Below are 72,089 nucleotides of genomic sequence, written 5' to 3'. Positions count from 1 at the left end.
TGTATTTTACTTCTACAGATGTTTGTGATCTCCACCTGTTAGAATGACAGAGACGAAGCAACTAGACATAGAGTATAGTATAGTATAGTATAGTGTAGTGTAGTGTCGTGCTTTATGGTATTCCCAACATACTCATCATATTCTTATTACTTGTATGTGGATTTCTGTAACATTAGCAAAGCCTGTGTGCAAAAGCAGCAGAGGCAGCCAAGCTGCACAATCAATATTCAGAAGGAGGAGTCGATGGATCCAGAAGTACATCCTGTAATGTGTCCAGCAAGCTGAGGACTTTGGTTCAAAATATTCCATTAGATTAAAGATCACTCGGGCCCCCTAATGTAATTACAGCGCCGACTGAAGTGTGTATCTCTGGCTTCTCTCTGCTCGTCTGGGGCGCCGTACATTCCAGGCACGACCCTCATTATCATGAGTATGCACGTCTAACTAAGACCCAAGTGACTTGGATTCCGCCTTGAGATCCCGCTCTTCGTTTTTTTTCTGTTATAAGACTGACTTGTCTGTTTAGACGTCGCTCCCCTCCGTGTATATGAGCCAAAGCTAATAGAGGAACTCCCTGGCGGGGCTCATTCACTCTCCGCTGTGCCGAGAGAACTCCCCTCGGCTTTGTGCGACTCCACTTGCAAGCTCCAACAGAGCTATGGAACAAGTTTCCTGCCATCTGATTATTCTTGAAGTGCGGGCAAAAAAAGATGGATGTTAAAAAAAATTCTCTGACATAATAACAAGTGGTTGGTTACCCTCCATCTAACACACAGTGCAGAGGAAAACTTACTGTCATAAAACGAGTTTGTATTTTAAACACAACAGGAGCGGGGAACCGGTCCAGCCATGCATGAACAAGGAAGTGGCGCCCCCTAGAGGGCGGGTAATCTGGGATCATGTGACCATCAACTGAATTATAGGGTGAGAATGTGGATCAGCAGCTTGGCAAGAAATTGAAATATTAGTAACAGTAAACGTAAAAGAGGAGGTCTCAAAACAGTGGCCAGGAGTGTCGGCTTGTTCAGCCACATTTTCTCACATCATGAAGGAGCAGATAGTCAATGTCATCATCACATTGTCCACAGACCATCATAAGCAGTAAAAAGCAGAGAAATCCCTTGTAGGCTGTCCCTTTATCTCCTCATGGACACTAATGTTTGTCTTTAAGATGGAGCCAGGCATCAAAGGCTGGATTGCAGTCAGGAAGATGGAGGGAATGCTGTAAAGTGAAGCTGGAGAGACGAGAAGATGACCATCTGAAGTAGTCGACCTCACTCCCTCAGCCAAGTCCTGCTCTGGTGCCCCCTACTGGACTGGCCCGTGTGATTTCGAGTTTCCCAGGGCTTCTTCTTTCATTCTGGTAATGGCGTCTAGCGGCTGGGTGTACGAGGGCCGCACTCCCACCTTGTCCTCGGGTCACTTGCAACTTTGAACTTTCTTCTGGAGTTTTGGAACTAAAAGTAGGTTATGTAAAAAAAGAAGAGAGAAGTGGTTCTGATGAGGAGGAAGGCTCATCAGAGTGCCGGAGAAATGATTCGCGAGGTAATTAGGGATCTTTGTGTGGCAAGGCTTTCCAAATTAGCATATAATGCGAATGTTTCCATATGGCTATGATTAAAGGCCAGAATATCTGAAATGAATGATTTTAATGACAGAGCCGTCATCAAGATGAATGGAGCACAAAGTCAGAAGTCTTCCTCATTTACATTCAGCATTTAAACCTCAGCCCAGCACGGCAAAGAACGAGGAAAGAATTCTCCTCATTAAAAGAGGAGTGTGCCAGGCAGTGGCTGATGGGTGCGCCGCCTTTGAGGGGGCACACACCGGACTGTCAGGCGTAATAAATGGAACAGCCAGCCGAGTCCCACGGGTGCTGAGATCTGCAGACTTTTTTTTTTTTTTTGCTCTTCCTTTCGCAGTTCAGCTGCCGCGGCTCCGGCGGAAGGGAAGTTATGGTGCCACCCAAAAGGGCAGCACCGTAATCTGAATGTGCCAAGTTCTTTCTGCTTTTCATCCCGATGTAGTTTTGTTGGTTTTTCCGTTCAGTCTGTGTCAATCCGTTTGGAAGCAGTGGATGTTGTCACACACGTGTGCATGAAGGACAGCTAAATGGTTTGATTGGGGGTAATTCCACGGCAGACCAGGGGGTGGCGAGGTGCAGTAATCCTCTCTCTCTTTTCACTGTGAACCAGTTACAGTAAATCCTGCCTGGCCTTGATGGCATCACTTCAGGTAACAACCCCGAGGACACCACTTCCAGTCGCTGAAGACATCACCTCCGGTCCTGGTCCTGATGATGTCACTTCTGGTAACAACCCCGAGGACACCACTTCCACTCCCTGAAGACATCACATCTGGTCCTGGTCCTGATGATGTCACTTCCGGTAATGACCCCGAGTTTGCCACTCCCAATCCCTGAAGACATCACGTCTGGTCCTGGTCCTGATGATGTCACTTTCAGTAACGACCCTGAGTTTGCCACTTTCAGTCACTGAAGACATCACTTCCGGTCCTGGTCCTGATGATGTCACTTCTGGCAACAACCCTGAGGGTGCCACTTCCTGTCCAGAGGATGCCACTTCTGGTCCCTGAAAATGTCACTTCCAGTCATGGTCCCGATGATGTCACTTCATGTCACAGCAATGCAACTTGCTCTTCCTCCACCTTCTTGCTCCTCCTCCACCCAAAATGCGTCAATTCCTGTCACAATCCCAATGACCTCACCTCCGGTCCTCACGGCGAACTTCAGCGCCCAACACCAACCCCCGAAGTTGTCACTTCTGGTTATGGGCCCCGATGACGTCACTTCTGGTCCTGATGATGCAACTTCCTATTCCAGCTCCGATGATGTCACTTCCTCTACCATCCCGGCTTGAAGCCGCCATCTTTGCCAGTTCTGTTTTGGACTCGAAGCTATGCACAACTGTACACTAAGTTCAACTCTTTTGCAGCCAGGAACAATTATACAGGTGGCTGCCCCAAACCTTTCTGTGGCTCTTTGTCTCATCATTGACGACGTATGATAGCAGGCTCTGTGAAAGGCACTATATGAAATATACATTGAGTAATAGGGGCAGCTCTCTGTTTCACTCAGCCTGCTGGAACTTTGATACTCCTTGCATTTATTTGTCACACCTCACCCACGGAAACAGTTTGGTGAGGTATCTGATTGGAAATACCGCCCCCTACTGCTCACAGAATGTAACTTGTAGCGGTGGTCATGGATATGTGTGGGCATCACTGGCAGTTTGCACCTTTCCCTAGTCCTGTTAGTGGTGGAATGGCTGATTGTGCAAAGCCGGCCAATGGGTCAAGGGGGGAAGGGAGCACCCGACCAAACAGACTGTAAGGGGCGGAACCCACCGTATGCAAATTTGTGGCGGGAAAAGGGTGAAGGCAGGAGAAGAGGGCACAGGGTGGCAAAGGAGAAGCAGACAAGAGGGAAAACCACTCAACGCGCTGGAATAAGTCAACGGGTTCATTTCTGTAAGAATCATTTTTTCCTTTTCTTATGAATGAGGTGAAGTCATTTTGGGGGGGAGGTCCTGGTGGGCCAGCATAAGGGACCGGGTAAGATTGTGTTTCCCGGAACAGGAGGTCCGGCTTGGCGTATCCTTCACCATAACAGACTATAAATGATCAGGCCTAGTGGTGAATATTTAAAGGACTCGGGTTTCAGTGGTGTATGTCATTGAATGTTTCGTGTGGGGTGGAAGTGCTGCAACGCTGTACACAGGGGGTTTGTTTGTGCTGTCCAATTCCTTCTTTTACCAGATAATAACAGTTCTCTTGTAACTCAGTATTTGCTTCTGCTGGTCTGCTTCTGCATTTGCGGTGCTGGTTGCCAGCACTTTAGGAAGGTGGCACATATTATAATGGTGCGCTCGGGGAGCGGCACAAACTTATTTTTTGAAATGTGCTCTGTTGAAGCAGGCAGATATGGCAGGGGCATCCTCAGCCCCAAAGGAGGCACTCGGAGTCTCGGGACAGGCAGCAGAATCAAGCGTTACTGTACGGCGCACATACAGACTCAGCTCAGATGGAGCAACGAGCGCCCAGCCTTGGGCACCTTTTACTTTTATTACAATTCTTATCATTTAAGCCCGTTATTCTTCCTCATCTGACTCCTAACATTCCATTGCTGTAATCCTGCCTCTAATTAATTCCACCAATAATTCTTAGCTGAGGGGGTGTCAAGCCCCCACTCTGTCCATCTTATCTATTTGATTAGGCCTATTCTCTCCCCCTGCTATCTCATAATTTACAGCCAAAGAGTTCACACTCCCTCTGTAAGCGAGGGGCCCATCCTCTTGGCTCTCTAGCACATCTGATCCCTGGCTTATGAACTATTCGTAGTTTTTAGCTCATACAAACTAATAAAGAAAATGTAAACAGGAGCCGTTTTAATCCTAACTCTCACCTGTTTAATGCTAAGTATAAAACAATGCTTACTTTCCCATGTGCTCATCATACTTCTCTAATACGTGTAAATTACCGGTTTTAGGAACAGAATTTTCTGTCGCTACCATCCTTATCACGCATGTTGTTTTCCTTGCTGATGACTTGACATAAAATTTCACAAGCCGAGTGGGTTAAACAACTTGTCGAGACTGTAAGAGGGTGGCAGCGGTGGGATTTAACCTTCTTCTGTTGCGATGGGACTGGCAGGAGGGTATCGGAAAGCAGGCATGTCAGCCGAGAACTTGTGGTTTAGTTACCCAGAGAAACTGAAGCAGCTGGCATCCAACTAACAGGCAGCACAGTGAGGGTCACGCCAGCCTTCTTTGTGGCAGGGACTGGGGTGGTCCGTTTTGAGGAAGCCGCAACTCTACTTTATGCTTCTGGCTTTGTGTTTCAGATTTGCTCTTCTGTCTCCATTCATCCTGCTCCTCTTTAGCGCTCCAGCCACCCTGACCCTGACACAGACAGGCAGAGATGTGAGTTCCAACGTGGCACATGTTTTATTTTCAAGTGGGGAACCGTTTCCCCCTCGCTCCCCGCAGCAGCACAGTACAATACGGCTACCAAGTACATACTCCCTTCTCGCTTCCTTTCCTCTCCTTTCCTCTTCTCTACTCCTCCATTGGCAAACTTCATCCATATTTCTCCTGACTGTGGCTTTCCAAATGGAGTGAGGTGGCTCCTTTTATGTCACACCTGGGAGTGCTCCAGGTGGCTCATCAGGGTTAACTGGAATCACCCCCAGGTGTGATGGAAACCCAAAGTATGGCTCTACAGCTCCCCCTGGTGGCCCACAAGGGAACCCAACAGGGTGGTGCCAAATTCCCACACCCAGCATGCTCTGTGAGAAATCCGTGGTGCCACAGCTGCCCAGGAGGGCTGCCCTCTAGTGTCCTGGGGAAGGTAGTGCCTTGTGAATGCTTAAGGGATCCTTCCATCCAGCTGGTGTCCGAACGGGTAATGGGCATGACCATCCATCACAACAAACAGAATCGTAGACCTCAATGCTTCAATTTGAGGTCAAGCTTCAATGCCACAAACCGTACGATACCTGGAGCCCTTGTGTGTGTAGAGAGGTCCTCATGAAGTGTATTAAGTGGAGGCCCACAGACACGACAGGCTTTATTTCTACCTCTTAAGAGGCTGATGTTAATATTTAAAAATAGGTATTCCCTGTACTATTTCTCTGACAAAAGTGACAACTTTATGACAGTGAATGTGCCAGCTTTACCCACCACCGCTACACAGTACAGTGCCTTCAGGACGTATTCAGACCCTTTCACTTTTTACATGTTTTTTTAAGTTGCAGCCTTCCGCTAAAATCATTAAAATTCATTTTTGCCCTCTTCAAGCAACACTCACTACCTCAGAATAATAACACAGCGAAATGTGGTTTTATGAATTTTTGCAAATTTATGAAGAATAAAAACAAATTAACCTTAGAAAGGTTCAGCTTGTTCAGATTGTCATATTCCCAATCTCTTCATACGGAGATGAAAGCTGGAGAGGAAAGGCTTGGAAAAAACAAGCAGCCTTGTCTAATACCTTTGGTGATTTTGAACCATTCTACTATGACACGACAGAATGCAGTACGGGCAAAGCTGGAAGAATTAAAGCACTGCCTGTCTATTGGCACATGTGGGCACACTGCAGGAGCTGGGGCACCAGCTGGGCTACCCCGTTTAATTATAGGCATTGTGCCAGGAACAAAAACAGCGAAAAAAAGACAATCTGGTGCCCTAGTGACAAAGATTAGGTGTATTGAGCCACAAAACAAATAATCAACGTAAACACAAGTTAGTGGGAGCTCCGTCTCTGTGGCCTGCTGGTCCTGCAAAGAGCTGCCATCCTCTGGGGACTGCCTGTTTTATTAAGGGGCGGGGCCTGCTTGGGGCTGAAGGCGGGTCTTGGTTTTTTCCTTAGGCTGACTCTCAGAACCGCAGGTGAAAAACACGACAGTGCCCCCTACTGTTCCAGGGTGGTACTGCTTACCTCGACTGAGCCAGAAAGATGATGGGGAGGAGCACATGTGTGACGCTATCTATCTATCTATCTATCTATCTATCTATCTATCTATCTATCTATCTATCTATCTATCTATCTATCTATCTATCTATCTATCTATCTATCTATCTATCTATCTATCTGTGTTTTCACAGAATGCTGAGCTTAAGTGCTATTTATATTGATTTGCATATTCAAAAAGGTGTAATTCTGGGAGGATTTGGGGCGGGACTGCAGGTCCGTGCACGTGCTTTACTTTTCACACTGACTGGAATTTATGTAGTGGAAGAATGTGGAAGTTGGCGTTAGCACAGATTTTTGCATCTGGATTTTTTTGTGCATACGCACATTACCGCTTTTGTCCGTACGCCATGTTATAGTGTGAATTCTACGCACAGCGTTATACATGAGGCTCCATGGGAGCAAATGTGGACAGAGCATCACCTCCTCTATCTATCTATCTATCTATCTATCTATCTATCTATCTATCTATCTATCTATCTATCTATCTATCTATCTATCTATCTATCTATCTATCTATCTATCTATCTATCTATCTATCTATCTATCTATCTATCTATCTATCTATCTATCTTGGACACTGACACTTTGTTATAATATTTCATTATTTTCTTTACTACTTGATCGCACTGATGTTGTAAACAAGTGCACATTATCAGCATCTGCACGTTTCCAGGGTGTGCACCGTGCTGAGGGTCTTTAATGCTAATATGGATGATTTTTTTTGGCTTTTGGCGTAGCGCCTGATTTTGAGATCTCATCAGCGCATGATTACAACTGCCGCATTAATGATCCTTTTTTTTTTTTTTTTTTCAGATTGCTGCTATTCTTACTTTTTATCAGTTTGCTAATATTGGGTAGCGTACAGCTGTTCCCTTGGAGAGTAGAGAACGTGAGCAGACTGTCACCAAGACTTGCAAAGGAAAGTTCCAAGCAGGTGGTCCGGCCCCAGTGGGGGATTCAGTCTTATCTGTTTTCCATTATTCTTTTTGGCGAGACTTTTTTTATTTTTTTCATAAGGGCTTTTCCTAGTGGACATCTGCACAAAGCACAGAGTGTAACTCAGTATGGGCTCTAATGAACTAAACTAATGTGTGACGCTGCAGCATTGAAAAGTTGTGTGTGTCATGCTGCCTTTGACAGCTAACCTTACCGTATTCACTCGAATATCTGCCCACTCCCAAGTTTTTACCTGAAAAGAGTGTATTGACTCTGACTGTTGCGTCTGCCATACTTCTTCTATCAGATGTCGATATTCGAGAAGCAGGCATTTAAATGAACAATTAAACATCAGTTTGTTTCTAATGAATGCCCTCTGTCAACCTTTCCTTGGAAATTCCTCCTTTACTTTGCCAGTTAAACTTACTGTTATGATTTGTCTATAAAATGTGTATTAACATTTATGATTCATTTTACTCTATTTGCTCTTTTAAATGCCCAAACTCCAAAAAGGCGCGCTTAATTTGACTTTTCAACTTCTAATAAGTGCCCAGTCTAGTCTTGTCTTCTACTCTGTTCGCAGGCCTCGTCTGACGCGATTTGACCTCGTTTGGTCAGCTTTAGTCCTCTGTGGCTTATCTGGTCTGATCATCTCTCTGTCTCATGTGCCTAAAGTCTGATCAGTCAGTCCTGATCTACTTTGAACTGGTCTAGCCTGGTCTAATCTGATCAGATCTGTTTTGCCCTTATGTTCTCTGCTCTGGTCTAATCTGATCAGGTTTGTTTGGCCGGAGGTGCTGTGGTCTCCAGTTTGATCTCATCTGATCTGGTCTGTGCCTCATATGGCTTGACTGATCTATCCCAGTCAATCACTTGTGGTCTAGTCTGATCTACTCTGAGCTGGTCTAATATCATCTGGTCTGATTTGAGATGTTCTCATCAGATCTTCTCTGCTCTGGTCCAGTCTGATGCCCTTTGATCTGCTTTTGTCTGGTTGGGTCTCTGGAGTGATCTAACATAAAAGATCTGTTCTGTTCTGGTCTGATCTCATTTGGTCGAGTCTGAACTGGCCTCCTCTGGTTTAATTAGATCTGTTTTCATTTGATTTTGTTAGCTTTGGCCTCTAGTCTAATCTGATGCAGTTTTATTTGGTCTAATTTGCTTTGGTCAACTCTGATGGGGTTTAGTTTGGCCTGAGTTGCTTTGGGCTCAGGTTTGATCTGATCCTACCTGGTCAGTGCCTCATGTGGCTTGTCTGTTCTATCCAGGTCTGTCTCGTTTGGACTAGCCTGATCTGGTCTAATCTGCTCTGAGATGTTCTTCTTTGCTCTGGTCTAACTTGATACAGTGTGATCTGCTTTGGTCTTGTTTGGTCTCTGGTGTGATCAAGTCTGAACTGATCTGCTCTGTTCAGGGCTGGTCTCATTAGGTCTCATCATGTCTGGTCTAATATGAGTGCTGAGGTGTTCCCCTCTGATCTTCTCTGCTCTGCTCTAATCTGATGTAGATTTGTTTGGCCTGGGCTGCTTTGGCCTGCTTTGGTCTCCAGTTTGATCTGACGTTTTATAGCCTGGTCTTCAGTAGGCCTCTGTCTTATTCTGTGCCTGGTCTGATTTATCTGCTCTGGCCTGGTCTTGCTTGGTCTTGTTTAATCTGCTCAGAGCTGGTCCAGTCTGGTCTGATCTCATCTAATCTGAGAAGTTTACTTTTTTTTCTGCTTTGCTCCAATCTGAGAGAGTCTGGCCTGCTTTGGTCTCTGGTCTGGTCTGACCTTATCTGGCCTGGGTTAGTCTGATCTGGTCAAGTTGCAACCCCAGTAAGGAAACACAAGGAATGAATGTCTGACTGACTCTTGGACCTGAAGCTTCCATGCCTGGCCGATGCATAAAGCTCACCTGTGATTTTGCATTCTGAAGCGTTACATTAACTCATTTTCTGCACACCCCCTGCCCCCACCCCCTCCTGTTGTGATTCAGTGGGACCTGAGGACCAGAAGTTGGTGGCATTCTGTCACACAAGTGTCACTCATGAGCAGGCTGCTTAACACTGGTGTGGCTCTTTTTGCAGCAGCGCCAGCACACTCCGCTTTCCACCTCAGCTGTCACAAACCTCCGTACTACGGAGATGATAAATGAGCGCTTTTGAACCTTTCCTTTGCATCTCTTCCGCTCGAGGTAATTAAACATGCTCAGCCCCATTTCTCGTATTCAAGCTGAAGGCCTACTTTTTACTCAACAATAACATGACGCGCGGGTGGTGACATCCGATTTGAAAGACGTCCAAAAGGCAAACGCGTCTCTCGCCAGCATCTGAGTTTTGCCACTTTCTCCCTTTACTCCTTCCCTCTCACTTCCTCACAGGTATCGTAGCCATTGCCTTGCTGCTCCTATTTTCAAGGTGAAGTGATTCAGTGCTCGTGATGAAAGGTGCTATAAAAAAATATGGCATGCTAAACAACAACACAGGGCAGCAGCAGGAAGTGCAGGCGACTGGAAAACATTCGTCATTGTCATCGTGAGGGCTGTGAACTGTCCGGTGTCACCCACATGACTGGCCTGCTTATGACCGGCCTTTATATCTCCTCAGATTTCATTCTGGTAATTATAGAGAGTGGTTACTCCAGGGATGACAGGGTGGCACGGTGCTTGGGTTCAAAATCCTGGCCTGCTGACAATTTTTAAATTATATGATGGGGGGTGGGGGGGTGGAGTCTATGAGTATCAGGGAATGGTGAACTGGTGTCCCGTAAACACCGCCAGTCCTTGGATTGAACGAGTGCTGCCATGCTAGGCTGTGGATCATCGTACAAAGAGTGGCAACTCCCAGAATGGCACAAATATGTGGTGCCTGGGTTCAAAATCCTAGCCTGGTGACAATATTTATATACTATGACCTGGGGGTGGGATGGGGGGAGTATAATGACTGGCCTCTATGAGTATCAGGGGATGGTAAACTGATGTCCTGTACATCGATGATCTTTGGATTGAACCAGTGCTGCCATGCTAGGCTGTAGATCATTGTACAAAGAGTGGCAACTCCCAGAATGGCACAAATATGTGGTGCCTGGGTTCAAAATCCTGGCCTGGTGACATTTTTTATGTAATATGACGATCTGGTTTAATGACTGGGCTCTATGAGTATCAGGGAATGGTAAACGGGTGCCCTGTACACTAGTGGTCCTTGGATTGAACCACTTGGCTACTCCCAGAATGGCACAGAGACGCAGTACCTAGATTCAAAATCCTGACCTGGTGACAATTTACATGCAGTTATCATGTTCTCCCACTGTTAGTGGTTTACTTTTAATATGGATAGGGGGGCCCTATGAGTATGAGGGAATGGTGAACTGGTGTCCCGCACACTGCCAGCCCTTGGATTGAACCAGTGCTGCCATGTTAGGCTGTGGATCATCGTACAAAGAGTGGCAACTCTCAGAATGGCACAGAGACGCGGTGCCTGGCTTCAAAATCCCTGACCTGGTGACAAGTTACATACATTTATTATGTTCTCCCACTGTTAGTGGTTTACTTTTAATATGGATAGGGGGGCTCTATGAGTATAAAGGAATGGTGAATTGGTGTCCTGCACACTGCCAGCCCTTGGATTGAACCAGTGCTGCCATGTTAGGCTGTGGATCATCGTACAAAGAGTGGCAACTTTCAGAATGACACAGAGACACATGCCCTGGGTTAAAAAAATTCTGGTCTGGTCACTGAGTGTATGGAGTTTTACTGATATGACGGGTGACTCTATGAACACAGCTGAGTGATTGAACTTGTAGCAGCGCTACAGATTAATGGACTCCATTACCCAGCCTGGCTTGAGGGTATTGCCCTGATTGGACATCTACAATGGGCTCAGGGGCGGTTGGGGACATGTAGGGCCGGCGGGAACTTGAAAAGGGAGCCGGCTAAGCAGCCAAGACTCCCCCACCCGTTGTGTTGTGTTCGTATTCGCCCGTCTGTCGCGTCTTTTCAGAATATCGTTTCTGTCCTGGATTGTTGAAACTGTAAGGATGTCTCGTGCCTGCCGTGTGTTTCATGTTGGAGTGGTCATTGTGCTTCATTGGGTTGCCTTCACCCCTCACTGCATCAGGACTGCTGGTAGGCCTCTTTATTTTCACTATTCTTGGATCATCTCGTCCTCCATACCATTTCACTACTGCATTAGATTGTGTTCAGGACTTTTATTGTTAGCTGTTTATTGTCATGTGTTAGTATTTGTTATCATCGTAGGGGAAGGGGAGGGTTACCGCTTATTAGTTGCTTATATTTCCTTTTCACTTAATTTTCACGGAAAGTATTCACAGCGCATCAATTTTTCCACATTTTGTTATGTTACAGCCTTATTCCAAAATGGATTAAATTCATTTTTTTCCTCAGAATTCTACACACAACACCCCATAATGACAACGTGAAAAAAGTTTACTTGAGATTTTTGGAAATTTATTAAAAATATAAACATTGAGAAAGCACATGCACATAAGTATTCACAGCCTTTGCCATGAAGCTCCAAATTGAGCTCAGGTGCATCCTGTTTCCCCTGATCATCCTTGAGATGTTTCTGCAGCTTCATTGGAGTCCACCTGTGGTAAATTCAGTTGACTGGACATGATTTGGAAAGGCACACACCTGTCTATAGAAGGTCCCACAGTTGACAGTTCATGTCAGAGCACAAACCAAGCATGAAGTCAAAGGAATTCTCTGTAGACCTCCGAGACAGGATTGTCTCGAGGCACAAATCTGGGGAAGGTTACAGAAACATTTCTGCTGCTTTGAAGGTCCCAATGAGCACAGTGGCCTCCATCATCCGTAAGTGGAAGAAGTTCGAAACCACCAGGAGTCTTCCTAGAGCTGGCCGGCCATCTAAACTGAGCGATCGGGGGAGAAGGGCCTTAGTCAGGGAGGTGACCAAGAACCCGATGGTCACTCTGTCAGAGCTCCAGAGGTCCTCTGTGGAGAGAGGATAACCTTCCAGAAGGACGACCATCTCTGCAGCAATCCACCAATCAGGCCTGTATGGTAGAGTGGCCAGACGGAAGCAACTCCTTAGTAAAAGGCACATGGCAGCCCGCCTGGAGTTTGCCAAAAGGCACCTGAAGGACTCTCAGACCATGAGAAAGAAAATTCTCTGGTCTGATGAGACAAAGATTGAACTCTTTGGTGTGAATGCCAGGCGTCACGTTTGGAGGAAACCAGGCACCGCTCATCACCAGGCCAATACCATCCCTACGGTGAAGCATGGTGGTGGCAGCATCATGCTGTGGGGATGGGAGAGTAGTCAGGATAAAGGGAAAGATGACTGCAGTAATGTACAGAGACATCCTGGATGAAAACCTGCTCCAGAGCGCTCTTGACCTCAGACTGGGGCGACGGTTCATCTTTCAGCAGGACAACGACCCTAAGCACACAGCCAAGATATCAAAGGAGTGGCTTCAGGACAACTCTGTGAATGTCCTTGAGTGGCCCAGCCAGAGCCCAGACTTGAATCTGATTGAACATCTCTGGAGAGATCTTAAAATGGCTGTGCACCGACGCTTCCCATCCAACCTGATGGAGCTTGAGAGGTGCTGCAAAGAGGAATGGGCGAAACTGGCCAAGGATAGGTGTGCCAAGCTTGTGGCATCATATTCAACAAGACTTGAGGCTGGAATTGCTACCAAAGGTGCATCGACAAAGTATTGAGCAAAGGCTGTGAATACTTATGGACATGGGATTTCTCAGTTTTTTTATTTTTAATAAATTTGCAAAAACCTCAAGTAAACTTTTTTCATGTTGTCATTATGGGGTGTTGTGTGTAGAATTCTGAGGAAAAAAATGAATTTAATCCATTTTGGAATAAGGCTGTAACATAACAAAATGTGGAAAAAGTGATGTGCTGTGAATACTTTCCTGATGCACTGTATCACTAAGTTATCTATTTAATCAGTTTGCTGTTAATTTGTGTTCCTGTGTGTGAGTGGTGTGACTCAGGCCCAGGCTTTGTGCGTTCCTGGGACCCCCCACCAAAAATATAAACAAATCACCGTCCCATCGACGGTGTGAATCTGAGCGGCACCGGACCCCTACACACTGCTGTCCCATACACCTCCGCCGGTCCTTGTCTTGAACGCTAAAGTTCCAATGTTTGGCTGCCCAATAATTCGAGTGAGTGACAAACTGCTTGGCTTTCAGAATTCCAGCTTGGTCACCATCTTCATGGAGTTTTCTTGTTCTCCCAGTGTCTGTGTCATTGTTTTGTGTTTTGTCTTTCTCTGTTTTCTGTTATCATTACTGGAGGCTCAGTTTATAGAAGTCACTGAAGGTGCCCCCCGGTGACCTGGTGTCCCACCCACAGTTGGTCTTTGCCTTCAAACCCTACGCTAGCCTTGAAATGGACTTAGTGGGCCTGGACATCGAGTGGATGAATGTGGCAGAGCATCTTTGAACAGGGAGGGCTGGAATAGCAAGTCATCATTATTAGCAAATCCCAGAGATCTTTGAAATGATAAATTTTTGCACCTGGTCCCGCTTGCCAAGTGCATCCCTTGAGACGTGACTCTCGAATCAATACAGCGTACTGCTTTAAACTGAATACATTAAGTATGTACCGCTAAAGCAGCTACTTAAAAAAATAAATAAAATAAAGATTAGCAATGCGGTGGATAAGGAACTGAAATGGAAACTGCACGTGCCTGCCGGTTCAAATCCTGCCAGTGGGACCTCAGGCAAGTCACTTAACCTGCATGGTCTGCAACAGAAAAGAAACTCCAGTAGACAATCCTAGAATATACAGGGGGTCCAGAGGGCAGTCAGACCCCAACACTCTCTGAACACTTTACTGTGCTGTAAATTATACAGGGGGTCCAGAGTCAGACCCCAACGCTCTCTGAACACTCTGAACAGATTATACAGGGGGTCCAGAGTCAGACCCCAACACTCTCTGAACACTTTACTGTGCTGTAGATTAAACAGGGGGTCCAGAGCGCAGTCAGACCCCAACGCTCTCTGAACACTTTAAAGTGCTGTAGATTATACAGGGGGTCCAGAGCGCAGTCAGACCCCAACGCTCTCTGAACACTTTAAAGTGCTGTAGATTATACAGGGGGTCCAGAGCGCAGTCAGACCCCAACACTCTCTGAACACTTTACTGTGCTGTAGATTATACAGGGGGTCCAGAGTCAGACCCCAACGCTCTCTGAACACTTTAAAGTGCTGTAGATTATACAGGGGGTCCAGAGAGCAGTCAGACCCCAACGCTCTCTGAACACTTTACTGTGCTGTAGATTAAACAGGGGGTCCAGAGTCAGACCCCAATGCTCTCTGAACACTTTACTGTGCTGTAGATTATACAGGGGGTCCAGAGTCAGACCCCAACGCTCTCTGAACACTTTACTGTGCTGTAGATTATACAGGGGGTCCAGAGAGCAGTCAGACCCCAACACTCTCTGAACACTTTAAAGTGCTGTAGATTATACAGGGGGTCCAGAGTCAGACCCCAACACTCTCTGAACACTTTAAAGTGCTGTAGATTATACAGGGGGTCCAGAGTCAGACCCCAACACTCTCTGAACACTTTACTGTGCTGTAGATTAAACAGGGGGTCCAGAGCGCAGTCAGACCCCAACGCTCTCTGAACACTTTACTGTGCTGTAGATTATACAGGGGGTCCAGAGAGCAGTCAGACCCCAACACTCTCTGAACACTTTAAAGTGCTGTAGATTATACAGGGGGTCCAGAGTCAGACCCCAACACTCTCTGAACACTTTACTGTGCTGTAGATTAAACAGGGGGTCCAGAGCGCAGTCAGACCCCAATGCTCTCTGAACACTTTAAAGTGCTGTAGATTATACAGGGGTCCAGAGCGCAGTCAGACCCCAACGCTCTCTGAACACTTTACTGTGCTGTAGATTATACAGGGGGTCCAGAGTCAGACCCCAATGCTCTCTGAACACTTTAAAGTGCTGTAGATTATACAGGGGGTCCAGAGAGCAGTCAGACCCCAACGCTCTCTGAACACTTTAAAGTGCTGTAGATTAAACAGGGGGTCCAGAGAGCAGTCAGACCCCAACACTCTCTGAACACTTTAAAGTGCTGTAGATTAAACAGGGGGTCCAGAGAGCAGTCAGACCCCAACACTCTCTGAACACTTTAAAGTGCTGTAGATTATACAGGGGTCCAGAGAGCAGTCAGACCCCAACGCTCTCTGAACACTTTACTGTGCTGTAAATTATACAGGGGGTCCAGAGTCAGACCCCAACGCTCTCTGAACACTCTGAACAGATTATACAGGGGGTCCAGAGTCAGACCCCAACACTCTCTGAACACTTTACTGTGCTGTAGATTAAACAGGGGGTCCAGAGCGCAGTCAGACCCCAACGCTCTCTGAACACTTTAAAGTGCTGTAGATTATACAGGGGGTCCAGAGTCAGACCCCAACACTCTCTGAACACTTTACTGTGCTGTAGATTAAACAGGGGGTCCAGAGCGCAGTCAGACCCCAACGCTCTCTGAACACTTTAAAGTGCTGTAGATTATACAGGGGGTCCAGAGCGCAGTCAGACCCCAACACTCTCTGAACACTTTACTGTGCTGTAGATTATACAGGGGGTCCAGAGTCAGACCCCAACGCTCTCTGAACACTTTAAAGTGCTGTAGATTATACAGGGGGTCCAGAGAGCAGTCAGACCCCAACACTCTCTGAACACTTTACTGTGCTGTAGATTATACAGGGGGTCCAGAGCGCAGTCAGACCCCAACACTCTCTGAACACTTTACTGTGCTGTAGATTATACAGGGGGTCCAGAGTCAGACCCCAACGCTCTCTGAACACTTTAAAGTGCTGTAGATTATACAGGGGGTCCAGAGAGCAGTCAGACCCCAACACTCTCTGAACACTTTACTGTGCTGTAGATTATACAGGGGGTCCAGAGTCAGACCCCAACGCTCTCTGAACACTTTAAAGTGCTGTAGATTAAACAGGGGGTCCAGAGAGCAGTCAGACCCCAATGCTCTCTGAACACTTTAAAGTGCTGTAGATTATACAGGGGGTCCAGAGAGCAGTCAGACCCCAACACTCTCTGAACACTTTAAAGTGCTGTAGATTATACAGGGGGTCCAGAGAGCAGTCAGACCCCAATGCTCTCTGAACACTTTAAAGTGCTGTAGATTATACAGGGGGTCCAGAGAGCAGTCAGACCCCAACACTCTCTGAACACTTTAAAGTGCTGTAGATTAAACAGGGGGGTCCAGAGAGCAGTCAGACCCCAATGCTCTCTGAACACTTTAAAGTGCTGTAGATTATACAGGGGGTCCAGAGAGCAGTCAGACCCCAACACTCTCTGAACACTTTAAAGTGCTGTAGATTATACAGGGGGTCCAGAGTCAGACCCCAACACTCTCTGAACACTTTACTGTGCTGTAGATTATACAGGGGGTCCAGAGTCAGACCCCAACGCTCTCTGAACACTTTAAAGTGCTGTAGATTATACAGGGGGTCCAGAGAGCAGTCAGACCCCAACACTCTCTGAACACTTTAAAGTGCTGTAGATTATACAGGGGGTCCAGAGTCAGACCCCAACACTCTCTGAACACTTTACTGTGCTGTAGATTATACAGGGGGTCCAGAGTCAGACCCCAACGCTCTCTGAACACTTTAAAGTGCTGTAGATTATACAGGGGGTCCAGAGAGCAGTCAGACCCCAACGCTCTCTGAACACTTTACTGTGCTGTAGATTATACAGGGGGTCCAGAGTCAGACCCCAACGCTCTCTGAACACTTTAAAGTGCTGTAGATTATACAGGGGGTCCAGAGAGCAGTCAGACCCCAACGCTCTCTGAACACTTTAAAGTGCTGTAGATTAAACAGGGGGTCCAGAGAGCAGTCAGACCCCAACACTCTCTGAACACTTTAAAGTGCTGTAGATTATACAGGGGGTCCAGAGTCAGACCCCAACGCTCTCTGAACACTTTAAAGTGCTGTAGATTATACAGGGGGTCCAGAGAGCAGTCAGACCCCAACGCTCTCTGAACACTTTAAAGTGCTGTAGATTAAACAGGGGGTCCAGAGAGCAGTCAGACCCCAACGCTCTCTGAACACTTTAAAGTGCTGTAGATTAAACAGGGGGTCCAGAGAGCAGTCAGACCCCAACGCTCTCTGAACACTTTACTGTGCTGTACATTAAACAGGGGGTCCAGAGGGCAGTCAGATGCCAACGCTCTCTGAACACTTTACTGTGCTGTAGATTGTACAGGGGGTCCAGAGGGCAGTCAGACCCCAACGCTCTCTGAACACTTTACTGTGCTGTAGATTTCATTATAAATTGATAAATCTGACATTTTCGTCCATCAATCTACACACGATAACTCGTAATGACAAATGTATTAAAAATCGTTTCTAGAAGTATTCAGACCCTTTGCTGTGGCATTCCAAATGGTTCTCAGGTGCCTCCTGTTTGCTTGAATTCTCCTCGAGATGTTTCTAGAACGTGATTGGAGAACACCGGTGGCAAACTGAATTGGCTGGACATCATTAAGAAAGGCACAGATGTCCCCACGTATAGAAGGTCCGACAATTCACACTGCGGGTCAGGACTAAAAACAACCCATGAAGTCCAAGGAACTCTCTGTAGACCTCCTTAATTAAACTGTGGGGACGTTAAGATCAGGACAAGGAGATCAAAACGCATGAAAGAGAAGTGAGATTTTCCAGTAGAACTACCCATAGGAAAACGATGGCTCACAAGACTTCCCAGAGATTCTCTTTTACGTCTCATTTAAGAATCAACTTGTCACAGATGTTGCTTTAAGAATTTGTGAGGAGAAACAGCTTTAGACGAAAAGGAGACACGAGACACGACAGAGCTAAAAGAAGTCAAAACTGAGAACTTGGTTTGAGGAGCATGGCATGTTTTCTAGTGTCGTTTTAATCTCTTTCAAGGTCTTCGTGTTGTCTATTGGGCTGGTGCCTTTAGCTGAGGTGTCTCACACCATCTGAGATACAATCAGGCAGGTGCAGAGACTTGTTTATGGTCACACACTGGTGTCAGTGGTGGGATTGCAATCTGCAAACTCAGGATTTGAAATCCAAAGTCTTCACCGCTATGTCACACTGCCTGTGTTTTCTTCCAGAATGAGTCTCATCTAACTGGAGCACCTCAATAGAAATTAGAGCGACTAATAATGTCATTCAGAAGCAACGACAACAGCTTTGTAATCCTAGTCAAGTGTTTTATTACTACTGTCCATACAGCTCACCAGATATTACCGAGCACACAATGCAAAAACTTTCAAAACTTTCAAAAAACTTTTTCAGATCTGAGCCCCTTGAGTGACCACTGAAATTCAGGAGGAGACCCTTGTGCGAATACCACCATTTTGTCTCAGGAGAAACAGGTGACAAAGCCAATGTCTCCATTTTATTTCTTTCTGAGGAAAACAAAAAAGATATGAAGGAAATATTTTTCCTTATTTTTCATTCTTATGGTTGTGGATTATTATTATTCTTTTTTTGGGGTGGGGGGGAGAGATACAGTTCTGTTAGGGAAGAACTCATCAGCCCCCATCTGCAAGCTTTCTTCATTTACCTCTGGTCTGTTCATCACTTCTGCCATCCTGGACTTGTTTGGAACTCTGCATATACAGGTTGGTCTTCGTCTAGACCTTGTTTGTCCGTGGGGTGTTGTGAATATTATAATTTTTTTTGTGTTTTATCTGACAATCTTCTCTTTTTTTCGGCTGCACTCCTTAGGGGTAACCACAGCAGATCATCTTCTTCCATATCTTCCTGTCCCCGTCATCTTGCTCGGTTACACCCATCACCTGCATGTCCTCCCTCATCACCTCCATAAACCTTCTCTTAGACCTTCCTCTTCTCCTCTTGCCTGGCAGCTCTATCCTTAGCACCCTTTGCTCATTATACCCAGCATCTCTCTTCTGCACATGTCCAAACCAACGCAATCTCGCCTCTCTGACTTTGTCTCCCACCCATCCAACCTCAGCTGACCCTCTAATGTCTTTATTCCTAATCCTGTCCATCCTCATCACACCCAATGCAAATCTTAGCATCTTTAGCTCTGCCACCTCCAGCTCTGTCTCCTGTGCCACCGTCTCCAACCCATATAACATAGCTGGTCTCACTACTGTCCTGTAGACCTTCCCTTTCACTCTTGCTGATGTCCGTCTGTCACAAATTCACTCCTGACACTCTTCTCCACCCATTCCACCCTGCCTGCACGCTCTTCTTCACCCCTCTTCCACAATCCCCATTACTCTGTACCGTTGATCCCAAGTATTTAAACTCATCCACCTCACCATTCCACTGACCTCCCTCTCATTTACACACATGTATTCTGTCTTGGTGGTCCTACTGACCTTCATTCCTCTCTTTTCATATCTCCACCTCTCCAGGGTCTCCTCAACCTGCTCCCTGCTCTCTCTACAGATCACAATGTCATCAGCAAACATCACAGTCCATGGAGACTCCTGTCTAATCTCGTCTGTCAGCCTGTCCATCACCATTGCAAATAAGAAAGGCCTCAGAGCCGATCCCTGATGTAATCCCACCTCCGTCACTCCTACCGCAGACCTCACCACTGTCACAGTTCCCTTATACATATATTAATTCTTTTGTATCATTCGATTTATGCGATTGATAAGAATGCAGTATCGGATTATTCTTGGCCTTCAAATGCCGTCATTTTCCATTAACCAAAGCATTCTAAATCACACAAATCTATGGCAGCCTCTGCACTTCTACCGTTTTTGAGATCTGTTGCTCCGTGTACAGATATCTGTCCTGAATCAACAAAATTAATAAAGATATTACTGTCACTGTTGGATTATTATTTAGGTTTGTGAAGAAATAAAGAGTCGAGAACGGAGATTAAGGGTTGGGGAATTCCCCGTATAATATAATGTAGGGTTGCTTCTGAAGACTCTGTAGACTTGTAAGTGGTCAAAATAGTAACAGACAACATTTGACAAGTCAGGATTCAGGGGACTTTTATGATTGCCAGACAGGAAATGAAGTAGACAGAGGAAATGAGGACGAGGTTGAAGGAGATGTATGGAGATGACAACAAAATCACAAGCCAGAAATGAAGACATCAGGTAAGGATGGAAGGGACGTCCGTTGAAAGGGATCCAGAAGTGGGTTTGTTTACGTGGGATAGGACGGGCGTGATGCTGCTGGTTCCGCCAAAGGGTAAGGCTCTTTACACGTCTGTTTTTCTGTTGAAGAGAGGAGAGAGGTGTTAGTACTTCATCTTAGAACATCGTTTGTTCTGTCGCGCTTTATCGGGCCCGTTGGCTGCCCCCCTATTCATGTGTGTGTGACGGGTTGTAGACTATAATTTGTTTATGACAAGTCGACACTCACAATCGTGTGTGCCTCATCACCACTACACTGAGCATCTGAAAATGCGAACGCTTAATGTCTGTGAAGTGGGAGGGATGGAACATAAACCCCTGGGAAGTGACCACTGAGAGACGAGCCTTGAATTCTCCTTGAACACATCTGAGAGTATGTGGACCCCAACTTCCCGGGGCAGTACAATGACACTTCATTAGCCTTGAAAGGAATCCTTGGCCATTCAGCATGTTGCCTTAAGATCAAAAACAGATGATAATCCCACCGCTGGGTCAAGAAGGAAACCATATGGACACGTCAGTCAGTGAGTATCATAAAAGGTGCAATAAAGCTTCTGAAAGTGGGTCTGTCTTTTTTGCCAGGAATGCTCACTGGCTTCCCACGAAATATTCCAGTGGTTCATCTCGACCGTTTGCTCCTGAGACCGTCCCCACGACCCCCCATTACCAACAGCTGGCTTGAAGTATCTGCAGCCTCACCCGGTTCCCATTCATATGGAGCCACTGCCATGTCACTAATGATTAGCAGAGTGGTCCCATTTTCACAGACTGACCTTGTATTCCATTGTGCTTGCAAATTATGAAAGGAGGAGGAATTTCAATTTGTGAGCACAAATGAAAAAAAAAAGGTACGTTGTTGGGGGGGGGGGGGGAAGGGGGAGTGTGAGTCAGAACTTTGGAATGGCAGGCAGGCAAGCAGATGAGGGTCTGATGAGGCTACAGCGGATGAAGGGCGCGTCATTAATGGGTGGCATTTACAATAAGTCCTTGTGGAAAACAAGTGACAACCAGGGGCATAACCAGGAATTAATTTTAAGGGGGGGGGGGCATGAGAAGGTACATGAATCATAATTATGCATATGATCTATCGTTTGGACACATCAGGGGGGTTCAAAACTGTACTTCTTCCTAGCTATGCCTAAGGAAATGTTGCTGAAAGGATAATGAGGCAGAAAAGTGCAACTCCGAAATGTTCTCATCCAACAGAGACAGGGACCGTGCCGCACATATCCACCTGAGACCACCGGCTGTGCTGGCCTCTTAGACAGCCGAATGTTGAGTCTCAAAAGTCAGGGTTTGGGACGTATATGTGGAATCTTGACGTGAAGTTACATCTGGACTCAATCTGAGGAGTCATCTGCTGATGAAATGGGAACTGTGTGGTGGCCAGTGGTGTGCTGGGCACGCTGATCTAAGAGGAAGAGGAAGGGGAGCTGGGGGAGCCAGCCATTGAATGAGCCTATGTGAAGAAATGTGTGTTTGTGTGAGAGAGAGAGAAGATGATGAAGCACTTAAAGAGCAGCACTTAGGAGACTCGCTCCATCGGTCAAACCAATTGGCCCTGCTATGTGCTTCAGAAGAAGGATCCAGGCTTGGATCGGCTCAAGGACTTGGGGAAAGCGAGTGTAGATGGTGCTGCCTCTGACCTCAAGCACTGGATTCAGAAAGTCTTCAGACCCCTTCCTTTTCTTTGTCCCCATTTTGTTATATGGCCGCTATCACCCCAGTCATCACCCCAGTCCCAAAGGTATCACGTCCTAGTGAGCTGAATGACTTCCGGCCTGTTGCTCTGACATCACATGTGATGAAGACCATGGAGAGGCTGTTGCTTCACCACCTGAGGCCACAGGTTCAGCACACCCTCGACCCTCTGCAGTTTGCATATCAGGAGAAGGTGGGAGCGGAGGATGCCATCATCTACATGCTACACCGATCCCTCTCCCACTTGGACAGAGGCAGTGGTGCTGTAAGAATTATGTTTCTGGACTTCTCTAGCGCCTTCAACACAATCCAACCTATGCTCCTTAGGGACAAGCTGACAGAGATGGGAGTAGATTCACACCTGGTGGCATGGATTGTGGACTATCTTAAAGACAGACCTCAGTATGTGCGTCTCGGGAACTGCAGGTCTGACATTGTGGTCAGCAGCACAGGAGCTCCACAAGGGACTGTACTTTCTCCGGTCCTGTTCAGCCATTGGACTTCCAATGCAACTCGGAGTCCTGCCACGTGCAAAAGTTCGCTGATGACACTGCTATCGTGGGCTGCATCAGGAGTGGGCAGGAGGAGGAGTATAGGAACCTAATCAATGACTTTGTTAAATGGTGCGACTCAAACCACCTACACCTGAACACCAGCAAAACCAAGGAGCTGGTGGTGGATTTTAGGAGGACCAGACCTCTCATGGACCCCATGATCATCAGAGGTGACTGTGAGCAGAGGGTGCAGACCTATAAATACCTGGGAGTGCAGCTGGATGATAAACTGGACTGGACTGCCAATACTGATGCTCTGTGTAAGAGAGGACAGAGCCGACTATACTTCCTTAGAAGGCTGACGTCCTTCAACGTCTGCAATAAGATGCTGCAGATGTTCTATCAGACGGTTGTGGCGAGCGTCCTCTTCTACGTGGTGGTGTGCTGGGGAGGCAGCATAAAGAAGAGGGACGCCTCACGCCTGGACAAACTGGTGAGGAAGGCAGGCTCTATTGTAGGCACGGAGCTGGACAGTTTGACATCTGTGGCAGAGCGACGGGCGCTGAGCAAACTCCTGTCAATCATTGAGAATCCAGGGCATCCACTGAACAGGATCATCTCCAGACAGAGGAGCAGCTTCAGCGACAGACTGCTGTCACCATCCTGCTCCACTGACAGACTGAGGAGATCGTTCCTCCATCACACTATGCGACTCTTCAATTCCACCCGGGGGGGTAAACGTTAACATTATACAAAGTTATTGTCTATTATACCTGCATTGTTATCACTCTTTAATTTAATATTTTTTTTATCAGTATGCTGCTGCTGGAGTATGTGAATTTCCCCTTGGGATTAATAAAGTATCTATCTATCTATCTATCTATCTATCTATCTATCTATCTATCTATCTATCTATCTATCTATCTATCTATCTATCTATCTATCTATCTATCTATCTATCTATCTATCTAAAATTGTTCAATATTCATTTTTCTCCACATCAAGAAACACTCTGAATGGAAAAATGTAAACCGGATTTGAAGTGACGTTCCTAGAACAGAAGGGCCAGCCTTCCCCTCCGTTATTTTCAAGGAGACGGCTGCTGTCTAAAATCAAAGGGCAAGGAGGTCCAGAGATGGAAAGAAAATTGCGCCCTCTGGTGATTCCCCTGTGCTCAACAACTGGACGAAATCTTTACATCCCAAAGCATTTTAACTCCTGAGCACGGGAAGCACTATGAAAGGCACTATATAATATTTCAGAACCTCAGAAATTCAGTCAAATTAAAAAAAGAGAACGTCAGACTACCAGAGATCTGAATGAAGAGTTTGCGGTGGATTCAAAACGTACACCGACCCCCTCGCTATCTGCACACTTTACTGTTTTATGGATTTCATTTTTTAAAGGGTAAGTTTGTCATGTATGCCCATCAATTTACACTCAATAACCCATAACGACAAAGTGAAGACATGTTTTCAGAAAGTTTTGCAAACGTATTAAAAATTTTAACATGAAATCTCTCCTTCCGAGAAGCATTTAGACTCTTTACTGTGACCCTCCACATTGTGCTAAGGTCCATCCTGTTTGCCTGAGTTCTACTTGAGATGTTTCTAGAACTTGACTGGAGTCCACCAGCGTCAAATTGAATTGAATGGGCGTCATTTAGCAAAGGCACACGTGCGCCTGCTGTCACACACGTGTGCATAGGAGGCAGTCAAGGGGCTCGATCAAACATACTGGACTGGATAAGGGGGTCGGCAGGGTGTACTAATGACTTTTCTCCTCTCCCTGCAGAACCACAAAACCTGTCTAATCTGTCCTCTGGTTCCTCCACAGATAGTATTTCCGGTCACAACCCAGATCCTGATGTCACTTCCTGCTCCAGCTCCAGAGCCCCGCCTCTTCCTTCCTCCCAGCTATAAAATCCTCCAGCTTTCCCGACTCCTCAGTCCCATTTTGGACTCAGTCTTTTGATGACTACTCGGCATCATCACAGTTTGCTTCACAGCGGTATTTATAATACATGGGGTGGTCCCCCAAAACTTTCTCTTGTTTTTGTCTCTTTTGTTATGCTGTATATAGAAGGTCTGACAATTCACACTGCATGTCAGGACAAAAACCAATCCAAGGAACTCTCTGTATTCCTCCGTGATAAACTTGCGGTAAGGCATGGATCAGGGCAAGGATATATAACTGTCTCTGAAGCTTTGAGTGATCCCAGGAGCACAGTGGCCTCAGTAATTGTTAAATGGAAGATGTTTGGAACCACCAGGACTTGTCCTAGTGTTGGTTTTCTGAGTGACAAGCCAAGAAGAGCTTTGGGCAGGGAGGTGATGAAGAACCCAGTGGCCAATCTAAGAGAGCTTCAGAAGTCCTCTGTTGGGATGGGAGAACCAGCTAGAAGGACGACCATCTCAGAACACTCCATCAATCAGGTGTTCATGGTGGACTGACCAGATGGAAGTCACTCTTGAGTAATGGATTCTGAGAGAAGCAGGTTCCTCTAGTCAAATGAGACGAAAATGGAACTCTTTGGGCAGAACGGCAAGCATTATGTGTGGTGAAGACCAGGCACTGCTCATCACCCGCCTAATGAGATCCCTGCGGTGAAGCATGGTGGTGGTTGCAGCATCATGCTATGGAAGTGCGGGGACAAGAAGACCGATGAGAACCGAGGGAGGGAGGAATGCAGCCAAATACAGAGAGGTCCTTGAAGAAGACCTACTCCAGGTTGCACACCACTTCAGACTGGAGCGACAGTTCACCCTTCAGCATTCAGTCAAGACAGTACTGGGGTGGCTTTGGGACGAGTCTCTGAGTGTCCACGGGTGGCCCAGACCTACAGGACATGTACGGAGAGACCTGAAGATGGTAGTTTACAGACACTTTCCATCACATCTAACAGAGCTTGAGAGGATCTGCCAGGAAGAACGGAGGTATGCAAAGCTTGTTGAGACTTGCCAAGAAGACACAGATTTGGAATTGCTGCTAAACAGGACGCCACAAAGTCCTGAATTAAGGAACTGAATGCTTTCTTTTTTTGATTTGAAATAATTTTGCAAACATTTCTGAAGTTCTACCTGCTCTAACTTGCCTGCTGCCCACCTTGACGCAGACTTTGAGTCTGTCTGTGCAACAAGCTGTCTTATTCGCTCACAAATACGTTGTCACTTTGTCATTATGGGTTACTGAGGGTAGATGGATGGGCAAAAATGGCAAACTTACCCACTGAGAATGAAATCTACAACACAATAAAGTGTACAGAAAGTGAAGGGGTCTGAATACTTTCTAAATCCTTGGTAGCTCACCTATAGTGACATTCAATGACAGCTTACACATACTATGAAAGGCGCTATATTAAGTGACAGTGGATGCACTTCTATTCCTTTTGGTGCTCTTTGGGGATTGCATGGGGAGTATAAAGAACCGGAGAGCGAGCCTCCACCGTGGTGTGACTCATTGGTTTGAAAGACTCGCGACAAACAAGAGGGGCAGAGCGGCCTGCCAGCGACTGATCTGCCAATACCTGTCAGCTTTAATCAGCGGAGTGACACCATTTCAATTAGCGACAGAGAAAGATCCAAACAAACAAGTAAGGGAGCACAGAGGACATGGCAGAGGCTCTCTCCTCATGCCACTATGGTGTACCTCACATCCGTGCCACTGCCCTGTTCAGTTCGGGCATAAAACTGGGCAAGCGATGTACATGAACGTCCAGGAAGAAATCAAAATATGAATGTCGTGCAGAAACAACACAGCATATTCAAATCTGTGACAATGACACTTGTATTTCTCTTGGCACAGATGGATACCTAATATAAAGATCTGGGACATAAGACATCAGCAACAGTGGGTAGTCTTGGTGTTGGACCCCCAGTTCGAGTCGTGCGTGGCATGTCTTCATAATGTTATTTGAAGTGTGAATAGTATAAAGTAGTATATAGTAGTACTCCAGTAAATACAGGGCTCATGATTTAATGAAAGTAAGAGCACTTTGGCTCTCATTAAACCAACCTGTTTATAATTTAATGAGTCCCACGAGTTAATAGAATATTAAGAGTTAGGGGCTGCCGTTAGCATCGAGTGCGTGAAGACCAACATTGATTACCACTCAGAAATTGCAGCGCTCTTCGCCTCAAACCTCCCTCTGTCTCAGTCTTTTCACGTGCAGCCCCTTCAAATCCCATCTGTCCTATGGTGGCATCTGCTCAACACCACCCACCTGCTCTTACTTACCTGGTCAGCCCACCTTGACTCTGTCTGCATGTCTGTCTGTGAGTATGTCAGTCTCACATGTGCAACTCCTTTTATATAGCACCTTTCATGTCTCTATATGTCCTGCGGTGGGTTGGCACCCTGCCCGGGATTGGTTCCTGCTTTGTGCCCTGTGTTGGCTGGGATTGGCTCCACCTGACCCCCGTGACCCTGTGTTCGGATTCAGGAGGTTGGAAAATGGATGGATGGATGGATGGATGTCTCTTTATTATATAGTGCCTTTCACTTCTATCTATCTATCTATCTATCTATCTATCTATCTATCTATCTATCTATCTATCTATCTATCTATCTATCTATCTATCTATCTATTATACAGCCTAATTAATTTATTATATAGTGCCTTTCATGTCTATACATCTATTATATAGTGTCTTTCACAATTATCTATCTATCTATCTATCTATCTATCTATCTATCTATCTATCTATCTATCTATCTATCTATCTATCTATCTATCTATTTGCATTTCAAATCTATAATGTCTCTGGTTTACCTTATTTTATTATATGGTGCCTTTCACATCTGCTGTCTGTCTAGCCAGCACCTTTTAGTGCCCCCTCCCCCCTTCTGTTTTGCCTCTTCATCCCCTGTCCTCCATATTTGCCTCCATTCTTTCTGTTTCACCTGTTCAGCTCCATTCTGTCTTGCCTGTCTCTTCACTTTACATTCAGGACTCCCCGAGTCTGTCTGCCTGTCTGCCGGCCATTACGGCTCAGCCCCATTAAATTCCCGTTAGTCTGTCCCACACGTCACGTTGCTTTCAGTTCCGTCGTTCTGACTCTCCGCCTGCTCGTCTTTCTTTCGTTTGTCATGCCCTGCCTGACTTCACATCATCTGATTTTCTTTTGGTCTACCGTGTCTGTCCGTCTGTCAAATACAGTCCTGTCCATTTTTATTCGGTCAACGCCTATTTTTTATTTTCATGTTTATTTGTCCGTCTGTCTACTTTTTTTTGTCGCCCCCTATCGGCCCTATAAGTTTATGTCTCTTTAATAGTGATAACTGTATGGAAGTGGAAAGGTGCAAAGAAGAACACAATGATGGCGCAGTGGTTAGCGGTGTTACCTGAAAGCTCCAGGGACCTCGTGCGCTTTAATCTAATGTCTGTGTCTTAATTATACACTGAGATGGACTTGCTGAAGGCACACTGGTCACTTGCGGTGACAAAACTTATATTTTGGTTCCACCGGCTAAGATGGGTCTTTTTCTTTCGAGATACAGACTCGCGTCCAAGTCCAACAAATGTGAATTATAAAATTACGGGTTGCGAAAATGGCTAATAAGATTTGTTTTTACTCTGAAGCTCACTACCCCCGTAATTATTCGGTTGTTTAACAATAAAAATTGTTTAAACGTCTCACTGTAGTATGGACGTCGGGACCGATTCCTCGAAGAGGGTGTCACGTATAGCAGGAAGGGATGCGACACAAGAGGGTCTTCTGTCCCAACGTCGGCTTAAGCAAAGACTTTCGGCTGAAAAAAAAGACCACTGCGAAAGAGTGCACGCGCGTTCCCGCACCCATGCGCGCTCCCACCTCAGAGGTTCAAACAGCAGCAGTCATCGGTAAAAGTAAATGTGGCAACGAAGAAACGAGAAGAAAAGTCGACATCATCGGGAGGAGGAGGAGATCGGGTGGGGAAGGGGGGAGGGGTGATGATAGGGAGATAAGGGGGCGTTACTCGCGGCAGGTGAGTGCACGCGTGGCCTGTGAACGCGCGTCTCTCTCAAGAGAGTTAAGGGAATACGAGGGAGAAAAGCGATGAAAAGACGAGACGAGAGCAGAGGAGCACCGGAGAAGAGGCACGCGCCGGAGGACACGACTGAGGCGCAAAGTTAGCACGATGGAGCTTCTCATTCCGATTGTCCAGCTGCTGACCGCCTGCATCTTCCTCCACAGCCTCCCCGGTAAGTACCCCGAGCCACCTCGGACCTCGAGTTCCTCCCGATTTTCTCTGCGTGCCCATTTTAGAAAAGAGAACTGACACCTGCAGCATCCCGTCGCGCTGTGGACGACTGGCGGCTGATGTTGTGCCTTGGAACGCAGTTGTCTGATTTGTGATCCGTGGAAGGCGCTATATCCGAGAGCTAAAAGCCGAAAGTGCCAGCAAAACGATATGCATCCCACCGGTCATGCCCGCCTAACACCTACTCGTCTGGACTCCGTCAGATTTTAGATGAGTGCTGCGGCTGGCAGTGGACTGTTTCGGAAGGACCAGCTAACGTTTTTATTTTTTTTTAATAGCATTAGAGGAACAGAAAAAAAAGAGTTTGAGGCGACTGAAAGGCACCCTGTCCTGTCGAATATGGGCAATGTTTCCGGGGTTCACTGATCGAAAAAGAGAAACGCGTTTAAAAGGGGGCGCGGAATGTAAAATGTGCCCAGTGTATGCCAACATACACCGCGAGGAGCGCAGACTTCTGATCAGCGGGGCACAGGGGTTAAGGCTTTGGACTGTAAGCACTGAGGCTGTGAGTTCAAATCCTGCTAGTGACATTGTGTGACCATGAGCAAGTCACTTCACCTGGATTAACAAAAGAACTGTAATTATCACAAATATTGTTAAGTCGCCTTGGATAAACGAGTCAGCCATGTAACAATAAAAATAAAAATACTAATCTCTTATAGAGAAAACAGGACGCCGGTCAGAAAGGTTCGCGACATGCAGATGCCAAAACAGGGCGTTAGCTTTGCGCCTTTTTGACGACAGGAATTTTTTCCCCTCTTTCGGCAGACGGGACTTTTCTTACTCGAAGACGCGTCTCTTGTTGTCGCTCTGCAGAAGTTGCAAACTGCGCCTGTCGTGCTACCGGCTGCTGGCGTCTTCTTCTTCTGGGGGTGGGGGTGTCTTGTCAGGTGTCCCACTGTCACACTCTTGAGCACGCACTATATTAAGGCGACAATCGGGGCTGCCCTTGCGATTTCCAAATGACGGAGGCGGCGGTGTCATTTTCGACCTTGTTTACCGTTTTCTTTCACATGCAAGTCTCGAACACATTCAAAGAACCTGGAAACACGCTAACATTTATTTTCCATTTAAACGCGTTACAGAACTGCTGGCAAAAACCTGCAATTACTTTTTCCGGATTCTGCTTTGCATGAAAATCAGAGAGAGGAAAAGAAAAAAAAATCCGCGTTTTAATTATTTAGTTCTTAGCTCTGAAGCTCTTGCAGTGCCGTGGTAAACAAGTAAGGTTTAGAAGGTTATACAATGTGACAGGTTATACATGTGCTCGGCGTGTGTACCTTTATTACAAATGCAGGCGGCTCAAAGCCTCAACCTGTCGAAGGAAAGCCGCTTTGTGCCCAGCTGCCAACAAGACGGGCGTCTTATGAACCGATTGTCAAGCGGCGCTCCACTTCAAAGGGGGGGTTCGTTCTAGGCAGAGTGCGACTTTATGAACGCCATCGCTGCACTGCACTGGGGAAATCGGGAAAGGCACCTGTAGTTGTCTGCAACCGGTAAGCGTGGGAATGCCACCATATATATAAAAGCTATGATTAATAATAATAATAATAATAATATTGTGACGCGTGTCGCCATTGCATGGGCTGTTGGGAGGGGAAACACACTTTATAAGTGGTCGGGGCAGCTCCCTAGAGAGAGAGCGCTGAGTGACAGGGGTCAAGGCTAATTAAGAGTGCGCGGAGGAAAAAAGGGAGTGCGGGTAGACGGAGAAGTAGTTTTTGTTGGAGCGCGAGGAAGACGGCGTCAGGCTGAGAAGGGAGCGAACAGCTAAAGGGCAGGTAAGAGGCAGACAGGACGAAGGCGATTTGTTTTATTATTTTGGAAATGTCTTCATAGTCCGGACAACAGGCGGCGGTAGGGCACCGTTTATATCGCGGCATATCAAATAAAAAGCTAGTCGGCATTTGGAAGATACGCCCGGACCAGCGAGTGACGGGACGTCACATTATTATTATTATTATTATTATTATTATTATTATTATTATTATTATTGTAAGTTTGTAAACGATGAGTAAGGACTGTGAAACCGTGGGTTCCTTTTCAATCTTTCCTTTTTCTTTTCTTTTCTAGTGCACCGAGGGCACCCAACACTTCTCTCATTTTTCCCCTCTCCCTTTTTTTCTTTACCAGACCCAACTAATACATTTACCTTGACCAAGGAAAAAGCAATCTATTAATAGCTCGGAAACAACTGAACTGAATTATATACAATAACGAAATTATTCGTTCCATACTTTAAACGTATTGAATCAAATTATTATCTATATTATGTAAAATATATCTCTTACATTATTATTATTATTATTATTATTATTATTATTATATAAGTCAAGTTATTTTGTAACCCGTCAAGTCCTGACCAGGGTCGCGGAGGCCTATCCCAGCAGGCACAGAGCACAAGGCGGGTACAGTCCCCAGGACAGGTGTCGGGATGAGAGTGTGAAACGGCAGCCTGACATCCGGGTCATTCTGACTGTCGGGTGTGGGTGGAGCAATCAGTATTTGAGGGGAGGAGCGTTCATTGCATATTAGTCAGTTAGTTGATTCGGATGATTGTTGCGTTCTCAATTAAACTGAAAGAAGCACATTGTGAGCTGACAATAAAAAGTTTACGGTTTTGGAGCATTCAAACCTTGCGTGTCGCTCCCTGCTGTTAACTAAGGACAAAGGGAACTCAGGAACGGGTTTTACCCCGGAGTACGACGCTGTGGCCTTGGAGCTTCACACTGGACACGCTGAAGGAGAAGCTCCCCTTCGTTATTCCGACCACCTTCCAGAGACAAGCAGTAAAGGTAACACAGGGCGCCAGTCCATCTCAGGGCGAACACACACACATACACACACACACACACACACGCACGCACACACACACACACACACACACACACACACTCGGGTCAATTCAACTAACCTGCACGCCTTTGGACTGTGCGATGAAATCAGAGTGCACGGAGAGAACATGCAAACTCCACGCAGGGAGGACCCGAGACGTGAACCCTCGTCTCCCTCCACTGCGGCATGCAGTTCTGTGGGCTTTGAAACCTTGCTGATGAGTGGGGTTCGGCTGGACAGAAAGGCTACAGTAACTCAGGTGACCACTCAGTGGTGAACAGCAAAGCATCTCAGAATGCACAACCCGTTGAACCCTGAGGTGGGTGGGCTACAATAGCAGAAGATCACGTCAGGTTCCACTCCTGTCATCCAAGAAAAGAAAGTGAAGGCTGCAGTGGGCACAGGCTCACTGAAACTGGACAGCTGAAGACTGGAGAAAGAAAGCCTGGTCTGATGAATCTCAACTTCTGCTAAGGTATACTGATAGTAAACTCAGAATTTGCTGCCAACAGCGTGAAGTCTGAGCACTCAGCTCACCTCGTGTCTACAGTCCAGACTGGTGGTGTGGGGAATGTATTCTTGGTACACTTTATGACCGTTTATACCAATCAATCATCGCTCGAGTGCCACAGCCTATTGGAGTGTTGCTGCTGACCACGCGCTTCCCTTCACGGCCACAATTTAAGAGACTGGACATTTCTTAGGTTTACCCGGGTTGGATGATCTCCCCCCAGATCTTTGTCTGCTCTGCATGTAAATCACTGGTGTTAAATGAGCACTTTGGGTGTTTAAGTGGTCCTGCTTGTTCTTACTGTCTTTAGTAGGCGTCACTAATAAGAAATATTAGCAGCAGCAGCAGCATTTCCAGGTGGTCCTTGTGGCCGCCTCTGTCAGTCAGCGTTAGGCTCCTGCAGCTGCCTGTCACAGACACACACTGGGGGCTTCTGTAGCTGTCACTAACATGCCAGGCAGACACGGGATTGACACTGGAGTCATGTGACTACTGACACCTGTGTGGGCTTGGGTGTGCGCGTGTGTGTGTGTTTGTGTGTGTGTGAGTGTTTATGTTTATGTGCATGTGTGTGTGTGTGTGTTTGTGTGTGTGTCAGTGTGTGCGTGTGTTTATGTGCGTGTGTGTGGGTGTGTGTTTGTGTGTGTGTGTGTGTTTGTGTGTGTGTCAGTGTGTGCGTGTGTTTGTGCGCGTGTGTGCGTGTGTTTGTGTGTGTGTGTTTGTGTGTGTTTGTGCGCGTGTATCTGTGTGTGTGTTGGTGTGTGTGTTTGTGTTTTCACCCAATGATGTCAGATGAGAGGCGCCAGCTCCTCCGTGACACGGCCCGGGATAAGCGGGTTTAGAAAATGGATGGACAGATGGCCGCCCCTGCCAGTCACACAGATGCCCTTCATTCGCTTACCCTGACTGCCACATCAGCTGTCATCCTGATAGGAAGCCAAAGCAACTGAATCTTTAGGTTGCCTCCATGCGTGCTTATTTGAGACAACTGCAGGAATCTTTGCATTCCTGCTGGTGGCAGCAACAGAGGCTGGCAATGACAATTTATGAGATTTGTCAGACGCGGTCACGGACAGGACGGTTAGATTTCTGTTGCTGACTTCAGAAAGGAGCAATCAATGGCAAATTTATAGCGGATTCCGGAGGTCACCTTCATTCTTCAAATTCCTTCGCTGCTCACAAGCACAGGCACTGCAGTTACGGCTTTCAGAGGTGATGTCCAACTAGCCAGACAAGTGCTGTTTTTACATCGATTTTAGGGTCTGCCTCTGAAAATCACGATCACATCTTGGTAACTGTCTCTTCATCACCATCTTCATCATCATCAACTGGTTGAATAGCCATGTTCTGGACATATCTTATTGTTTGGTTGCCCCTTGAATCATTTCCCCCTCTGTCTGTGAGCTATACTAGATATCTCTAATGATGATCTATGATTTGGTGTTGGGAACTGTCTCTTCGTCATCATCATCATCACCACTGATTGAATAGCCATATTCAGGGTGTACCAATGGTTGCCCCTTGAATGATATCCTCCACTGTCTGTGATCATTTGTAGATGTCTCTAATGATAAGCTATGATCTGGTTTTGGTAAATGCCCCATCATCATCATCATCATCATCATCATCATCATTATCATCATAATCTTCATCATCACTGCTGGCTGAATGACAATGTTCAGGGTGTATCACGTTGCTTGGCTGCCCCTTAAATCGTTTCCTCCACTGCGATAATTAGTAGATGTCACTAATGATGATCTTTAACCTGGTGTTAGTAATTGTCTCATCATCATTATCATCATCATCATCATTATCACCATTAGTTGAATAACCATGTTCAGGGTGTACCCATGATGATTGGTTGCCTCTTGAATCATTCTCTGCACTCTCTGTGATCGTTAGTAGATGTTTCTAATGATAAGCAATGATCTGGTTTTGGTAAATGCCTCCTCCTCCTCATCATCATCATCATAATCTTTATCATCATCACTGGTTGAATAGCCATGTTCAGGGTGTATCACATTGCCTGGTTGCCCCACGAATTGTTTTCTTCACTCTACACGATCTTTAGTAGATGTCACTAATGATAATCTATGTCAGTGGTTCTCAAACTGTGGGGTGCGCCCACCTAGGGGGGCGCGAAGTAACAAAAAGGGGGGAGCAAAGATGTGAAATAAAGAAAACAAGAATCGAAAATATGAAAAATACATCTATAGAAACCAAAACAAATGAACTTAAACTACATTCTGATACTAGAAAAATAAATATAGAGTTAGATAAATGTCGATAAAAGTTAAGTAGGTATAATAAAATATGCATCTATGATATATCATTAATTAAAAAAGAGCAAATTGGTATTAGTGGGCTCCTTTCAAAAAAACCTTAGGGGGGCGCGATTAAAACTGTTATGAAAACTCGGGTCGCAAATACTTAAAGGTTGAGAAACGCTGATCTATGATGTGGTTTTGGTAACTGTCTTATCATCATCATCATCATCATCATCATCACCAATGGTTCAATAGCCATGTTCTGTTGTACGCATGTCGGCTGTTTGCCCTTTGAATCTTCTTCATCCTTTGACTGAGAACTTTAGTAGACGTCTCTAATAATTACAGCTAAGACCACCATTTGCAGTCTGGCAAATGTCAACTTCCACCAATGATGCAGTTGCAATTTGGCCAAAAGGACAATGAATCCATGGGTGGTCCATCTTTCCTTGTTGAACCTGAATGGCTGCTGCTGCTGCTGGTGGTCTGGTGTAGAACTGGGCTTCATAACCCCAGATGAGCACCATTTGGATGCTGACCAGTGGTGTCCCATTACAGCCAAGTGGATACCGTTAAACGTTGTCTGAGACGTGAGATGTAACTGAGAGATCAGTTAGTCCACGCAGTCACCTGATCAGAGCAGCTTTGTGAGGGGTCTGCAGCTGAAATCTCTGTGATCAAATACAGCCAGCATGGACCACAATTCCTATCAGGATCCGCCTCCTGGCTGCCTCACACATCCTCATTAGTTTGCTGCCGTTACACTTAGAAATTCAAAAAAGGGAGAGGGGAGCTGATAAACCCCTGGCTCCAAAGAACTAAAACAGTAAACTTTTTAGTAACGTTTACTGGCATAAGAAAATCCCAAAATGCACAAAGATGTCTCAGAAATACGATGAAGTGAGTCTTCCTCCCTCAAATAGATATAGATATAGATACATATGAGATTCACTGAATGGCCTATAGCATGGAGGTGGTGGGTGGGGTTACCGTGGGGACTGCTGATGAAGGGACAGGATGTCCCCAAGTAGACCCCCTCCAGTCTGCCTGAAGATGCCCTCAAATACTTTACTCAAATGTCATGCCCACGTGCCACAGTTGTCCACTTTAGGCATGAGGAATTGGTCTGGGACCCCCCCCAGGCCTCATATTTGACTTCTTGTGCGACTGTGCTGTTTTCTTCAGATACTACTTTGGGATCAGATTCACCATGAAAGGTGCTATATAAGGTCTAATTGAAATGTCCCCCAAGAGACCCCTCCGTTAATTGTCCTCAGAGTTACTCAGTGGTGCTGCCCTCTTGTGGCCCCCATCTGGTGGGCTTGTAAGAAGAAGTCAGACATTCATCTTCAGGATAGCATTCACTGTGAAAGGCACTATATAACGTCTAGTAGAGGCCTCTATTTTTATTTTCCAAGTTTCACTGCTGTCCCCAGAGTTTCTCAGTGGTGCTGCCCTCTTGTGCCATTCCTGTGCTATTGCGCCTGTTCATAGCTTTATAGGGCCAGTCTAGTCGGTCACTTGCATGTGCTAATCAACATGTAACACGCTGCCACACTCCGGGACCCTGATCAGATCCAGCAGGAGTCCAACACTAGATTCAACATCAGAAATGCTAGCAGCAGACTGGTGCCCATATGGCACAATGACAAGATAGAGATCCGTTAGTCTTAAAGTTCAGCAGATTCGGGGTTAAAGAAGAAGCATAGGTGCTGCCCACTTGTGGCCTCATCTGGTATTGCACGTGTGACCTTGCAGGTAAAATTTTCCTTAAGAAGCTCAGCTCTAGAATTATCACCTGAAGCACTAAATGTAGGATGGCACCCACATGGCACAACTGTATGGCAAAGAAATCTCTTAGATGAAAACTGAGGCAGATGTTGGATATTGGAAGAATAATGAGTGCTTCCCTCCTGTGGTGTCATCTGGTATTGCATTTTTGAATCTAAAAGATTTTTTGACTGAAGTTCTGCAACTCCATTCAGTATTTTAAATGCTGTCTATAGGCCAGTGCCCACATGGCACAACTGTATGACAGAGGGATCTGTTAATTGTCTAATAAGCTTACTTTGTCAATAAGCTGGTGCCAAGATGGCACAGTCATGAGACAAACAGATCTGTTACTTGTCTACCCTGGCAAATGCTGAAAGAATCATTAGTGCTGCCCTCTGGTGGCTTCATCTGGTGCTGCACCTTTGAGCCTGACGGATGAGGTTCCTGCTTAAGTCCATAATTGAATTCAACACCAGAAGAAACACAGTCAATAGGTTGGTGCCAAGGTGGCACACTCATAAGACAGAAGGACCTGTTAGTTGTCTACCATGGCAATGTTGAATGATTTAAAGACTCGTTTAGTATTTCCCTCTTGTGGCCAAATATGATACTACACCACTAATCCTACGGGAAAAGGTTCCTCCAGAATCCCATAGCTAGATTTACCATTTTAAATGCTGACTGTAGGTCAGCGTTCTCTTGGCATGATTTTATGGCAAAAAAGATCTGCTAGTTGTCTACCCTGGCAAATGCTGAATAACTTTAAAAATTATTGGTGCTGCCCTCCGATGGCTTCATCTGGTACTGCACCTTTGAGTCTGAAGGATGATGTTCCTACTTCAGTCCATAACTGAATTCAGCACCAGAACCAGAAACAATAGCTTGGTGTCAAGATGGCACAATCATGAGACAGAAAGATCAATTAGTTGTCAAGCCAACCACTAAATTCAGTATTTGAAATGCTGACAGAAGGCCAGTGCCAAGATGGCACAATCATGAGCCAGAAGGATCTGTTAGTTCTTATCTGTGGCGAATGCTGGATAATTGAAGAATAATTGGTGCTGCCCTCCTGTGGCTTCATCTGGGTACTGCACCCTACAGGAAAACGTTCATTAAAAAGCCCAGCACTAGATTTGGTATCATAAATTTTAAGAGAAGGCCAGTGCCCACATGGCATAATAATGAGACAAAGAGATACATTAATTGTCAAATGTGGCAAATGTTGGGTAATTAAAGAATCACCGTGTTGCCCTCTTGTGGCTTCGTCTGGTACTGCACCTTTGAGCCTGATGATGTTCCTACTTAAGTCCGTAATTGAATCCAGCACCAGAAGAAACACCGTCAATAGGTTGGTGCCAATCATAAGACAGAAGGATCTCTTAGTTGTCTACCATGGCAAATGTTGAAAGATTTAAAGACTCATTTAGTATTGCCCTCTTGTGGCCTAATATGGTACCTTTGATCTTATAGGAAAAGGTTCCTCCAGAATTACCATCTTAAATGCTGACTGTAGGCCAGTGTCCTCTTGGCACGAGTTTATGGCAAAAAGATCGGTTAGTTGTGGACTGTGGCAAATGTTAAATAACTGTAGAACCATTGACGCTGCTCTCCTGTGGCCTTATCTGGTATTGCACCTTGGAGTCTGCACAAAATGTTCAGACAATAAGCTCAGCAACTGGATTCAGTATTCGTAATGTTGACAGTAGGCCAGTGCCCACTGGGCACAAGCGCACGACAAAAAGATCAGTTATTTGTCAACTGTGGCAAATGTTGAACAATTGAAGAAATGTTGGTGCTGCCCTCATGTGGTCTCATCTGGTATTGCACTTCTGAGAATGCAGGAAGGTGTAGGTGAAACTCAGACAGTAACCTGGTGCCCAGATGGCACAGTTATAACACAGAGCGATCTGTTAGTTGTCAACTGTAGCAAATATTCCACAGTTTGAAGAATCATTGGTGATGCCCTGCTGTGGCTTCAATCTGGTATTGCGCCTTTGAGCCTGCAGGAGTTTATTTTTCGACTTAATCCCATAATTTGATTCAGCATTGGAAGCTCGGGCAATAGGATGTGTCCAAATGGCACAATCATAAGACAAAGGGATATGTCAGGTGGCAACTGTTAAAAAAAATCATTGGTGGTGCCCTCTTGTGGCTTCACCTGGTACTGCACCTTTGATTGTGTAGGAAAATGTTATGTAAGAAGCTAAGCACTAAATTCAGTATTTGAAATGCTGACAGAAGGTCAGTGCCCACATGGCACAATAATAAGACAAAGAGATCTGTTAGTTCTTATCTGTGGCAAATGCTGGATGATTGAAGAATAATTGCTGCTGCCCTCTTGTGGTTTCATCTGGATACTGCACCATTGATCCTATAGGAAAACATTCAATAAAAAGCCCTGCACTAGATTTAGTATCATAAATGCTGACAGAAGGCCAGTGCGCCACAACGCCCAATAATAACACACAGAGATCTGTTAATTGTCAAATGTGGCAAATGTTGGATAATTAAAGAATCACTGGTGTTGCCCTCTTGTGGCTTCATCTGGTATTGCACATTTTTTTTTTGTTCTTTATTTCGCCTTATACAATTTCTTGTATTAGGAATTTGGTAGTTTTCGCATACCCCTTGGGGTCAGAGTGCAGGGTCAGCCATTGTACAGCGCCTCTGGAGCAATTACAGGTTAAGGGCCTTGCTCAAGGGCCCAGCAGAGCAGTGGCCTTTTTTGGCAGTGACGGGGATTCGAACTGGCAACCTTCGGGATACCAGCGCAGATCCTTAGCCTCAGAGCCACCACTCCGCCCCTGCATTTGAACCTGCAGGAAAATTTTCAGACAGACAGCCCATAATTAGATTCAGCAACAGCAATTTTGACAAGAGAATGGCGCCCATGTGGCACACTCGTGAGACAAAGAGATCTTGTCAGTGGTCAAATTTGGCACATGTTAAATAATTAAAGCATCGTTGATGCTGCCCTCTTGTGGCTTCATTTGGTATTACACCTTTGGGCCTGCAAGAATTTGTTTCCAATTTAAGCCCATAATTAAATTCAGCATTAGAAACTCAGTAAGTTGGTGCCCACCTGGTGCAGCTACAATACAGAGAGCTGTCAGTTGTCAACTGTGGCAAATGTTAGGTAAATGAATACTCACTGGTGCTGCCCTCTTGTGGCTTCATCTGGTATTGTGTGGTTGGTCTTGCCATGTAAATGTCAAAAGACTTGTTTCGGATGACTGGAGCATCATTGCATGGGACCCTCTTGGAGTTTCCTGGCTGGTGTTCATTTTCCTTCTGTAAGTCATTGACCCTTTAGCCACAGTTTGAAAAGTGTATATTATATAGCGCCTTTTACAGTCAGCTCCTTTTTAGAGTGATGAGTTTCCTTCAGTCCAATTCAGGGCCATCAGGTGGCATCACAATTTCACGAGTGAGCTGCTGATGGTATTCAAATGAGGCTGGACCCCCCTCCCCTTGCGCCCCCTGCAGGTGTAGTGGACATGCGTCTCATACCTTTGGGTCACATGTTGCCTGTCCTAGTACCACCATGCTTGTTTTTTGCCCACAGTGTGCGGTCACCTGAGAATGAAAGCCCATGCCGAGGAGAGGCTGCTCAAGAACCTGTTTGTGGCATACAACAAGCTGTCTCGACCCGTGGCCAACATCTCGGACGTGGTCCTGGTCCGCTTCGGATTATCCATTGCTCAGCTCATCGATGTGGTAAGATTCATTCAATATTGGCTCCTGGGTGTGAGGAGGTGAAGCTGGCATGCAGCATTCCGACCCTCAAGGTGGCAGGATCATCATGCCTGGCCAGCAAGCTTTCATTTCTTCAATCACTTCATCCAGAGTTAAGGTCACTGAGAACCGAAGCCTATCATGGCACTACAGAGCAAATGATAAGATGGGATGCCGGTCCATCACAGGGCACACTCATGCACAAAGTGACAATCATAAGCAACCAATTAACCAATTAATGCCCACTACCCGGCATTCACAGAGCTCAGTGGCTGCACGTCGCTCACTTGTATTCAGAGTTTGTTCTGAGGAAGTGCCAATGCGCTGCGTGATGGCCTTCTGCCACCTGAAGACGCCCACAGAGAGCGAGGCGAGGTGAGGCGGGCGCCTTTGTCTTCTCGCTTCCGCTGTGCACAGAATTCAAAGACACAAGGATGCCGGCGGCCGCACGACAGCTGGTGTTGCTGGCACAGACGAGAGGCACACGTGGCACACACTCACTCGCTTGCTCTGATACAAACTGGCGTGTGTGGCATACAGGAGTACATATGGACACATACTGTATGTACACACGTGTTGGCACACACTGGAGACACAAGCAATGTCACCCTGGCACACTTCTACTAACACGCACACACACACTGACACACACTCACAAACACATATAAACACACACACACACACATTCATGTTTTGCACAGATACACACACGGATAAGAAAACACACATGCTGGCCTGTGTATACACACACACACACGCAGACACGCACACACACACACACACACGCGTATATACACATTCTGATAAGACACACTTATGTGCACACTGACACACACTTTATCGCTCACTCTGACACCAGTCTGTAAACACACATACCATCACATTGGCACACTCGTACAAACACACCTGCACACACAAGGACTCAGATGAACACACACTCATTCTGATGTCTACAATCACACACACACGTGCGGAGATTTCACCACTGACACACACAGACACTCTCACTCTTGCACACTCTCTGTCACACTGCACGCACATGTGGACAGACAGATACACACTCACAGAAGCAGACACCACACACATACACCCATCTAATATTGTATTGCAATGGCCACATGAATGCCACCTCAGTAATGAACAAGTACATACACACACACACACACACACACACACACACATGCTGATGCCCACCGCCCTCTGGAGGGCTCCCTCAGTGTTCCCCCAGGTCAGTACCAGCCCTGTCACATGATCCACTCCTATGTCACCTGACCACTGGCTGCTCTTCTTGATGGCTTTACCTCCTCCTCTTCCTTTCTTGCACATTTTGCTTTGCGTTTTGACCTCCCTGCCTGATGGTGATGATGCCATCTGTTGCCCATTTTGCCCCTTTCACCTACTGAACCTTTACGCAGTGCCATCATCTCCTTCACATTGGGCAGCACCCAAGACTCGATCTATAGAAATGAATGAGGCTGTCAGCCACAGAGATGAACACCTGGCACTGGTTGGTGATGTGGGCACTTCGGTTCACTCACCAGTAACCAATGCAATGAAGGGGTGTAAAGAAAGAAAGAAAGAAAGAAAGGACGGCGTTGCCCGTGTCTATAAGATGGCTGAGCTCAGCAGACCAGGCCTGCCCCCTACTGTCCAGCGTGAGTACTGCTCAATTCCAGCCCACCGATGCCCTTTTCTCATTTTCTTTTTTACGTTTTCCAGGATGAAAAGAACCAGATGATGACGACGAACGTTTGGGTGAAGCAGGTACATCACATTTTGCTCACTGAAAACTCGAGTCGAGAGCCACTGCTTGTGTAGCCGAGCTGGTAGCCCCTCCAGTGAAATGCTGGCCCACCTTTTTGACGCTGATTGCTCCTTTGATTACATTCATTTCTGGTGTCATCAATGTGTGGTCTAGGATTGAAATGCGATACACAGGGGGCAGCAGCTACGCAACGGGCAATATGCCAGCTCTGCTTTCAGTTATGACCCGCGATCTGCGGAGACGAATCCAAATGCATACGCACTTGACGTACGTGTTAAAGTAGAGAAAAACAGATGACCACATGACTGGCATGTTATTAATTATGACACGATTACACTGTGCCAAAATGAAATGTCAGGTCAGGTCAGGTTGGCATAGTACAGTACCCACCATACAACAAAACAGCTCTTTTTGAAGATTTATTTATTTATTAAGGCCAGTGGGGGCTGCAGGTGCCGAGGGACGATGATGACACACGACACTCTCCTGCCTAATTTTTGTCTCTTTCTAGGAGTGGTATGATTACAAACTCCAGTGGAACCCCCTGGAATACGAAAATGTGACTTCCATCAGAATTCCGTCTGAGCTCATCTGGAGGCCTGACATTGTCCTCTACAACAAGTAAGGAGACTGTGACGACGTCCTCTGAGGTTTCTCCAGTTAGTTTAGTTTGTGAGGTGGCAGAGTGAGAGAAAAAGTGAGCCAGCTAGAGACTTGGGATGATTAGGGAGACGGAATGCCGGAATGCCAGGACATTGGGGTACCCCCTACTCTTTTCAAACGTTTGCCTTGTGCCGCGCTTGTTCTTAGTTTTGATATCTGCTGCCATCCATCACATCTGGAAGTCACTACATGTGATGTGTTTGGTCTGTTACTATTTAAGATGGTGGCAACTTTCCAAGTGTCTAGAAAAATTGAAATCAAATTCGCATTGATCATTTGTGCTTTGTGGTTTGACTTTTTACTTCGTATTTAGACAACGACTCTGCCTCATGTTTTAGGTTTTGTTGGTCTTGGTTGTCCTTAACTGTTTTTGTTTTTGGCCTGTCGCAAGATTCTCTCTCATCACCTGTAAGAAATTTTCAGATAATGAGACACCCGTCCCACTGGTATTTAACACGTTGTGTCAAGGGCGTTAAATGCTGTGACCTCCAAAGACGTCACTCCTGACAGTTACATCTTGACGGGAGGCCCTCACCAACAAAACAACATGGGGTCATGATAGCATGTAATAATAATTTGAAAATATGCTGTATCCCAGAGGCAAAAACAGACAACACATCCAGCTACCAATGTTCCCTGATATTCAAAATCCTACTGACATGAGGATGGTGTAACAATATTATGATAAAAACTAGCAGTGCACCCACCTAAGATGAGCTGAAATCTAAAAAATCAATAAGTAATCAATCAGTAAGTGCACCATCTATTGGAAAGTATTATGCATGTAATAAAAACAACAATGGTGAATAGTTGGGAACACACATCAGGTCATCCCATTTAACACAGTCCTCTAAATTAAGCAAATGCCTTTCTGGTGCAATTATACAGCCCACTTGGGGCAAAGCAAAAAGAAACTCAAAATAGGGGCCTTCACAGGAGCTCCGTCTGGGGGTCCGCTCAGCTTGTAAAGAAGACGCCTCCTTCTGGGCAGCCAGGTCTCTTACATCATGTGGACCAGAAGGGGCGGGGCTAAGTGTCCTCACCAGGCAGTGTCTCGGAGCTGCGGGGAGAAAAGAAGAAGAAAGTGTCAGCGACAGCGCCGGGTTATCACATGTCTCGAGTGAGCCTGCGAGGAGATCCTCCAACATTAATTAATGAATTTGACAAAATAAATGAAAATAAACCCACATACAGTGAATCCAGAAAGTATTCACAGCACATCACTTTTCGCACATTTTGTTATGTTACAGCCTTATTCCAAAATGGATTAAATTCATTTTTTTCCTCAGAATTCTACACACAACACCCCATAATGACAACGTGAAAAAAGTTTACTTGAGGTTTTTGCAAATTATTAAAAATAAAAATCTGAGAAATCCCATGTCCATAAGTATTCACAGCATTTGCTCAATACTTTGTCGATGCACCTTTGGCAGCAATTACAGCCTCAAGTCTTGTTGAATATGATGCCATAAGCTTGGCACACCTATCCTTGGCCAGTTTCGCCCATTCCTCTTTGCAGCACCTCACAAGCTCCATCAGGTTGGATGGGAAGCGTCGGTGCACAGCCATTTTAAGATCTCTCCAGAGATGTTCAATCAGATTCAAGTCTGGGCTCTGGCTGGGCCACTCAAGGACATTCACAGATTTGTCCTGAAGCCACTCCTTTGATATCTTGGTTGTGTGCTTAGGGTCGTTGTCCTGCTGAAAGATGAACTGTCACCCCAGTCTGAGGTCAAGAGCGCTCTGGAGCAGGTTTTCATCCAGGATGTCTCTGTACATTGCTGCAGTCATCTTTCTCTTTATCCTGACTAGTCTCCCAGTCCCTGCTGCTCAAAAACATCTCCACAGCATGATGCTGCCACCACCATGCTTCACTGTAGGGATGGTGCCTGGTTTCCTCCAAAGGTGACGTCTGGCATTCACTCCAAAGAGTTCAATCTTTGTCTCATCAGACCAGAGAATTTTCTTTCTCATGGTCTGAGAGTCCTTCAGGTGCCTTTTGGCAAACTCCAGGTGGGCTGCCATGTGCCTTTTACTAAGGAGTGGCTTCCATCTGGCCACTCTATCATACAGGCCTGATTGGTGGATTGCTGCAGAGACGGTTGTCCTTCTGGAAGGTTCTCCTCTCTCCACAGAGGACCTCTGGAGCTCTGACAGAGTGACCATCGGGTTCTTGGTCACCTCCCTGACTAAGGCCCTTCTCCCCCGATTGCTCAGTTTAGATGGTTGGCCAGCTCTAGGAAGAGTCCTGATGGTTTTGAACTTCTTCCACTTACAGATGATGGAGGCCATTGTGCTCATTGGGACCTTCAAAGCAGCAGAAATTTTTCTGTAACCTTCCCCAGATTTGTGCCTCGAGACAATCCTGTCTCCGAGGTCTACAGACAATTCCTTTGACTTCATGCTTGGTTTGTGCTCTGACATGAACTGTCAACTGTGGGACCTTATATAGACAGGTGTGTGCCTTTCCAAATCATGTCCAGTCAACTGAATTTACCACAGGTGGACTCCAATGAAGCTGCAGAAACATCTCAAGGATGATCAGGGGAAACAGGATGCACCTGAGCTCAATTTGGAGCTTCACGGCAAAGGCTGTGAATACTTATGTACATGTGCTTTCTCAATATTTTTATTTTTAATAAATTTGTAAAAACCTCAAGTAAACTTTTTTCACGTTGTCATTATGGGGTGTTGTGTGTAGAATTCTGAGGAAAAAAATGAATTTAATCCATTTTGGAATAAGGCTGTAACATAACAAAATGTGGAAAAAGTGACGCGCTGGGAATACTTTCTGGATGCATTGTACAAGCTAAACTTACTTCAAAAAGACCTCCACAGGGAAGGTGAGCGACAAACTCATTAAACCCTTAAAGAGGGCGGACTGAAGAATACCTGAGATAATGGAAGGTATCCCCCAAAAAAGGGAAAAAAATCCACAATTATAAAATACAAGGAAACTAATGGAAAACGGTTAACAAAGGCAGATAGCGTAGCAAAAAGGGACAAGGAGATTGACAAAGAAAAAGCAAACAGATAGATAGATAGATAGATAGATAGATAGATAGATAGATAGATAGATAGATAGATAGATAGATAGATAGATAGATAGATAGATAGATGTAAAAGGCACTATAGATAGATAGATAGATAGATAGATAGATAGATAGATAGATAGATAGATAGATAGATAGATAGATAGATAGATAGATAGATAGATAGATAGATAGATAGATAGATAATAGCAGAATAAGCAGCAAGAATAGCAGCAATCTGAAAAAAAAAAGGATCATTAATGCGGCAGTTGTAATCGATAGATAGATACTTTATTAATCCCGATGGGAAATTCACATTCTTCAGCAGCAGCATACTGATACAATAAATAATATTAAATTAAAAATAGAAAAATAAAAGTAGAAAAGTACACATACATATACAGTCATACACGGAGCTGCTGAAAAGGCTGCCACTCTAATCATGCGCTGATGAGATCTCAAAATCAGGCGCTACGCCAAAAGCCAAAAAAAATCATCCATATTAGCATTAAAGACCCTCAGCACGGTGCACACCCTGGAAACGTGCAGATGCTGATAATGTGCACTTGTTTACAACATCAGTGTGATCAAGTAGTAAAGTAAATAATGAGATATTATAACAAAGTGTCAGTGTCCAAGGTAGATAGATAGATAGATAGATAGATAGATAGATAGATAGATAGATAGATAGATAGATATGAATGGCACTGTATAACAGATAGCTAATTTAGCATAGTCAGCAGGATTAGATAGATAGATAGATACTATATACAGTGATCCCCCGCTATATCGCGGCCAATTCATAACAAAGCATAAGGTTTTCAGCAGTCACTACGTGTGCTAGACAAAAGTTCGTTAGAACAACATTAAAATTTATAATAACTAACGTATACATAACATTTAAGCAATACACTAGTAAATCATAACACATACTGCTAAGTACAGGAATACGTAGACAGAGCCGCAATTCATAATGAAATGTAAATATGCTTTTCATTTGTCACTATGCTTGCTAGACAAGAGTTTGTTAGAACAATACGTATTATAATTTATAATAACTATAACATAACTGTAAATATTGACTAAAATGCAGTAAAAAGTCAATATGTATATAAAATAATGAACATTTAAGCAATGCAGTAAATCATTAAATATACGTACATTGTACACTACGGTAGACAAAGAGTTTCATGTTACAGTACCCAGATGATTTCTTACAAGGCCTGTTATTGGCTGAAAGAGGAGATTCAACCAATCAGAGCGGGATTTTCATTCTCTTGGGCTGTGATTGGCTGCTGCTAATGTGGTGTAATCTCGCAAGCACAGCGAGCGTGGGTCCCCGACGCATCTCAGTTCTCTGCGTATTGCGTACCTTACTTGTGGTCCAATTGTTGTGAGCAAACTTTTTGTGAACTTTTCGTTTTGTTTTAAGCCTTATGATGGCTCTCAAGCATCCTTCTATATCGCGGATTTTCACGTATCACTGATGGGTCTGGAACGCAACTTCCGCGATAGGCGACGGATCACCTGAGATAGATAGATAGATAGATAGATAGATAGATAGATAGATAGATAGATAGATAGATAGATAGATAGATAGATAGATAGAAAGCCAGGGATGAAGGTCTAGCAAGAACCTTACAAAATGGGGAACTGTGTATGTAATTTGATTCCTTCAGGTGTGGAACAAAAGCAGCCGTGAGGAAAGTTTCATCAGAAGTTGAGCCCGGGGCAGCAATGACGCAAAGGCAACTGCCAAACCGAAGGGCAGTTGCATAATTCAACTGAACGCCTTGAGTTAAGGTAAAGCAAGCAACCTTCCTCAAGGCTTTCAAATGCCCTCCCGTCATTATTCACACTGTTATAAGCGAAGCGGAGAGTAGGAGGGCGAGAAAGACCTCCCTGGAGGTTGCAAATCAATGTCTTAATAAAAAGACAACCGTGGGAGCGGCAGAATGATGTATCTCATGGATCTGCAGCAGTGTGACCTCCTGTTAGCAGATTTACGTCTGCTAGGTCTTCAAAGAGAATTTCTGGTAGTGAACATCCACAAGTCCTTGGAGTACAAAAAAAAAAAATTGATTTTTGTGGCAGGACTTGCAGTACAGCATCACGAATGACGCCTCTGCTATGGTCCCACAGTGAGTTGGCGCTAAGAATACATTTTTGACATTTTTTAGGCAACAAACAAGCATGATTTGTATGCTATGGGTGATGTGAGGATGGGACAGGGGATGTGCGGTGACAATATGGTGGATCAATGACAGTAGATTTTTTTTTTGAGATGTTCAATAAGGCATGTCACTGTGTGCCTTGGGATGGGTATTTTGTCATTATCATAGCTTCGTTAACGTGTCCCTTTCTCTGCCCCCGCAGTGCAGATGGCGACTTTGCCGTGACACACCTGACGAAAGCTCACCTCTTCTATGACGGACGCATCAAGTGGACGCCGCCGGCCATCTACAAGAGCTCTTGTAGCATCGACGTCACCTTTTTCCCATTTGATCAGCAAAACTGCACCATGAAGTTTGGCTCCTGGACATATGACAAAGCGAAAATCGATCTGGTCAGCATGGCCAACCATGTGGACCAGATGGACTACTGGGAAAGTGGCGAATGGGTGATCATCAACGCAGTGGGCAGATACAATATCAAAAAGTATGAGTGCTGCACAGAAATCTACCCGGACATCACATATTACTTCATCATCCGACGCTTGCCGCTCTTCTACACCATCAACCTGATCATCCCGTGTCTTTTAATCTCCTGCTTGACCGTGTTGGTGTTCTACCTGCCTTCGGAGTGCGGCGAGAAGATCACGTTGTGTATTTCTGTTCTGCTCTCCCTCACTGTGTTTCTTTTGCTCATCACGGAAATCATCCCATCCACCTCCCTGGTCATTCCACTGATCGGGGAGTATCTGCTGTTCACCATGATTTTTGTCACCCTCTCGATTATTATCACAGTTTTCGTTCTCAATGTTCATCACCGTTCTCCTCGTACTCACACCATGCCAGCTTGGGTAAGGAAGGTTTTTCTGGATGTTGTGCCCCGCTTCTTGTTCATGAAAAGGCCACCGACGGTCAAAGACAATTGTAAGAGACTTATCGCATCCCTGCACAAAAAGGTGACTTCGCCGGCATTTTGGTCAGAAATTGAAGTGGAGCGCCCCGTGCCCACCACACCTCCAGGAAGCCAAGGAAGCAATAAAGTCTCCCCATCTTCACCTTCAGATCGTGTTCTAGAGGAATTGCCAACCACACCTCAAATTCTTTGCAAGTCTCCCTCAAGTCAATACTCGATTCTGTTGGAAGAGCCGGGACAGGTAGAAAAGCCAGCCTCCCCTTCATCTCCACAGCACCTCGAGGAACCCCAGTCCGTCCCAAAGGCCAGGTCCCTAAGCTTCCAGTACAGTCTTCAGGACAATGACACCCCTCCCACCGTCCCCCGCTGCCGATCCCGAAGCATCCAGTACGACTACCTGAATGAGGAGACGGTGCCAAGCAGCAGCAGCAGCAGGTCAGCCACATTCCAGCAGCAGATCTTGAAGGAAGAAACGGCCATCGGGAGTGATGGCAAATGTCAATGCAAAAAGCTTCCTGAAAGCCGACCGGCAAAAATCGGCAACGTGAAACATCACCACCAGCATCACCAGCGGCAGCGACTGAGGGTGCTGTCGCCCTCCATGAAACTGGCCATTGAAGGAGTGCAGTACATCGCAGACCACCTCAAGGCTGAGGACGCCAACTTTTCGGTAAGTAAAGCAAAAGTGTCCTTTTAACATTTCTCCCTGCCAGTATGGATGGTTGGCTCATCATTTCCATCGATTAAATAACTTCTCCAGTCAGTGCCATCATTCGTCATCACAGACTGACCCACCCCTCTTACATCTATCTAGCGGACCCTTAAGAGACCATCAAACTCAATAAACAGACATTTGTGTGAATGACAAGAGGTCCAGAGACAGGGAAGAAAATGGATGGAAAGATTTGTGTGACACTGCTGATGGTGTGTAGACAGAGCTGTGGGCAAGATGACAGACCAACAGACAGACAGATAGATAGATAGATAGATAGATAGATAGATAGATAGATAGATAGATAGATAGATAGATAGATAGATAGATAGATAGTGTGAAATGGACGCTATATAGCACCCGACCCGACACAGACTCACACTGAGGCATGTGTAAAACACTAAGAACTTTTATTTTTCTTCTCCTGTGGGGCACGTCTTCCCTGTGAACCCCACAGGAAATACACAGTCCCAAAAGCATTTTTAGGCAACACAAAACACTTTTCTGGCAACGCCACCACCACCACCACTCCTCCTCCTCCTCCTCCTCCTCCTCCTCCCGTCTAGCTTTGTCCTCCACCTCCCGACTCTGGCCCTTGAGTAGTGGATGCAGGCTTCTTTTATAGCCCATCCCGGAAGTGCTCCAGGTGGTAATTGGCCCAATTAGACTGCACTTTTCGGTGTGGCTGCATTCCAGCCCATAGAGGCTTGTTAAGCCTTGAAGCTCCTCCGGGTGGTGGCCATGGAGCCCAACAGGTCTGAGTCCTGAAGTCCCACACCTGTGGCCCCGATGTAACCCAGGAGGGCTGGCACCACACGTTCCGGGGGACGTAGAGTGCATCCCAATGGCTGCTCCCCCGGATCCAGTGTTGAAGGGGCGTCCCAGCTGGGCATGGGACCCGGCCGCCCGTCACAATAGATAGATAGATATGAAAGGTACTATGTAAAAGATAGATAGATAGATAGATAGATAGATAGATAGATAGATAGATAGATAGATAGATAGATAGATAAGCATTTTCTTCAGAGTCTGTAACAGCCACACATTAACCCTTCAGAGGCTGGACAGAAGAAAGTGGGGCTACAAATGTAAAGTTTTCCAGCTGACCTCCTGTTTGCGTGATTATGTTTTTAACAGAATACAATGGCCCTTATACGGTTATTGGGGGGTCAATGCCAAGCAGGTTCCCATCTCCCTAACAAATGTCATTTGCTGTCTACAGGTGAAGGAGGACTGGAAGTACGTGGCCATGGTGATCGACAGGATCTTTCTGTGGATGTTTGTCTTGGTTTGTATTCTGGGGACTGTGGGTCTCTTCCTCCCTCCTTGGCTGGCAGGGATGATCTAATAGTTTTCCTCTGCTGGTGCACAAGCCTTCAATTTCTTTTCCCACGCTACTTTTGGGGCACTCTAGCAGGTGAATTTTACTTTGAACGAATGCCATTTGGCCTTTTGAGTGAGCAGGAGACTTTTCAAATACTTTTAAGTCCTTCCATGAGTTGGGTGACATCGCAGCTTTGACACTGAAGGCTCATACAGTCAGGGGCTTTGGCCTAATTGATGCTTTTTAAGTTCCATCTTCCATGTCTCCACCTTGCTCATACATTACGCGCTGTTGTTGAGATCGATTTCCTTTTTTTTTGCAATCTCTGTGCTGTTCAGCCGCACACACTGTATGACAGGTATTTTATTTTCCTAAAGCAGCACCAGTAAGTCATCATTAATCCTACTAAAGCAGATCTGACAGAATTCCTACAGTGAAGGCCTCCTCTCATCGTGATTCTCATGAGGGGAAGGCAGCGATCAAACAGTTCAGAGAGGGGCGCTATAAAAAGACTTGACCCTTCTGCTGTGGATAAAGAATGCGAGATCACTTAGCAGTGCCCCCTAGTGGTCTGTCTGCTGAACTGCATGCTGGGCCTGTGCTGTGCTGAAGAGCTCCCAGGAGCTGGTGGAAGTCAGGGATAATGAAAACGAGAAGAAAATAAAAATATTTAATTTTAAAGGAAATTGTCTCCTTTATGTTTTCTCTGCCACAGACACCTCCATAAAGGGGTGAGGGAAGGAATGTGTGACTTTTGGTTTTACATTTAAATTTGTAAAGAGGGAGATAAGCCCTTGAAAAGTGAGGCATGGTGCAAGGAAACAGAACTGAGAACCCACTGGATGTGATATGGGCATGTTTCAATTATTTTCTTTCAGTATTATTATTATTATTATTATATTGCATTCTTAAGAATTACATCTGAAATCACTTCCAATTTTTTTATTTTAGTCCGGTGCCTCCTGACTCCCCAGTTTAAGCAAACCCCCACATATGACATACCGTTGGACTCGTCTTCATGTGTAGTTACGAAAGATGTTGAGCTTTTTGGGGTTCATCAATATTTTTGGACCTTTAGACCTGAAAAATGCACATTTTTAGGCCATTTTAGGACCACATTTTGTGCAGGAAATTACACTCTTATGATAAGAGTAAACCAACAAAGAGGAAATCCTCCAAAACAAGTGGAAGGTCATACAAAAGGGTGGAAATAAAATATATATATATATATATTATATGTAAATATGTATATTTCGGGTTTTCTTGATCTGTTCGTATCCTGTATGAGTACCATGTTGGATGGACTGGTGTCCTGACCAGGATGGAGGCAGGTTCCTTGCCAGGGTGGGGGGTCCATAATGGAAGGACAGAAGGTGGCTGCTCTCAGGGGTTTTGTTTCCCCCCCATGCCTACGATGGCAACATCCCACTGGTGGGGCTCTAATATGGAAACCTGCAGGGCAGGCTGGGAATTGTAGTCTCATGGAACAACAGCAACATTTATTTATATAGCACATTTTCATACAAATGGTGTAGCTCAAAGTACTTAGATGGGTAAAGAAAAGTTTCTAAAAAATGGAAATATAAAAAGAAGATTAGGCAATGCTAAATAACAAAGAATAAAGTAAAGTCTGATGGCCAGGGAGGACAGAAAAAACAAAAAAAAAACTCCAGAAGGCTGGAGAAAAAAAAAAAGCAAAATCAGCAGGGGCTCCAAGGCCACGAGACCACCCAGCCCACCCCTGGACATTCTACCCAACAAAAATGATCTCAATAAGTCTTCATGGTTTTCAGGCTTCACATGAAAGAATTTGATGATGATGGTCACGTGGACGTCTGGCCTTCAATCCATCAATGTTGGGACAGCCCTGTCAGGGTTCTTGGGTACCAGCAGGGGGAACTGCAACTCTTTGAAGTGTTTCCACCTGACCCAGACGTGCTCCCAGTGAGCAATGCTATGACACTGGAAGTACTCCTGGGTCCAGCATAAAAGAAACCGAGCTTCCTTCACGAGTAGTCAGAGCTGGGAGAAGAGTGAATGTGGGAGATGTGGAAGGAGATATTATACTGCTGTGGAAAGAATTTGGAGGGATTGGAATATAAAATGTTTGAACCCAGGACTGTGTTGTGTAGTTGTATCTAGGGGTTTGGGGTGCTGCTCTGCCCCCTGCTGGTCACACCTGATAGGTCACCTACTAGACATTGAAGATATTTTGTTGAATGTGGTCACCCGACTAAAAAAAGGTCCTGACCAATGGAGAATTTTTGGGGTGCCACCACAGTCCTCTCCATTGGCGTGCAGTTTTAAACAGAAACAACACTCGATGGCATAAACAAAGCAAGAAAAAACAACTGCCACGTAAAAAGGGTGGCTTCTGCCATTGGGTCGCCAGACTCAGGAGTCCTCCTGTCAAGTCTTCTCTGTGATACGTGATGCCTCCTTCTGGGTGGTCACCCTTTTGAAGCCGTGGGACCAGAAGGGGCGGAGTCAGTTGCCCTCACTGGGGAGTTTCTCATGACTGTGGAGGAAAGAAAACGACAAGACATTTAGCAACAGCGCCCCCCTCTCAGCCTGGGGTGGTATCACATGTCTGGGAAGAGCTTGGGTGGTGATCCTCAGGCTCACGTGCGTGACATGGGCATATTAGGACCCATTTCAAAGCCCAATGACCCAATTTCATACGCTAGGAACCCTCCTCTGGAGGAAATGGTTCATTGTCAAGCCATGGATCTGCGAGGAACCGCACAACCCAGTAAAGTGCCATGTTAGAATGGCTGTTTTTAGGAGTCTTGCACTTTCCCTGTGGTTCTCCTTTCTCAGATGTGCCTATAAGCGTCACCCTTGAAGATATAACCCTTCCACCATCTCTCTCTGGACTCATCACTGTCAATCATCACACATATATATTATCAATGACCCAAGTCCTGTTGTTTCTTCCTTAATAACAGTCAAAGGACGTGACCCTTCCTTACTGACCATGCCAAGAGACTCCTTGTTCAGGCACTGGCTGGACTATGGCAGTTCTCTCCTGGTGGGGGTTTCCTTCATCTGCTATCAGACCTCTCCATCTTCTCCAGAGTGCTGCTGCTGGACTCGTGCTTTCTCGGTTTCCTCGTTTCATTCCTACGTCTCCACCTCTCCTTCGGTCCTTCCAGTGACTTCCTCTTGCTGCAAGGATCGAGTTCCAGACTCTTGTCTTGACCTGACGGTTCTGCTCCTCGATATCTCCCATCCTTGGTCTCTCCTTTTGTGCCTTCCAGAAGTCTCCGCTGTGCCTCAGCCCGTCTGATAACCGGCCCACCTCTTACTGCACCTGCCAAGACAGGACAATGCTTCTTGCTCCAAAACTGTGGAATGACCTCCCATTGTGGCATCTTTTGAAAACGCACCTTTTCATTAGGTACTTTGGATCTGCTCAGCTTCTCTCCGACAGGATGGCTGCTGTTGTACCAACAGTGGGTTTAGGATATGGATGTGCATCTCACTCGAGTTGCTGGTACAATGATGGAGTCATTCCACTCCATTGTGTTTGCTTTTCTTAGTTTGTTCTTTGTCGCTGTCATGCTTGTATGCATTGGAACTTGCTTTGTAAGTCACTTTGGATGAAGACATCTGCTAAATAAAGAATGATAATAATAAAGCAGGAATCGTATCTGGACATGGTGCCAGTCCATCGTAGGTTCCTCTCTCCCATACCTGATGAATGAACCACCACAGCGGAACTCCAGCTCTACGGTAGCTGTGCTAACTACTGCGCCCCCCCCCACACCCCCAATTCGCCACCCACCATCATAAACATGGTGTACATAATTAGTCGTCGCACCAGCGTCAGTAATTTTAGAAAGGAGTCGGGAGAGCTGTCCAAACCTCAAGGAGTCTGCCAAGTCTCACTTGCCATCAATTATGCATGCCAACATTAAATGCGACTTTAGTGTCAGGCCTCGCGGCCAATTCGGCTGCTGCGCTGTGCTCGCTTGTCCCAGTTGAGGAGCTGCCTCGGGGGGCTTCCTGCTGCACGACACTCATTTATGCGAATGCCAAAACTGAGAGGCGCACTTTAATTGTCCCGGTGTTCGCGACCCTGACTCTGCGGAAGTGAAATCACGACCCTCGCCGATAACAAGAGGGTCGACTGCATCCGCCAAGGAGACTTCCACCTGCTGTGACGTTTTACCTTTTTACGCCATAAATAATTTAAAGGTGGTTTGAGGGTGCTGTCATAATCTAAAATGACAACACTAAATCTGAAAGGACGTTCTATAGCAGAATAAGTAAAAAAAACATCAGGTGAGGGGAGAGCAGCTAGACGTACTGGTGGAGATCATGTAGCTCAAGGGCTTGAGCCTGAAGAAGAGTGGAGGTGAGATGGACAAGCAGACTGGTGCCACGTCTGCAGTCTTACAGGCGCTGCATCGATCTGTGGTGCTGAAATGGGAACTGAGCTTCAGGACAAAGCTCTCAGTTTACAGGTCGTCCTATCCTCACCTGAGGTCACAAGCTGTGCGGAGGAGTGTGAGAGTGGGACTTAGAAGTGACAAAAAGGAGGCTTCACTGACAAAAGTGAATGGGGTTTAGCCAGTCTTGTCTGCTACTGTGTTCACCTGCTGTCAGATAGACAGCTACCAGGCTGGAAATTTCAAATGAACACTTTCAAAGTGGAAGTGGCCAGTCAGACAATTCGAAGTAAAACATTTTTACCCGAATTCATTACAGCTGTGCAACTTGTCTAAGATGGACTGAAATCTAAGTTATCGATGTAGACCTCAGCATTAACTTTTACAGAGCACCATCTTTTAGAATACATTTTGTAATGCATGGACTAATAGAATGCATTGCATTTGTCATTCCAACAGATGGCACCTCACAAAAAATTTACAGTAATAAAATACATTGCTTTTCTTATTCCAACAGATGGTGCATCACATACAATTTAAAGTAATAAAATGCATTGCATTTATCGTTCCAACAGATGGCACATCACTAACACTTTATAGTAATAAAACACATGTCATTTGTCACTCCAACAGATGGCACATCACAAACAAATTATAGCAATAAAATGCATTGCATTTCTCATTCCAACAGATGGTGCATCATGATCATTTTATAGTAATAGAACGCACTGCATTTGTTATTCCAACAGATGGTGCATCACATACAATTTCTCTCTATTATATAAAAAAAATCCTGGAATGAGACAAGACTTTTTAGCCTGGGACAAGACGTGACTTTTCAGATAGATACTTTCAAGTCCCTCGAGACGAGATTTAACTACGCCTGGGGCTGGAAATAAAAGACAAAGAATAGATGACAAAGTAGAATGTTGTAAAGAGGTTCAAAAATGTTGGCACGAGCAGGTTAGAAATAATTAAAGTACTAAAATTCGAAAGTCCCCAAAAAAATGATAGTAAAGATCGCATTAGCTCAAACAAATGGAAATTATTACTTGGTGAAATAATGGAACAGCGAACAGAGATTGAATATATTGTTCAGATTTAAATTTTAAGTCGGAGACGTGTAGATCGTCTAAACCATCAGGGAAAAGTAGTGTTTCTTCCCAATGAAGAGGCGTATCCGTGACAATTAAAAGATTTGTTCTTTGGTGAAAGTGAAATCCACATAAGTGAGCAGCAGAGACGCAAAATGGCTGGCACATAGCGCAGGCCGATGGGATGGCGAGCGAAGTGACCTGGGGGCAAAGCCCCCTAGTATAGTAATAAAATTAATTACATTTAACATTCCAATAGATGGCACATCACTAACAATTCATAGAAATAAAATGCATTGCATTTGCCATTCCAACAGATGGTGCATCATAATCAATATATAGTAATAAAATACATGCCATTTGTCATTCCAACAGATAGCACATCACTAACAATTTAGAGTAACAAAATACTTTGCATTTGTCATCCCAAAAGATGGTGCATCATGATCAATTTATAGCAATGAAATGCATTGCTTTTGTCATTACAAGACCTCTGTGGTGATCTGTGCAGTGCATCATCTATTGAAATGTGTTTTGTAATGCATTCAGTAATACAATGAATTTCCATTTGTCATTCCAGCACATAATGCATCACAAACAATTTGTACTAATACAATACATTGCTTTTGCTCTCAAGACCTTAGTTTTAATGTTTGCAATGCACTGGGATGTATTTTGTAATGTGTGTACTGTAGTAATACAATGCATTGCATTTTTCATTCCAACATATTGCAGATCACTAACAATTTATAGTAATTCAATGTATTGCATTTGTCATTCCAACAGATGGCACATCACAAACACTTTATACTAATAAAATACATTGAATCTGGATTTCCAAGACCTCAGAATTCATGTTTTCAGTGCATCATATATTGGAATGTTTGTTGTAATGCATATATTAATACAGTGCATTGCATTTATCATTCCAACAGATGGAGCATCACAAACAATTTGTAGTGATAAAATGCATTGCATTTGTCATTCCAACAGATGGTGCATCACCATAATAAAATGCATTATTGCAAATGTTTGTGATGCACCATCTGCTATAATGACAAATGTAATACATGTGTCTCTGTTATATGCCACATGGTATGAAATTTGTAAAGCTGTGTTAATATCTGTGATCTGTTGGAATGACAAACATAATGCATTTTAATACTACAAATGTTTGTGATGCACCAGGATGGACACACAGATACGCAGACACACATACGTGTATTCTTTTATTAAAGTGGAGGCTGACCTTTTACTTCAGTCAATGCAGTAAAGTAATTATAATAATGTCCTGGTCAGCCATTATTGGTATTTTTGTGGTCGAATTGTATTAGGAGAGAAGGCATACATTTTTAATATGTTTCGATTGCGCTTTAAAGAAAAATTACTGCTTAATTTGATTGTTTTTTTTTTTTTTTGTTTATGACTAGAAATTCAGTGTACACAATGGAGTGGGGACACCCTATAAAAGAGAGCAAAGAGAAAGATAAAGATTGGGGCTCCAGTCGGGAAACCATGTTTAGTTTTGGCAGCTTGTTTGGCCAAGACAGAAAAAAAACCGTAAAAGGAATGTTGCTGTTGTCTCAGTACAGTCACAAGTAAAGCATCTTATGCAGACATGAGTCCCAGTATGACTCCCTTCCTTCCTTTGAGAGCAGCTTTTTTGCGAGTCCTGGGGCAGAACTTCCACATAAGAAGTCGAAGTGACATCACAGTTTTTCTTCTTGATGAGCCTGAATTCTGATTGTAAAAAAGGAGAAGGAGTAAACAACAACGGCACCCAGTGGCTCAGAATGGAATTACAAATGTGACAAAAGCTCTGGAGACATCCCCAAGTCTTGTGCCTCTGACAGCAAATAAATGCAGCAAATATTTGGAGAAGAGTCCTGTTACAGACACTCAGAGCTCCAGGAGTTCAGCTCAACAGCCAACTTTATGTCGCCTGAATTACAGAGAAAAAACTCAGTAAAGAGTCGGCACCACCCAACACTAATTTCTACTTGACACGCCCACTTCAAGACACACCTACTCGTTAGTCATTAGACCCTCCCACAGCCTCATCCTTAACTATAGCTGAAGGACCTTTCATGAGAACAAGACTCATTCACAATATATTTATTTATTTATTGAATTTTGTCTGAAAAATTCCTCCATAGAGGATCGTACACAAACATATCCACTTTACAGCTTTTAATTTCATTTTCGAGTTTAGCCGCCATTTCTGAAAGTGAAATATTAGAAATGTCTACAGTACAGCATATCTATTGAATTTGCGTATTAATTTTTGATTTTGCAAATCACTTTTCACATGCATGTTGATATTTTGGGGTGCCTGAAGTCATCTTTTGTCTTTTGTGTAGTGTTATTCTTTGTGCTTCCATTCACAATGCCAAACACAGTTCACTTCACATGAATCTGAATTTCCATCAAGTGTTTACATTGGTCTGTTAACAAAATTATCACCCCTTTAGAAACCCATGAGAACCATGGTAGAAAATTATGACAGGCAGATATAAAATGTCTAGCGTAAACATTTGCAGTGCATCATGGGATTTGTAAAAGCAGTATTAATGTTTGTGATGCACTGTCAGCTGGAATGAGAAATGCAATGCACATGCCCATATCATATACCATTTGGTATGGGATTTGTAAAAACAGTGTTATTGTTTGTGATACGCCGTCGGCTGGAATGATCAGTGCAATACACATGACTCTTTTATATGCCATTTGGTATGGGATTTGTAAAAGCAGTATTAATGTTTGTGATGCACCATCAGTTGGAATGATAAATGCAATGCAAATGTCTCTGTTATATGTCATTTGGTATGTACAGTAATTTGTAAAAGCAGTGTTAGTGTATTCACAATCAGCTGGAATAAGAAATGCAATGCACATGCCCATGTCATATACCATTTGGTATGGGATTTGTAAAAGCAGTGTTAATGTACGTGCGGTGCCATCTATTAAAATGACAAATGCAATGCACATGCCTGTTATATGCCATTTGGTACAGGATTTGTAAAAGCAGTGTTAGTGTCTGTGATATTCCATCTGTTGGAATGACAAATGCATTGCATTTTATTACTAAAAATGCTTATGATGCACCATCTATTGGAATGACAGAAACACAGCAGTCAGATGGATGCAGAAACAGACACACAGACATTTATTCTTTTATTGAGATGGTGTCACAAAAATACATCTGGGGATCACTCTTTTGGCACCTCCTTGGTACGCAATACGACCCTGGGATGAAAGGGGATGCTGACGCTAACAGTATTGTCTCTCTCTGTCCCTAAAGTACGAGAAGACACCCAATGAAGGCGACTAACCCCAACCCTTCCGGTCAGAGACGCTCACAGAAGGTGGCATCTCATTGTGGACTGACACTCGACAAAGATGGAGCTCCAGTTCGCAAGGAGTAGCGAGGCTGCTGAACTGATCACATTCTATTTAAGTTTGTTTTTGTCTACTAAGTGCAACATGCAAATCTCGCACACATCCAGTACTGTTGCCCTACTTCAGGACGGTGAGCCTGTCTATTACCTTTTCTCGCTGTCTTTTCTTCATATCCACGTCAAACTTACTTTCCAGATCCTTCCACTTTTATTTCTTGCTCTCCATGTTTTTCCTTTATGGTCCACGAAAGCAGGAAATTCTGATCGGGAGCTCCATCACATTTCACTTCATTTGCTTTTCACACCGGCGGCAGCAAAATAAAATCAGGTAGCAGAAGAAGGCAGAACCCTGGCTGGGATTTGTTATCAGAGGTTTTTGCCCCCGAGTGTGGACGTCGTCTTGTCCTGTCAGGGTCCTGAAGTGCATTTTTTTTTTTTTAATAAATTGATCAGTTAATTTACTTTTCCAATTAGCTGCTTGACTTCACTGGTGGTCTGTGGGTCAGAGGCTCCCCATTTTGCCTGGCCTTGCTGTTCCCATCGCTTCTTCCCGATAAGAGGATGTCTTGTGGAAATTGCATTTAATTTATAAAAGCTTAATTGGATTGACCCGGCCACTGGCCTAATTAGAAAACTGCCGTGAAGACATTCATCTGAACCACACTGGTAGGTATGTAGGTAACGGATCATTTCCAGCAAATCGTCATTTTATATAGTGTCTTTCATACTGTCTTACGGAGGAATCAGAAATATAATGAAATGGGAGAGTGTTCACATGATGGTGAGCAGAACCTCCTGTGACTTGTACTCCACACGTCAAGGCGCTATATAACCTGGCATTCTGTTAGCCTTCTTAATGGCACTTGAAACACCATCTGGAAGTTGATAGCAATGGGAACACTACGACTCCTAAATCCTTCTCATATGCGGTACCTTCAATGTTCAGACCTCCCATTGTGTATTCAGACCTTGCCTTTTTACTTCCTACATGTCATTCTTTACATTTACTTCCATTAAATTTCATCTGCCCAAGCCTGCTGTTCAAGTCCCTTTCTGATGACTCAACCATTTCTTGATAATTTGCCAGTCCACTGATCTTGATATCATCTGCAAACTTAACCAGCTTATTATTTGTATTCCTCTACGTTCCTTTGTAAAAGTGACAATGACAATAAAGATCTATCTATCAAATCATTTAAATCTATTAATAACAGAAGCGGCCCCAGTACTGACCCCTGCTGGACACCACTCTTAATGTCAGTCAATTTTAAGAAGGTTCCTCGCACCATCACCCTCTGTTTACTGTGTTTTAGCCAGTTTTGCACACTCTGAACTCCCACTTCTTTATGTTTGATGCCCAACCTCTCATGTGGCAGTTTATCAAATTCTTTTTGAAAATGTCCAGATGAATAATATCATATGCCCCACTCTGGTCGTATGCTTTTGTTTCTTCCTGATAGAATTCCAGCATGTTAGTAAAACATGACCTCCCTCCTCTGAACCCATGCTGGCTGTTCTGTAAAACTCCTGTGATTGTCGTGCATCACTCAGTCATATCCTTAATAAATCCCCCCACGATGCATGTTAAGTTTTATATTCTATAGTTGCTTGGATTTGCCCGGTCACCCCTTTTAAATAATGGGATTATATTTGCCATTTTCCAGTCCTTCAGAATTTCCAAAGTGCACAGTAAAATATGTGTCAAGGGCTTATATCTGTACTCACTAACCTCCTTAAGAACTCTGTGATAAATATTATCGGGTCCTGGAGATTTGTTTGATTTCAGCCTGTTTAATCAGAGCAGCTCTTCTCTCTTTACAATTTCTAAATCCCTCAGCACTTCCTTAGATAGATAGATAGATAGATAGATAGATAGATAGATACTTTATTAATCCCAATGGGAAATTCACATTCTTCAGCAGCAGCATACTGATACAATAAATAATATTAAATTAAAGAATGATAATAATGCAGGTGAAAAACAGACATAACTATGTATAATGTTAAATGTTAACGTTTACCCCCCCTGGTGGAATTAAAGAGTCGCATAGTTTGGGGGAGGACCGATCTCCTCAGTCTGTCAGTGGAGCAGGACAGTGACAGCAGTCTGTCGCTGAAGCTGCTCTTCTGTCTGGAGATGATACTATTAAGTGGATGCGGTGGATTCTCCATAATTGATAGGAGCCTGCTGAGCGCCCGTCGCTCTGCCACAGATGTTAAACTGTCCAGCTCCATGCCAACAATAGAGCTTGCCTTCCTCACCAGTTTGTCCACACGTGAGGCGTCTTTCCTCTTAATGCTGCCTCCCCAGCACACCACTGCGTAGAAGAGGGCGCTCGCCACAACTGTCTGATAGAACATCTGCAGCATCTTATTGCAGATGTTGAAGGACGCCAGCCTTCTAAGGTAGTATAACCGGCTCTGTCCTTTCTTGCACAGCGCATCAGTATTGGCAGTCCAGTCTAATTTATCATCCAGCTGCACTCCCAGATATTTATAGGTCTGCACCATCTGCACACAGTCACCTTTGATGATCACTGGGTCTATGAGGGGTCTGGGCCTCCTAAAATCCACCACCAGCTCTTTGGTTTTGCTGGTGTTCAGGTGTAGGTGGTTTGAGTCGCACCATTTAACAAAGTCATTGATAGTAGTAGTAGTAGTAGTCTTAGTAGTCCCTGTTACTGCTGGGAGGTTATCCACTTCCTCGCAGATGAAGACCTCAGAAAAACACAAGTTCAGAGCATCCGCTATTTCACTCTCTGTATGTTTAAATTGCCCTTTACTATTCCCACACACTTTTACTAATAAAATATGGAAGGTATCTCTGAGGGTCGTCTTTCGCCTTATCTGCTATATTCCTCCCTAATATCCTTCTTAATGTTTTCCCTCATACGCCCTACGATTCACAAAGGAATTATTAGTCTTATATGTCTTATTCATGTTTTTTCCTTTGTAGTTTCTTTTTGAACTTTTTATTAACCCATTATGGTCACATGACTCTAGCGGTCCAATCACCCCTACACCCTCAAATGTATCCTAAATATTACAAAATACTAAATCCAGACAGGCTTCACCCTGCGTTGGTGCTTTAACATTCTGCGTTCAAAAACAATCACCGATGGAGTCTAAAAACTCCAGCTCTAGTTCTTCGGTAATTGTAAGGTTGGCCCAGTTAATATTCGGGTAGTTAAAGAACCCCCATGACTTGTTACTTGCTATTAATCCTTAGCGGAAGGAGCAGATGCCTTGCCATTGGTTTCTTGGGTGCACACAAGCCCATCCTTTTTATTTGACTACTGGAGCAAAGTCCATCAAGGCTGCCAATTGCGGAGTTATAGCTTTTTTGTCCCTGGGCAGGTGTTTAGATGGTGACATCTCTAGGGTGTCACTGGCTGGTTGATCATTTTATCAGATATGGTGCAGAGACTGAAAAAAGGTCCCGTGGAGAGGTAACTGATACTTTATAGGTGACATTAAGAATATCTGAAAGCATGTTTTTAATCCACGGACTTGTGTTTCAGGCTTAGTAAAATGGACAATGCTGTAGCAGTGCTGCTATTAGTTAAAACCGCATCTCCCAGCAGTCTGTGCAGGGGCTGCTGGGGTCAAAGGTGGTCAGAGTAGCTTAAAAGGAGAGTGGGTGTCCAAAGAGGGGAAGGGTGTTTTTTTGTTGTATTCTGTGTACCTGTCTGGCTGCCTTCTGTTGTTTAGCCACATTTAGTCGTCGTTTCCTGGATTATCTTCTGTCTACCTGTGTGCTGAGGACTGATAGGGGGTCATAGCCTTCCAGTAAGAAAAGGAGACGCTCCTGAACCGTCCACCCGTCTTCACCATTTTCAGGAACTGTTTCTTTCATTCCCTTCCAACATACAGATCTCTGGACTTACTATCATCATCATTCATTACATCTGGTGCTGTTTTCCATGGACTTTGATTCCCATGTGCATTATTTTATCTCTGTTTGTGAGTGAGTGCGGGTCGGGCCAAGGCTGGGAGCGTCCCTGGGATCTCCTCCATAAAAATAAATAAATCACCATCATATTGACGGTGTGAATCTTAGCGGCACCGGACCACTACAATGCCAGTCTTACTTTTGGTCTCCTGCCTTAATCAAAGAACCTTTTCTGATAATATTGGAAATCAGTTCTGCTTATCTATTGTTGTCTCATGTAGTGTCCCACTGGGATTTATTTTAGAGCCTTTTCTGTTTATCGATTTAAGCCAAAATAGGCGTTGTACTCCCCAAAGAGACCATTGATTGGATTAAGCCGATGCAAAGATGAGAAAGAGAACATCAGTCGTGGGTGGCACCTGTTGGCGTCAATCGGGCATCCATCCTTTGCTTTCTTTCATTTCAGGTTTCAAGTCAGAAAAATGGAGGCTGGCCGATAAAACTGAGACGGGGAAGTGGGGAGACATGTAGGAGGACATGGTTAGGTCCAGATGTTTGTAAAATGTGCACAAGAGTTTGGGTGTTGGATGGTTGTGGCTCATCCACATCTCCCTGCATACAGCTCTGTGACAGAGGCCTACAGGATTTAATAATAATAAATTCAGACATTTGGCATGTGCTGATAAGAGTGCATATCGTCCAGTTAGCCCATTTAGTGTGGCCATGAGACAAGTTGTGATGCAAAAACCAGTGTATCACAGGGCTCACTCCATGACATTGTTCGGACATCTCCATCAATCTTATCCAGGGTTTAGAAGAACTCCATGAACACTTCAAACAGCAAAACTTTACTGCTGGTTGATCTTTGATGGCTCATGAGACTTTACGGAGATTCTCATTTATGTTCCATTTAATAATCAACTTTTTCACAGATGTTCCACTCAGAATTCCTCAGGAGAGATAGCCTTAGACATAAAGGAGACATGAGGTATGACTGAGGAAAAAAGGGCTCGGAATTGAGAATGTGGTTTGAAAAGCGTGAGATATTTTGTGAGATCTCTTTCTAGTCTTGTCTCGTGTTTATCGGAGGTCAGGGGCGGACTGGCCATTAGAGCATTTGGGCAATGCCCGGTGGGCCGCGGACTCTGGTCTGGTCATGAAATTGTAACGGCCGACCCCTTACCCTGCCGGCAGCTACACCTCCAAGACCTGTGGCCTGGATAATTTACTGAGTATGAATCTAACTATCAAGCCGTACCTCTAACAAAGTACACTTTTCCCCACAATCGACGGTGTAAATATAAACTCACAAAAGTAGATATGTAAAATTATACTGATTAAATGTATTAAGTGAAACAACAAGACAAATGCAAAAATAGAAAGAAACAAATATAAATATCCCTCCACCACATCAACAACGAGACACCACCATATATAAATACAACAGAACCCTCCCTTGCCCCTGGAACATATAACAAACAACACGAATAACAAGAAATGAGAGAGATACGGAAATGATCGTGAACTTGAGTCCGGTTATAAAAACTGTCCTGAATACGGTTGACTGAACTAATGATAAATGAGTTGTTTGATTTTCCCGGAACAAAATGGAGCAGCCTCACCGTGAATCCTCGGTGCGTGGTGGATGATAAAGTCCGACCCCGGGGTCTCTCGTGATGAGGGTATTGAAGTAAGTCCGGCGGACTGAAAAACAAACTGGATGAAAATGCGCGATGTAGAATACAGCAGGTGCAGATGGCTCGTGAAAATGAAAATGAAAAAGTCTCGTCTCTTCTCTTCTATCCCCTCCTGATTGCTTAAATAGTCTTGTGACGGCTGTAATTGATTAATTGTGAACAGGTGTTTTCCTGGTTTGAGGCTGTGGTCTTCTTCCATCATCGGGGACGGCATTTACTGATACACACACATAAACAGCAAACGGGACAATGGAAACGAGACGCACTCAGTACTGACATTTGACAACACTAACTATGTAGCCCCGCTACAAAATAAATTGTATGTACTGGTTACAGTTTGACATTAAAATGAATTTTCTAAACTACTAAACATTATCTGTCCGGTACTGCGATTTAGTCCTATAATATAATATACCGTATTATGTCATCAAGTTGTTTTAGTTGTCAGTACACAACGTTGCAGCAAAAAAGTTGGTCAAAACTGCCTTTTCCCAATTTCTGTTTCGATTCCGCTACATTTTGGTTAGCATATACATTATTGCAATTTATTTGATCTGATATCTAGTATTTAAATTCTTCGGTACTAATAATTAGTTTAGATTATGGATTATGCATTTTATTGGTCTCTGGTCGGTGCTCCGGTTTCCTCCCACAGTCCAAAGACATGCAGGTTAGGTGGATTGGCGATTCTGAATTGGCCCGAGTGCAGCGTTTCTCAACCTTTAAGTATTTGTGACCCAAGTTTTCATAACAGTTTTAATCGCGCCTCCCTAACGTTTTTTTGAAACCCTAGTAAAATGTATTCCTATATTTTTTGCTGCCGATACACCGCTACAAGTTTTAAATTTTCCTACGAAGAGTGAAATTACGCCATATATGGCAACATTCGCATCCCCTTTTTTGTTACTTGGGGCGCGCCCCACAGTTTGAGAACCGCTGCCCTAGTATGTGCTTGGTGTGTGTGTGTCCTGCGGTGGGTTGGCGTCCTGCCCGGGATTGGTTCCTGCCTTGCCCCCTGTGTTGGCTGGGATTGGCTCCAGCAGACCCCGTGACCCTGTGTTAGGATTCAGCGGGTTGGAAAATGGATGGATGGATGTTCTCTGCTCGTCGGTTGAGTGATAATTAATGGTTTTCAGCTGTGATTATTAACACTGCCTGTGTCGCAAATGCAGTGTGAAAGATCATTCTCTGCACTGAAGAGAATCAAAAGCCGCCTGAGAAGCACAATGACGCAAAAACATCTTGAGGCGTTCATGTTGATGTTGGTGGAGAAAAGTATCCTGGCCAAACTTGTAGATGATGTGGCTGCTAAAAGCAGCAAACGGCGTACGCTACTAGCCTACTAGGGTACTGGCACTTGGACATGACATTGACATTTGACATGTACTCTAATAACGTGTAAGCCGTGTTCCTAATTTTTATTTTTCGTTAAATTTTATTCCTAAGAGTGTCGTCAAATTTTAAGTTGTGTCTAAACAACAGTGTACAGATTAAGTTTGGCCACAGTTTAGATAGAGTTCATATCAAAGGCTCAGCAAGTAGCGAGCCACATCTCATCACAAATTTTAAGAAAATTATAATGAATAATGAGCCGAGTGGGTCGACCTCGTCACCTCACTCGGTTTTAAGACCCAGTCCGCTCCTGTCTGAGGTGTCGTACAGTATTTGAGATATGATTGGTTCCATTGACTTCAAACCCAGCGATTGTACTGTAGGTGTAAATCCCACTACTAACACCTGAGTGACAGCAAGAAATTCACTTCACTTGTCTGTGCTCCAACTGGAAAAATAGAAGAAATGGAGCCAATGGAATCTCAGGTGTTAGGTAAAGGTACCTTTCTCCACCCGCCATGTAAGTGAGCCCCCCAGACGGATGCTCAGCAAACCCCCAACCCCTCCCGACCACATTCATGCGCTAAATTTGCTGTGTTTGATGGGTGGACTGCACCATTTTTTCTCTAATGAAAGTATAGTCTTTGCGGGGGAAACCCGTCAAATTTTAAAGCCGACACTTTGGGGACTGCGGCCACTCGGCTATAGACGCTGTTTTGCTGACACCAGCTACTTTTTTTTGGTTATATTGCTAGTCTTTTACTTTTTACGCTCCTAATTTTTGCTGCCGCAGAAACAACTGCAAAGCAGCTTCTCTCGCCTTTAAAAGTGATTTAGTGTAAACCTAATTAGAAATAAAAGGAATTCCCCGATGAGCCAACATCTCTTCGAGCCATAGCGGAGAGCCGGCAGAGGTGACCTACTTTCCGATGTCTCATCAAGCATCGCCCTGTCCTCTGTTCCCCTAATAACTCGCCGCTGCTGCTCTTCATTTCACTCCGATCCACCCGCAGCTCAGTGTGGGCACACGGAATAGACAGTTGAGGAAGAAGCGAATAATGATCCAGTCATCTTTTAAGTGGAGCTTCCCCGCTTTCTCGTCTTGCCAGCAATTAGCCACTTAAGGAACTTGCGCAACTCGGCATCAATAAAGCGAGCCATCAGCAAGCGTGACATTCGGGTGCACTCAGCCGCCGCTTCAGCAGTCTTGGATCTGCCGCATAAACAGCCAGCCAGGCACTCTCTGTTTTCCTCCCGGCTTTAACACAACATTCTGGAAGTGAAGCTAGCCGTGAAATTGCTTTATAAAGTATTTGTAACACTTAATTGCTGGAGTGAATAGAAACGCCTTGCGCTATAATGCTCGGGATGGCATAGAAAATGTGCTTTTCCCCTGTTAGGGGCTCGTCCAGCTGGCCGGAGGCAAGATTGTCTACAAGATGGCATAAGGCAGAGGGGGAGATCCCACGAGAGAGCATGCAATTCACACAGGCTATCAGATGGCACACCAGTGTGGGCACAGAGAAGGCGCTTTAGTGTATATGGCGCTCCATAAGTAAACCTAAGTCAGGCACTTCAGAGGGAGGCGGTGAAAAAGGCCCCCAAGCCAGCAAGTGACCCATCTTGGAGGAAGGGGGACCTCACAGATAAAGAGGCAGCTGCAGGCGAAACGTCACTGAGTTCGAGTTTTAATGGTCTTTTCTATTCTACTGAACACCAGCAACGTGGGAGCTGCCTTGAGACCTCTGCCATTGGGGTGCATGGGCAATGTGAGAAGCCAGAGGGCACTCTAGCATGAGGACTCTTTAGGCCTGGCCAAGGCTGTGAAGATGAGTCTTGGCTTGTGGTTAAGATGCCACCTGTTCCTCTATGCCATTTAGCAATAGGGAGGCAACAAAAGTTTACTGGCATGAAGAAGGAATCTGAGTTCTAGATAGATAGACAGATAGATAGCATAGTTGGCAGGATTAGATAGATAGATAGATCGATCTTTACTTATACCCAGGATAACATTTGGCTTTTTACAGAAGCTCTTTAAATGCTGAACATCTGTAAAAAGGCTGCTGTTTGCACAACCCCAGAAGATGGCAGGTAAATTGAGAGAAGGTTTACTGTACTGAGTACCACAAAGATGGGGGGCCTTCCTCTCTATTACTCTGTAATCCCCCTACAATCATTCACACATTCTTTTTTCTAACACTGCTAATTTCATCCCATTGAGAGTTAATGGCAATCCTTGGCAGCTGTGGGCACCATGTAGGTGCCACTCTGGAAAGAGCGGCTGGCGCTCTCTCACACAGCAGCCATATAACATGCACTACAGAACAGATCAGCAACTTGAAGCTAATTCATGTTTCGGACTGGCCAGTACTTGGATAGGAGACCATCTAAAAAAGCTATAAGGTTGCTGCTGGAACAGGTGTTGATGAAGCCAGCTGGGGGCGCTTAACCCTGTGGTCCTTGTGTGGCCGCAGTGCAGTGACAGGGTGACTGTGTTGTAAAAATGGCAGCGTCCTTCAGATGAGACTTAAAGCTGCGGTCCTAACTTTGTGTGTTATTAAATATCTCTGGGCATCATTCAAAAGGTGTAGGGTGTATGCCAAAGTCCTATCCCATCACAGTGTCACCCTTTCTCGCCTCCTAATCATTCCCAGTCTCTAACTAGCTATCTTTCTCACCCCTTCACCACTTAATAGCTATTGTATGGTGAGCGTACTGGTGCAATAATAGCTGCTGTCTCATCAGATAGATAGATAGATAGATAGATAGATAGATAGATAGATACTTTATTAATCCCAAGGGGAAATCCACATACTCCAGCAGCAGCATACTGATAAAGAACAATATTAAATTAAAGAGTGATAACAATGCAGGTATAACATAATAATTCCCCGGTGGAATTGAAGAGTTGCATAGTGTGGGGGAAGAACGGTCTCCTCAGTCTGTCAGGTGGGTGCTACGCATTGGTGGAGGTTGAAGTGGTCCCCCTCTGTGTAAAGCACTTTGAGTACTTCAGAAAAGCGCTATATAAATCTAATAATTATTACTGTACAACAACACTCACTCACAGCCGTAAGAGTTCTGGAGAGAAAAGAAGAAAATGAAAACAGACATGGGGAGAATGTGCAAATCTTTCTGAAAACGTGTTTACTTTGTCAGTATGAGTTATTGAGTGCAGATTGTTAGACACAAGTGGCAAATGTATTCATTTAAAATTAAATCTACAACACAATCAAGTGTGCAGAAAGTGAAGGAGTCTGAAAACTGACTCCACTGTAACAGCGAGGGTTCACATCGAGCACCTGAGTGTCATCAGTGAGGAGTCTGCATGTTCTTCGTGTAAGCCTGCAGTTTCCCTTTCATATCCCTAAAGAAAACACCAGTAGCGTTCATTGATGGTTCTAAATTAGCCCAGGTGTTCCAGGGCTATTTTCCTGTCACTCACCCATTGCCTTCCGGGTGGATCCGTTGTATAGGATGAAATGGGTTTGAATATAAAACAAGATGACGCAAAATAAAATGCATTAAAATGTTAACAGGAGCGGACTATTCTTTGTTAAACATTCACGCAGACGTCCCTGAACTTCTGTGCTTCTTTTTGCCGCACGAAGTAAATCTCCCCACTTTGAGAACAACTCGTCCAATTGATTTTCTCCGTCATTGTCATTTGTGCCTTTTAACAAACGCTGGAATGGGAAATAAAAGTAAATCAAATTCATTCAAAAATTGGACCGCAGCCGTCTGACAGACGAACGAAACAAAAGAGGGTGACAGAAGCAGATGGGAAGGAAGCCTAACGAAGTGTTCACTCCATAGCAGACAAAAGCGACGTCCTTGAGAAAGCAGAACACAAAGAGAAACGACGGCTCAGACTTTAGGAAGGATGAAAATAGGAAATGAAGAAGCGAGGAGTCAGTCAAATTAATAGCTAAGAAGGTTACGGAGCCAGGGGGATCCCATTGTTCTCTCATTTACCTGCCGAATACAAGCGGCCATCTAATTTTCGAACTTCAGGATGCAAGCCTAGATGCCAATTGCATCGTTGCGCTCACTGATACAAACACATTCATTGGGGCAATTATATACAGTGACTAACACAGCCCATAAACCCTGAGTAGACTGCACGCCCCTTGAATTACCAAAACGGCAGCCTTCAGTGTCCATAGCGTGCACAAGGGGTGAGTAAAGGTGTGGAGCGCGCCCCTCGGTGTCCAAATGACGCATTCAGTTTTGTTAGACTTGGAGGAGCAGGTGTGCTTCATGGCCCTTGACATCGGTTTGGGGGGTCCGACGTGGTGTGTGTGTGTTTTGGGGGGGTGGGGGGTAGTGTCCATAGTGCGGTGAGGTGAGATGGGGTTTCTTTCAGTTTCATAAACAGCGCCCCACAGTGTCCGTACCTCGATGCGCTTCAGTTACATAACACAGCAACCTACGATTGGCCGCTGAGTTAATGGATTGACCGCCTCTCAATTATATTGGACTCAAAAAACCGAACACACACATTATGGAATAAACCTGGGTACTCGCACAAAACGCCCGTCTACAGGAGGCGTTCGTGACAATTCCACAAGGTCAGAGATCAGAATTGAAATTGAATCCAGAATCCTCTTTGAGACAGAAGTGAATGGCATTCCTACCTTGGTGCGCCCAAGTATTGCAACTGAAACCTCAAAAAAAAAAAAAACTGATATCGAAATTAAATATTTAGCGATGCCAGAGTTAAGGAGCAGATGACTGGAAGAAACGGGCTGGCATTCCTTGGACCACAAGTGCAGTTAAGGCACTCTGTTGCGGCCGTTAGCGAATCACGATGCAGCACTCTTTTGTGATGGAGCATACTGTAGAGGGCGCTATAAAACAAGGATAAACTAAAAAAAAAAAGACCTTGAATTAAATAAAAAAACCAACTGGCAACATATTACAAGCAATATTACGGAGTACATTCAACTACTTTTACATTTAAGTAATGCCAGTTTACATTTAATATATAAAAATTGCTCATCAGACATATAAACGAAAGTCCTGTGTGTCAGCTCACGCACAACCACAGCCACAGGAGTTGGTGTGAATTCTACGGAAGATGTAGAAGCTTATATAAGTGTGACTTGCATGTGGTTAGATGGCGCATGCACTTCTCATTCAACCCAACCTTACAAGCGGACATACTCAGCTTTGTGGCAAGTTGAACGTTCACACAGCGATCCAGCATACGCTTGCCTGAGACAGGCGTGTCCCGCTCAATTTGTGCCACAGCTAAATTTTGTTTTGTTGTGTCCTTGAAGAACTGATGGGGTATTACCTGGGTGAACAGAAAGTGTCTGTCCCACCGCTCACGTCTGGCGCACTCCGGCTTGTTGGCCTCGGAGGGGTCGGTAAGGACGCTGGACGCGTTGTTGGTGAGAACTGGATTTCACCTGGCTTTCTTTTTGTGAGATGGATGCATTTTGACCAAGTTGTTGGCTGGTGGTCTCCGGAGCCTTTATATTCCAAGGCTATGGTACATTCGTCCACTGACTTTGAGAATCTGAATCTGTTGAACTGTTCGGGTGTCAGCTTGGGGACGCATTTGTTTCGGACTGGCATTG

The 72,089-nt window shown here is 44.9% G+C and overlaps 1 protein-coding gene across 2 annotated transcripts; it reads left to right on the top strand.

Moving 5' to 3' along the window:
* The first annotated feature begins 28,770 nt into the window (after positions 1-28,770).
* Positions 28,771-51,483, top strand: LOC114659747 (neuronal acetylcholine receptor subunit alpha-4-like). 2 transcript variants are annotated; one of them, XM_028812386.2, is made up of 6 exons: positions 28,771-28,934; positions 39,945-40,096; positions 41,834-41,878; positions 42,391-42,500; positions 47,954-49,331; positions 50,596-51,482. In XM_028812386.2, exons 1-6 carry the CDS (start codon positions 28,871-28,873, stop codon positions 50,719-50,721), a joined length of 1,875 nt encoding a protein of 624 aa, XP_028668219.1. In that variant the 5' UTR covers positions 28,771-28,870; the 3' UTR covers positions 50,722-51,482. The 2 variants fall into 2 exon arrangements, with proteins under 2 accessions (XP_028668219.1, XP_051788605.1); XM_051932645.1 differs by lacking the exons at positions 28,771-28,934; positions 39,945-40,096; positions 41,834-41,878; positions 42,391-42,500 and adding an exon at positions 47,196-47,718 and having other exon boundaries at positions 50,596-51,483.
* Positions 51,484-72,089: the final 20,606 nt, after the last annotated feature.

Source organism: Erpetoichthys calabaricus, chromosome 10 (genome assembly GCF_900747795.2).
Source record: "Erpetoichthys calabaricus chromosome 10, fErpCal1.3, whole genome shotgun sequence".
Taxonomy (NCBI): domain Eukaryota; kingdom Metazoa; phylum Chordata; class Cladistia; order Polypteriformes; family Polypteridae; genus Erpetoichthys; species Erpetoichthys calabaricus.
Note: the sequence above shows the minus strand (reverse complement) of the source record. Positions and strands in the feature narration are given on the sequence as shown.

Bases quoted from the DNA above. Each gene is read 5' to 3' on its own strand.
- LOC114659747 (XM_028812386.2), top strand. From the start codon at position 28,871: ATGGAGCTTCTCATTCCGATTGTCCAGCTGCTGACCGCCTGCATCTTC. The intron at 40,097-41,833 runs GTAAGATTCATT...TACGTTTTCCAG, and splicing joins TTGCTCAGCTCATCGATGTG to GATGAAAAGAACCAGATGAT. The intron at 41,879-42,390 runs GTACATCACATT...GTCTCTTTCTAG, and splicing joins CGAACGTTTGGGTGAAGCAG to GAGTGGTATGATTACAAACT.